Below are 72,089 nucleotides of genomic sequence, written 5' to 3'. Positions count from 1 at the left end.
TCCACGTCCACGAGGCCCATCAGGTCTCCTTCTATCACTACACTGCCACTCATCTAACTAATCAATATCCATGTCTTCCCCATGCATTCCTCTCTCTACACCACGTACACCACTCACTTTCACCCAATCCATGCACCATGGTTCCCAAGCACGCCCCCTGCTCATCACCCTTTTTTTTAGTTTTATACCCGTCTCTCCATTCCACGCCTACATCCATTTCTCTCTCTAGATTTATTCATACCCATTTTCTACACATCCCCACCTCTCATCCCTCTACCTCCGCATGGCCACCCCAACCACTATATCCACATCTCCATCCTTTAACACCCCTCAAACCCATCTCTCTCCTTCCAAGCCTTCATCTTGTCATGCCATACTCTCCACAGTCAATCTATCCTATGACATCGCACCCACCACCGGCAGTTGATTCCTTCATCATGCCATTTCTTCCACTCTTCACACCCCATGTCCTCATGCATATACCCTTTCTCATACCCCATGCAAAATGGCCGTTTCCTCACCACCTTTTCTCTCTCTACACCACACTTCTTTCATGCATCCCATTTTCTCATTAATCTATACCATCCCACGCCCCCACCCAATGCATACCATCATCCTCACATATATCCACTCACCCGGTTTCTCTCTCTATACTCCATACCTTTCATGCATATCCATTTCTTGTTCATCTACACCATCCTTCCCACTAGTCCCATATCCTCTTTTCCCTACCATCCACGCACCCCATACATTTCATGTCCATACCCACTGCCCTATTCTTCATTAACCTCTTCTTTCTATTCACCTTCTATGTCTACACCACCACCCAAACCCACTCAAACTCATCATCGCTCATGCTCGTACCTCCCTATACCCGACTCACCCATCATCTTCCCCATTATCTCTTCTCTCCGCAGACCACCCTAAAGATTCAAAAGCCTTAGGCGGTGCAAGGCATAAGGGTGACAGCCAGGTTCAAGAAGAATAAGAAGGGGAGAGGACGCGTTAGCGCCGGCCATGGCCGGATCGGCAAGCACCAGAAGCACCCCGGTGGCCGCGGAAATGCTGAAGGTATGCATCACCACCGCATCCTTTTTCGACAAGCACCACCCTGGCAACTTCGGGAAAGTCGGAATGAGGCACTTCCACAAGCTCCGCATCAAGCTCCACTGTCCTATCGTCCACATTGACAAGCTGTGGTCCATGGTGCCGCCGGCAGCAGGAGCTCCCTCTGAGGGTGATTTCCAGGCGAAGAGGCAAGCTAGGAAGGAAGAAGATGAAGTTTTGGTTTTTGGGCTTGGGTTGAGGCTAGGCCCAAGTTTGTGATGGAGTTTGGGTTTTGGGCTTGCCCATGATGCTATTGGATTTGGGCTTAAGTTGGAATACCAGGCCCAAGTTAGTGATGAAGATGGATGCCTTGGGCTTGCTTAGAGTATGGACTTTGGGCTTGAGTAAGAGGCCGGGTCCAAGCATGTTGGTGGAGGGCCTCATGCTCCTTATGCTAGTCACCCTCGTGACCCAAGTCCATGTTGAGTTAGCCCATTTGGCTACTTTATTTCTAAGCAAGTTTTAAATCTCTAATCTTAGTAACTTATTAACTTATTCATGCATTTTTTATTTTTACTTTTATTTTTATCTTATTTTATCTTCACCAATTTAATTAACTCATCTTAAAGAAAATTGAAAGTCAAATTATTATTGTTAATTATAGTTTTATCTTGAAGCTTATATTATTCAATTTCGCTAGCTTAAACATTGTGATTATTTATTATTATTATTATTTTCGTGTATATCTCTATTTATCATATTTTAAAAAAATCTCGTTTATTAAAGTCAAAATTCTAATCCTTCAAAAACCCCGTGTCTCAATTTAGTTTTTCAAAAGCTCGTTTAGATCTTGTTTCCATCAATTAAAATTATTATCCCATAGTTATATAGTTATTTAAGGTCTAATCTTTCGAAAATCCTATGTCTTAATTTAATTCTTAAAATATTCATTTAAATCTCATTTTCATTAAATAGAATCAATATCCCATATTTATCTAGTCTAAACTTTCAAAAATCTCATTATCATTATTATTATTACCTCAACTTTCAAAATCCATTTATTATTATTATTACTATCATCAATCCAAACTTTCAAAACCCTATTATTATCATCACTAACCCAAATTTCAAAATCTATTTATTATTATTATTATTATCATCATTAATCCAAACTATTTTAAAAATCTCATTATTATTATTATTACCTCAGCTTTCAAAATCTATTTATTTTTATTATCATTATCATCAATCCAAATTCTCAAAATCTTATTATTATTATTATTAATTCACATTTTCAAAATCTTATTATTGTTATTATTATCATTAATTCAGACTTTCGAAATCTTATAATTATTATTATTATTAATTCAACCTCTCAAGACCTCATCACTATCATCATTATAAATTCAACTTTCAAAGGTCTATGGTCTCGTAGTTCAATTTCCTAAAGTCTGTTTCTCATTTTCTTTAATAAATTTCGACTTAATCACCAGAGCTCTAATCTTCAAAACTTAATTCCAAATACTCCAATTTTCAAATAAGCTCCAATAATCCAGTTTTCATTCGAATAGTTTTTAATCACATTTCAGTACCTAAATAATCTTCTGATCTTCTTGATTTTACGTAAGCAATAGTGATTCCTTCATAATTCTAAAACGCGGGATTTGTGGGATTAGCCCATGAACAATAAATCGGGCTTTGATAGGAGGCCCTATGTCTGACCCCTTTTGACTGTCAATTATCGTGCTTACTGTATTTTGCTTGAGTCTCGTTGTGCACTCCGATATGTATGAGCTATGTTTTGTATTCATTAATTATGCACTAATCCCGTTTCTTGATAGCGCATTGCTGTTTGCTACCCAGGTACGCATTCACTCATTCTGATCATTCACTATACGTATTCTGATTCTCATATATGCATGATTAATGTGAGTATCCATTGACTTTCTTATTCGATTGCCACGTCAGTTTCACTTCATTAGTAGAGACCCGACTTTAGGGACTTAGAGGGGTGCTACGGTCTCTACCGTACCTTCCCGATAAGTAACCCGACCCCCGAACCCGATCCGGTTTTCACAGACCACCTTTTCCAAAACAAGGAGTCACACTTAGGGTTTTCCTTTCTTATTTTGTTTACCCTTTTAAAAATAAAACAAAAATAAGTGGCGACTCCAAGTCAATTTTCTTAATCAATAAACATCAATTTTTCAAATAAAAATCGAGCTCATCATCGAGTGGGAAACGCATTGAGCCGAAATGCGGGGTCCACAAAATGGCGACTCCACTGGGGATGACTTAGAGGGTCAAACTTGAACTTAGAGTGAAGCAGACGTCGCATTCGATTGGACGATCAGTGGATGCTCATTTCTCGATTGCACATTGAGAGCTTTTGATGCATGCTTAGATGATATGTCCATTTGGGATTTTGACATGTTGATTATGTTGACTGATTTGTCTTGGTTGAGGATTTCGATGCCATGTTTTCTCCTGTGCTTCATTGATATATTCGTTTGAGATATTGACATGCTGATTATATTGATCGATCTTATTGCCTTGCTTCGCATATTGACTCTGATTTTTCCATGATTGTTCTGATCACTCCACATGCATACAATCACCACTGTACATCACTCAGCTTGACATGTTGATTCTTTGACTTGTATACTATTTTGATCGTCTTTGAGCATGGTGTTTATATCACTATTCGTCTTGATTGTCGTATTCTCGCTTATCTTGTGTGTACATGAGTGATATATCCTACTCTGCCTGACTGTATGACGCGTGACTGCCTTCCTTCTGCATGATTGCATGTTGCCTGTCTATGTGGGCCGCACATATATCCCCTTACCTCCAACTCTCTTGGTTTCGGTCATTCATTTCATCCCGGTTCTCACTATTGCAAGTGTGAGACCTTCTGTGTGTTTGCTATCTGACCGAGCCAGAGATTAGGAGTAGGGTCTAGCGACGGGCTATATCGATGTACGGGAGCATTCTGGAGGAGAGCGACACTTTGATGTCGATTGGAGTCCGATCATTGAAGACCTGTATAGCCCGGAGCTAGGTTCCATGGATATTTGTGTGGCCAGTGTGTTTCATATCCTGCTTTAGCTTCTTAGGGTTTCGGATGCACCCACACCATCACTGTGCACGCTAGTAGACTATTGAGTGTTGAGAGTTTGAGAGGTTTCACCATAGGAAACCCCTTGGGATGCGAGGTAGTGCATGTGTGGAGGTGATGACCACCTTGCATGGAAGCGCCCCGTCTCTTCGGAGGCGTGCAGAGGGTTGCGTACCGCCGGAGGGTATGATCGCTTCTGCTAGGGATATTTTAAAGTCCACCCTTATCCATTTAGAGCCACCTTGACCTTGTAGGTTGAGCCGTAGATCCTTCGATTAGGATTCCCTCCTTACACGTGGGTGCATCTGAGGGCTTTCCGTGCCTCTGTAGCCGCAGTTTTGGATCCGATTTTCCCTCTGTTTAGTCTCCAGTTGAGAGTGCACTGAGATCATGACGAGTTTGAGTACGGTCGGACCGCTCATCTTCATTTGGATGCTTTGCTTGTTCCTGTTCAGATTATCTTTTCTTCTATACATTCCCCGAGCCATATCCTTATTCCGTTCTTCGTGCTTTGTAGGATCGGACCTTTGTTCCTTGTCTTGATATACCTTTGTGGATCAGAGCAGAGAGGAGGAGTGCTTTCAGGATCAGGATTTTTACTCTCAGTCTGGGTATAGTTTCGTGGATCAGAGTAGAGGGCAGATTAGTTCGGGTTTCAGATACACCAGATATGGATCAGCAGGTCGTCACGGTCGATCAGTTCACGGCCGCTATGGCTTCTATCCAGGAGGCTTTGGCTAGCCTCAGGCAGGAGATCAGTGGTCAGCAGGGTAGACCACCGACAGTTCAGGATGAGACGCCATATGACTCACACCCACCTCCACCACCCCCACCCGTTCCTTCAGTGCACCAGGCATCACCATATGTATTACACGGGCATTCTGAGATCGCTCCACCCGCAGTCGCCCAGGCCGTTGTCGCTGATGACACGCATGCGCGCATGGACCGCATCGAGCAGTGTATGAGACAGATGAGAGTGTCAGATGGATCCGTCGTTTGGGATGATTTTGGGGGTATGCCGGTAGCCAGTTTACCGGCTAAGTTCAGGATGCCAGATATTGAGAGGTACACTGGTATTGGTTGTCCGCGCCTCCACCTCAGACTTTATAGCACCGTGATGAGGGCTCATGGACTAGACGAGCCTCAGATGATCACCCTTTTCCCCCTATCTCTGAGTGGGGCGGCTCAGCGCTGGTTTGCGTCTCTGGAGTCCTCGAGACGCCGTACATGGGATGACTTGGCCCAGGAGTTCCTACGACAGTTTTCGTTTAACACTGTTGTAGACGTATCGAGGAGAGAGCTCGAGGCTCTGAGGCAGAGGACAGAGGAGTCCGTTTCTTCTTTCATTTCCCGCTGGCGCGGGAAGATAGCTGAGATAGTGGATAGACCATCAGAGAGAGACCAGATTCAGATGGTTTTGAGGAGCCTACAGCCGAGGATCGCCAGACATGTGGTTGGGGCCCCGTTCACAGATTTTGGGTCTCTGGTTATGGCTTTGTATGATGTCGAGGACGGCATCACGAGAGGTTTATGGGCAGATTCTTCCCCTAGTGATGTTAAGGGGAAGAAACCATTCCTAGGACCGAGACCGACAGAGGTTGGCGCTATCAGTTCATCCAGTCAGAGGCCCTTCAGACGCCATCAGCCGATCCCACAGTTTTCTGAGCCTCATTCTTCCTATGCATCTCATCAGTACAGGCCACAGACACCTCGTCCGGTTTATGATCAGACACACATGCCGCAGACATTGGTTTTACCTTCTTATGCCACTCAGGGCATTGAGAGACCCGCGGTCTCCTACACAGCCACGGGGCAGCCATGCTACGCTGCTCAGTTCACCGCGAGACCTGCGGCGCCTTATCCCCGACCTGGAGCCCAGCAGACTTCTGCTCCGTTTGCTTTGAGGACGCAGAGGCAGTTCTCGCAGATAGGCATGCCGTTGAGCCAGGCTCTTCGGAAGCTTACGGAGGCTGGTTTATTGACTGCTCTCACCCCTCGGCCACTACCTCAGCCGATTCCAGCTCAGTTCAGGATGGATTTACACTGTGCTTATCATCAGGGGCCTGGACATGAGACCGATCGATGCACCGCTCTGAGGCACGCTATTCAGGATCTGATAGACCAGGGTTTGGTACACTTGGGCCAGTCGAGTGTGACCACAAACCCGTTGCCGACCCACACCACACATACAGTTCCTCCACCAGCTGGTGGTATTCATTTCTTGGACTTTGATGAGACTGATGATCATGTCCATATGTTGAGTTGGGATGATCCAGACCCAGAGCCTATCATGCCAGCTGGGATTTATGAGACGAGTGGGGTGACTCTAGAGCCACAGATGCCTGCTCCATTCCGATTATTTCATGAGGCAGCGTCTGTACAGACTACCACTTCCGAGCCTTTGACATTCACACGCTATAGCGTTCAGGCACCGTACATTCTGATCCCAGATGTTGAGGAGGTTCGAGCTCCGCATGTTGATATTTCTCAGACTCCGGACATCCAGTACATCCTCCGAGGGGGTAGAGTGATGCGACAGCCACCTCCCGCGGCAGCTAGGCCAGTTGAGGGTACATCTGCTTCCCAGGAGGAGGTCAGAGCAGAGGATGACGAGATTTTGAGGCAGTTGCAGAGCACTCAGGCTCGTATTTCTATCTGGAGCCTTTTAGCGTCCTCCAGTACTCATCGGGATGCACTGACTCGAGCTCTGAGCCAGATCAGAGTTGATACCACGACCACTCCCGAGGGACTCATTCATATGATGACGGCTGGCAGAGCCACTTGTATTGTCTTTTCCGATGATGACTTGCCACCGGAGGGCTCAGACCACACTCGCCCGCTCTACATATCTGTCAGTTGTTCAGGTCGACGAGTCCCATCTGTCCTCTTGGACAATGGCTCGGCCCTGAACGTATGTCCTCTTGCCACTGCCATCGCCCTTGGATACGCTCCTTCTGATTTCGGTCCCTCTACTCAGACCGTTCGCGCATATGACAGTACCCGTAGAGAGGTCATGGGTACATTGGAGATTGAGCTCCTGATAGGTCCGACCACATTTATCACTATCTTTCAGGTTTTGAGGATTCCTACATCCTTTAACCTGCTTTTGGGCCGACCGTGGATTCATCGAGCTGGAGCCATTCCTTCTTCACTTCATCAGAAAGTGAAGTTCATCCATGAGGGCCAGGTAGTCGTCGTACAGTCGGCAGGGGACATGTTCATTTCCGCTGAGCCCGTGCTCCAGATCAGCCACAGTGACGATGATTTACTACTGACCGGGTTCACTTTTGATGAGGTACAGACTCTTGAGCTGGGAGACTTTTGCCGGGACTTCATCGCTATGTCCTTTGACCAGCATGGGAGCACAGTGGTGCTTGATATCGTGAGAGGCATGTCCTATCTACCCGGCATGGGGTTGGGTAGACGTCAGCATGGACCGAGCGAGTTCATCACCATTCCTGATCATGACGTACCATTTGGGCTTGGGTTCATCCCTACCGAGGCTGACTATCGGTACATGGCGCGTTTGCGCAAGGAGAGAGTGAGGGCTCGGCTGACCCACACGCCTTTCGACTATCCTCTTCGCCCATACACCAGGAGCTTATCTGATTACTTTGTGAGGGCATCAGAGTCACATGCACCATCTGATGGGATCATCGGAGGACTCAGCACCACCCAGGAGGCCGAACTTCAGCGCCTCGTCCAGCAGTTACAGTTGAGTGACGGAGCCCCTGGCCCTTCGGCTTCTGTGTTGATTGCTCCTCCCTCCCCAGATCGCACGAGCCTTGTGACGCTTTGCTTCCCGGATGAGATCGATGATCACGGGACTTTTGCCGAGATTGGAGACGTAGTGGATGGAGCCGTGCCGCGTGACGAGTACGTTGATGAGATGCTCGCGGCGAGCTTGGGCCAGACCGAGGAGATGGCCCCGCCGGAGCTCACTTCACCTTTTGATCTCTTTGGGGTGTCCGTCCTCGAGATCGCCGAGGAGATCCAGGTTGCCCCCACTCCAGAGGTCGTCGAGGATGTTATAGTTGCTGTTGATTTGTTTGATGGCCCTGTTGGCCTAGTTGAGGGAGCGTCCGACCTTGTGGACCCACCTCTCACCTTTGATGTTTTATCGGGATTTGTCTCCCGTCATGACTATGTTTCTGACTTTTCATCTATGGATTTGAGCACCTTTGAGTATTTGTCTGTCTCTCATGTTATTGATTTATCTGCACCATCTTCACCCACATCACAGATTTTTGACATTGATGATGAGATTGCGCAGTGCGACTCAGACGATGACTCGTCTTCTACTTCCGATTCAGACCCCGTTGATCAGAGAGTTTCACCTGCTGTAGGGGACACCGAGATTGTTGACTTTGGCACGGCAGATCAGTCTAGGGAGTTGAGGATCGGATCGGATTTGTCTACAGATGAGAGAGATGGCCTCATCCAGCTACTCAGATCCTACTTGGACGTTTTCGCATGGTCCTATGAGGACATGCCAGGCCTTGATCCATCTATCGTCCAGCATCGTTTGCCACTTCTGCCCCAGGCCAGACCGGTTAAGCAGAAGTTGAGACGATTGCACCCTCGTTGGAGCTTGCAGGTGAAAGAGGAGATCCAGAAGCAGCTCAGTGTAGGATTCTTATCAGTGGTTAAGTACCCGGAGTGGCTGGCCAATGTCGTCCCTGTTCCCAAGAAGGACGGCAAGGTGAGAGTCTGTGTTGATTTTCGAGATCTCAACAAGGCCAGTCCTAAGGATGATTTTCCTCTTCCACACATCGACATGCTAGTTGACAGTACGGCAGGTCATTCGATGTTGTCCTTTATGGACGGATTTTCCGGGTACAGTCAGATCTTGATGGCTCCAGAGGACATGGAGAAGACGTCCTTCATTACCGAGTGGGGCACTTATTGCTATAGAGTCATGCCATTCGGATTGAAGAACGCAGGAGCCACATATCAGAGAGCAGCGACCACACTCTTCCATGACATGATGCATCGGGATGTCGAGGTTTACGTAGACGACATGATAGTGAAATCCCGAGATAGATCAGATCATTTGGCAGCTCTTGGGAGGTTCTTTGAGAGGGTCAGACAGTTCAGATTGAGACTGAATCCCAAGAAGTGCACTTTCGGAGTGACTTCTGGGAAACTCTTGGGATACATGGTCAGTGAGCGAGGCATAGAGGTAGATCCGGACAAGATTAGAGCCATTCTTGACATGCCTGCACCGAGGACAGAGAGAGAGGTCAGAGGCTTCCTGGGCAGACTTCAGTACATCAGTAGATTCATAGCCAGATTGACAGACATCTGCGAGCCCATATTTCGACTCTTGAGGAAGAGTCAACCTACTGTTTGGGATGATCAGTGTCAGCGCGCATTTGAGAGGATCAGAGAGTACTTGTTGTCGCCTCCAGTGTTGGCGCCTCCTACACCAGGCCGTCCTCTACTCCTATACTTGTCTGTCTCAGACGTGGCTTTGGGATGCATGTTAGCTCAGCTCGATGATTCGGGCAAGGATCGAGCCATTTACTATCTGAGTAAGAGGATGCTAGATTACGAGACGAGATACGTCATGATTGAGCGTCATTGTTTGGCATTGGTTTGGGCCACTCGCCGATTGAGACATTACATGACCGAGTATTCCGTGCACTTGATATCCCGTCTAGATCCTTTGAGATATTTGTTTGATAGGCCCGCCCTAGTCGGTCGCCTCATGAGATGGTTGGTACTTCTGACTGAGTTTGACATCCATTATGTCACTCAGAAGTCCATCAGAGGGAGCATTGTAGCAGATCATCTAGCCTCATTACCAGTTTCTGACGCCAGAGCTATTGACGATGATTTTCCAGACGAGGATGTCGCTGCTGTGACTAGTCTGTCGGGGTGGCGCATGTACTTTGATGGTGCGGCCAACCATTCTGGATATGGGATAGGCGTCTTGTTGATATCCCCTCATGGTGATCACATTCCCAGATCTGTTCGTTTGGCATTCTCGGATCGGCATCCGGCCACGAACAACATTGTTGAGTATGAGGCTTGTATCTTGGGGTTAGAGACAGCTCTCGAGCTTGGGATTAGACAGATGGAGGTGTTTGGTGACTCCAATCTGGTATTGAGACAGATTCAGGGCGAGTGGAAGACTAGAGATGTGAAGCTTAGGCCTTACCACGCGTATTTGGAGCTATTGGTTGCGAGATTTGAGGATTTGAGATATACACATCTGCCTAGAGCGCAGAACCAGTTTGCTGATGCTTTAGCTACTCTAGCTTCCATGATCGATATTCCCGTTGATGCCACTGTTCGACCTTTGTTGATCGAGTCGAGATCTGCTCCTGCTTACTGTTGCTTGATCGATGATGTAGAGCCAGATGATGGTTTGCCATGGTATCACGACATATATCACTTTTTGAGACTCGGCGTATATCCTGAGGCTGCCACGGCCAAGGATAAGAGAGCATTGAGACAGTTGGCTACCCGATTCGTGATTTGTGGCGAGACACTATATAGACGATCACCCGATGGGATGCTGCTATTATGTTTAGACCGCACCTCTGCCGATCGGGTGATGAGAGAGGTTCATGCGGGAGTCTGCGGACCACATATGGGAGGACATATGTTGGCTCGTAAGATCATGAGGACAGGATACTTCTGGTTGACCATGGAGACAGATTGCTGCCAGTTTGTTCAGAGGTGTCCCGAGTGTCAGATACACGGAGATCTCATTCACGTGCCGCCCTCCGAGCTGCACGCACTGACTTCACCATGGCCATTTTCCGTCTGGGGTATTGATATCATCGGGAAGATTTCACCGAAATCTTCCAGTGGTCATGAGTTCATCCTGGTCGCCATCGATTACTTCACCAAGTGGGTAGAGGCCGCTTCGTATGCGAGATTGACATCGTCTGGAGTTGCTAGTTTCATCAGATCACACATTATCTGTCGCTATGGAGTCCCTCATGAGTTGATTTCAGACAGAGGAGTACATTTCAGAGCAGAGGTTGACACCTTAGTACAGAGATACGGCATCCGGCATCATAGATCGTCTGCGTACAGGCCGCAGACGAACGGGGCAGTAGAGGCCGCGAATAAGAATATCAAGAGGATATTACGGAGGATGGTCGAGACTTCTCGGGATTGGTCAGAGAAGCTCCCATTTGCATTGTGGGCTTATCGGACTTCTTTTCGCACCTCTACAGGCGCCACACCCTACTCCTTGGTATATGGCATGGAGGCGATGCTACCCGTTGAGATTGAGATGGGTTCGTTGAGAGTAGCACTAGAGCAGCAGATTCCCGAGGCAGATTGGGCTCAGGCTCGATTTGATCAGCTCAATCTCCTAGATGAGAGGAGATTGAGAGCAGCAGACCATGTTCGTGCGTATCAGAGGAAGATGGCCCGCGCTTTCAAAAAGCGGGTCAAGCCCAGGCCATTACAGATAGGTGACTTAGTTCTGAAAGTCATCAGGGGATTGATCAGAGATCCTAGAGGGAAGTTCAGACCCAACTGGAGCGGACCTTATTTCATCAGGGAGTTGACCCCAGAGGGCGCTGCATGGTTGATGGATTTAGATGGAAACCGATTCTCAGAGCCAACCAATGTGGATCAGCTAAAGAGGTACTATGTTTGAGACCATGGTCGCAGGATGGGTGGCCATCATTTCGGTTAGCCATTTACCTTGTTACTCCCTTTGGATATATAGTCCGTTGCTAGCCCATTGAGCCTCGCATGCGCATTATAGCATTTCTTTCTTATCGCCTTGCTCACATTTTCACACCGGGATAGGGGCCCCTTTAATGTATGCATGCATTGTTTGGTAGTTTCATGAGCTTTGGACCTAGAGGCATGTTTTTTCTCATCATCTTTTCCTATCACTGCACCTCTGCATTTTCATCTCATCTTATTGGTTGTGTTATTCATCTCTTCTTTTTATCCTATCTACTATTTGTTTGTCTCATATTCTCTCCACCCTGAGTGGTGAGCCTCCTCAGTTCATCACATGGAGGATAGTCACATCATTTCCATCATCTATCTCACGGACACTGGTTTAGAGATCCTTGGTTTGAGAAGGTCATCTCGTCAGAGAGAGTTTGTTTGTTACCTTATCACTTGGGGGTGTGTCCATTTGTTATTGATATCATCTTTGGGGTTCATTTGTTCACGTTCAGGGTACGCGTATTTGTATATATGTAAAAAAAAAAAAAAAAAAAAAAAAAAAAAAAAAAAAAAAAAAAAAAAAAAAAAAAAAAAGAATTATTATTATTATTAGCACATGTGCGTATGTGCATAGTGTTCTCGATCATTGGGTATGTATATTGATGTCTGGGGGTCATTTTTATCGAGTATGTTCGTTATTGGGAGTTCGTATGTGAGCTCTCTGAGATCCCATGTTATTTGTATTGCCTCGTCATATCTATTTGTGAGAGAGATGAGTGACCTTCTCCTAAGGACTCCGAGTCATTGTCCTTCCCATCATTACATTCATTATTGATGTGACTTCACTTCATGTTTGATCTGAGTCGATCACTATCTTTCTTCACATATCCATTGTTTCGCTGTCGTTTTTATCGTTGCTTGTGATTCATCTCATTCCCTTCATATCTTATTCTCCCCTTACAGTGACCCATCTCGGGTTCGATACTTCGCATCATCATTACACATATCACTACCAGTTCATTTTGCTTCATTTGTCTCCTTGTCGATATCATATTCACGTTAGGCATTCTCAGGTCCATGGCTCATGGGGTTCACTATACATGTTGCATTTCATATATGAGGGCATGAGTTTTGATCATTGGGTATTTGAGCCTAGTTTCCTTTCATTTCTATCACCCTATCACCTTGGCCTACGTTACGTCCCGCGTCTTAAGACCACCCTGAGGCCATGGGATCAGATGTCGTCTTCGACAGCCTCTACTTGGACGGTGATTGAGATCTGGTTGATATTTAGATATTGTCATGCTTCTTCTTCTGGGAGTCGCCTCTTTGATGTGTAGGCCTGATTCAGTTGTGTTCGGATTACCAGGATCGTGAGTTTGATGATGATTGATTTGGTGTCACCTGATTTTTGACCTATCATACCTCTGGCGCCACACTGGGGCGTTTCCCATTTCATTTGGAGGTTTATGGATCCTCACAGATCTGCACGATCATTATCACTTGCTGGATACTCATTGAGACGTGGACATGGTCGTTACCTTACGGGGCCCTTGAGATCCATCCAGTTAGTTCCGCATTTCTCGACACTTGGATGCCATCATGCCTCTCCATCTGGGAGGTCATCTTGGATATATGTGCATGATTCAGTTATGGATGACCAGTATTACATGTTCGACGATAGATGACTTCATGTCATGATGTTCTTCAGGCCTGTTGCGCACCTGATGCCATACTAGGGCACGTTTTTCCGTTTCGGATGAGATTTACGGATCTTCACGGAGGTCACGTGCTCGACGATAGATGATTTCATGTCGGTTGATTTCTGACTTGTCGTGCATCCGATGCCCATACTGGGGCATATTTCCCGTTTCAGATGAGATTTATGGGTCTTCACCTATGTCGCATGATCGATGATAGATGATTACGTGTCGCCCGATTTCCGACCTGTCGTGCATCCGATGCCATACTGGGGCATATTCCCATTTTGGGTGAGATTTACGGATCTTCACGGAAGTCACATGCTCGACGATTGATGATTTCATGTCATGTTGTTCTTCTGACCTGTCACACATCCGATGCCATACTGGGGCATATTTCCGTTTTGGGTGAGATTTACGGATCTTCGCGGAGGTCACATGTTCGACGATTGATGATTTCATGTCATTTGTTCTTCGGACCTGTCGCGCACCTGATGCCATACAGGGGCATATTTCGATTCGGATGAGATTTACAGATCATGAGGGAGTCGCGTGCTTATCCTTATTTGGCGAGATGTATGCAGAGATGATGATATATTCGCTACCCTCACGATGATTCCTTAGTAGAGCCTATCAAGAGCCATCTAGCCAGGCATGGATGACCTGAGCTCATCTGATTTTTCGATGTATTGCATTCTCGATGCCACATTGGGGCACATTCCCCATCTTGATCGAGATTTATAGATCCCCATTGGTTTACATGATCATCCACGGTTATGAGATACACGCCAGGTCGATGTTTGATTTCATTTTGTCCAGATACTCCGAGGAGCCTCTCTTGAGTCATTCAGCCAGATTCATACCCTTTGATATAGTCGTGATTCCTGGATGGGGTTGTCTCTGGTGCCTGGATTTCCCGCGTCATCATTTCAGAGGGGTACATATCAGATCTGTTACGCGTCCCATCGGTGCTATTCTCGGGTTATCAGGACAGATCCGATACATCTGATGCCATACTGGGGCGTATTTCCCTCATTTAGCCATGGGGGCGATCGTTCTCTCACATGTCCGTCACAGTTTTCGTCACTCGACCGAGATATGTTGTATTCGCCTCACTGACCATTGTTCCTGAGTTCTTCGTTGACATGAGCTCTGAGTGGTGCGTCGTTCGAGACTCGTAGAGCCCCTTTTTTAGCCATTTCTAGCAGTTTGAGATTTGCAGCGGCATGCTACACTGGGGCATATTTCCCCCACATTGTTTCCTTGCAGTCTGGCGTTCAGAGCCGCCGTTCATTCACGGTTTACGATATTCAGAGTCATCATGTCACATTTTTCAGTTCGGTGTTCAGAGCCACTTCTCAGTTTGACGTTCAGAGTCATCACCATCACTTTTTAGTTTCGGCGTTCAGAGCCATCACCACTTCTCAGTTTCGGCGTTCAGAGCCGTCATCGGTTTTCAGATCGACGTTCAGAGTCGCGTTCTCGGTTTCGGCGTTCAGAGTCGTTATCACTTCTCAGCTTCGGTGTTCAGAGCCATCATCACTACTTCTCTCAGTTTCGGCGTTCAGAGTCGTCATCGGTTTTCAGATCGACGTTCAGAGTCGCGTTCTCGGTTTCGGCGTTCAGAGTCGTTATCACTTCTCAGTTTCGGTGTTCAGAGCCATCATCACTACTTCTCTCAGTTTCGGCGTTCAGAGTCATCATCGGTTTTCAGATCGACATTCAGAGTCCCCTTCTCGGTTTCGGCGTTCAGAGTCGTTATCACTTCTCAGTTTGACGTTCAGAGTCATCATCATCACTTCTCAGTTTCGGCGTTCAGAGCTATCATCGGTTTTCAGATCGACATTCAGAGTCGCATCCTCGGTTTCGGCGTTCAGAGCCATCACCACTTCTCAGTTTCGGCGTTCAGAGCCGTCATCGGTTTTCAGATCAACGTTCAGAGTCGCGTTCTCGGTTTCGGCGTTCAGAGTCGTTATCACTTCTCAGCTTCGGTGTTCAGAGCCATCATCACTACTTCTCTCAGTTTCAGCGTTCAGAGTCGTCATCGGTTTTCAGATCGACGTTCAGAGTCGCGTTCTCGGTTTCGGCGTTCAGAGTCGTTATCACTTCTCAGCTTCGGTGTTCAGAGCCATCATCACTACTTCTCTCAGTTTCGGCGTTCAGAGTCGTCATCGGTTTTCAGATCGACGTTCAGAGTCGCGTTCTCGGTTTCGGCGTTCAGAGTCGTTATCACTTCTCAGTTTCGGTGTTCAGAGCCATCATCACTACTTCTCTCAGTTTCGGCGTTCAGAGTCATCATCGGTTTTCAGATCGACATTCAGAGTCCCCTCCTCGGTTTCGGCGTTCAGAGTCGTTATCACTTCTCAGTTTGACGTTCAGAGTCATCTTCATCACTTCTCAGTTTCGGCGTTCAGAGCTATCATCGGTTTTCAGATCGACATTCAGAGTCGCATCCTCGGTTTCAGCGTTCAGAGTCGTTATCACTTCTCAGTTTGACGTTCAGAGTCATCATCATCACTTTTTAGTTTCGACGTCCAGATCCATTACCGTCGTCTTGTTTAGGCTTCCAGAGCCATTGCTATCATCTTGTTTAGGCTTCCAGAGTCATTACTGTCATCTTGTTTAGACTTCCAGAGTCATTATCATCATCTTGCTTAGGCTTCCAGAGTCATTACTATCATCTTGTTTGGGCTTCCAGAGCCACCACCGTCATCTTGTTTAGGCTTCCAGAGCCACCACCGTCATCTTGTTTAGGCTTCCAGAGCCATTGCTATCATCTTGTTTAGGCTTGCAGAGTCGTTACCGTCATCTTGTTTAGGCTTTCAGAGCCATTACTGTCATCTTGTTTAGGCTTCCAGAGCCATTACCGTCATCTTGTTTAGGCTTTCAGAGCCATTACTGTCATCTGGTTTAGGCTTCCAAAGCCATCACTGTCATCTCGTTTTGGCTTCCAGAGTCATCACTGTCATCTTATTTAGGCTTCCAGAGCCATTACTGTCATCTTGTTTTGACTTCCAGAGCCATTACTGTCATCTTGTTTAGGCTTCCAGAGCCATTTCTATCATCTCGTTTTGGCTTCCAGAGCCATCACTATCATCTCGTCTAGGCTTCCAGAGCCATCACTATCATCTAGTTTAGGCTTCCAGAGCCATCACTGTCATCTCGTTTAGGCTTCCAGAGCCATCACTATCATCTCGTTTAAGTTTCCAGAGCCATCACTATCGTCTTGTTCAGGCTTCCAGAGCCATCACTGTTGTCTTGTTTAAGTTTCCAGAGCCATCGCTATCATCTTGTTTAGGCTTCCAAAGCTGTTACTTTCTAGTTTAGCTTTTAGAACTAGTTTTTTTGGTTTGGCTTCCGTAGCTATTACTTTCTTAGTTTAGTATTTAGGGTTAGCTTTTTGGTTTGGCTTCCAGAGCTTTTATTTTCTCAGTTCAGTGTCTAGAGTCGGCCTTGTCATCTAGGGTCACAACTCCTAGCGTTCATGTCCACCGGCTTTGCGCATCTTGCCTTCATGGTTTTACATTGTCCCTCGGTTTTTCCTCACTCCGTTATCCTGTGCTTATCGCCTATTCATCTCGTAGTCCACATAGGGTAGTCCCCTTTGGGCGCATTCTTGCTCGTACTCCAGGGTGGTTCGACCGTTACTCATCTTTGACGTTGATCTCTTGGGTCGCTTTTAGAGACATCTTAGAGGGAGTCTGGGTCCTCGATGCAGCTTTAGAGGTGCCTTAAGCCTTTTAGAATTTTAGAGCCTCGAGTGAGTTTGTGTTCTACTTGTACCTTTTGGGTTCGGGGGGTCTTTCTTTGTTCTTCGATAGAGTTCACTTCATTTCACTCACTTTTCACACTTCTTTTTCACTCTAGTGTTCACGTTCCTTACACTCGTGAACTCTACCGAAGAGGGGCATATTTGTAGACCCCCCCTGAGGCTGCGAAGCAGGGGGGAGTTTCTTTGTTTTTTTCTTTTTTATTTTTTCTCAGGCGGCTGATGGGAGGTTGGCTCGGGCAGAGGAGTGCGGCGGATGGCAGGAAGCAACGGCTAGCTTGCGGAGGAAGAGAGAAACAGAAGAAAAACAGAGAGGAAATGAGAAAAAGGGAGATATCTGCAGAGAGGGAGGGGAGTTTTTTGGAGGAAGCAGATGGATTTTTCGGAGGTAGCTTGGAGAGTTTTCATGAGAGCTTGAAGTCAGGCGAGCTTCCGCTTGTGCGGAGGTTTTTTCAGGTATGGATCCTGTTGGTTATCTTCTTTGTTTGTTTCTGGATATCATTTCTCGTTTTAGGTAAGTCTTTCCAGGTTGTATTTTTAGCTTTCAATGATCTCTGAATCAACCATGGGTTGGTTGACATTAATGTATCATTTTCTCTTCTTGGCTTAGCTGAAAAGCAACTTGAATCTGTTTCTAGCTTCATTGCGAGATATCTCAGATTTTATTCCCCTGTTTTGTATGAACCCATAGTCCCCCAATCCTCCTGCAGGCCCGTGGATGAAACAATGAAACAGGGTTTCACTCATTAATTTTCTGTTTTTATACTCTGTTTTTATAAAGGTTTTTTTTTTCACGTTTTCCTCTGTTCTGAATTGAATGGGACATGAGAGTGGTGTGACTTGGTTTGGTTTTGTCGATGGACCTCTCGAGATGGAAAACTTCCAGCACACTATAGACTTGAAGTCTTGTGATGAGGTCTGAGGACCGCGAATGCAGAATCACCAGTCGAAAGGAACGATTTACTGTGTCTGTTAGATATATGAGGAAGAAGATGGCCAAAGAAAACCAGAGAGAGGAGGGGAAGGAGAGATTCCAGAGTTGTTCTCTAAGTGAGAGGAGAGCTCTCCTAGTTTGTGGAGGTTGATGAGGAGCAGTCTAGGATGTTTCTTCGTAACTGGAGGGCCATGACGGACAGCCGTTCAGATCGTGAAACTCACCTATCCACGTCCACGAGGCCCATCAGGTCTCCTTCTATCACTACACTGCCACTCATCTAACTAATCAATATCCATGTCTTCCCCATGCATTCCTCTCTCTACACCACGTACACCACTCACTTTCACCCAATCCATGCACCATGGTTCCCAAGCACGCCCCCTGCTCATCACCCTTTTTTTTAGTTTTATACCCGTCTCTCCATTCCACGCCTACATCCATTTCTCTCTCTAGATTTATTCATACCCATTTTCTACACATCCCCACCTCTCATCCCTCTACCTCCGCATGGCCACCCCAACCACTATATCCACATCTCCATCCTTTAACACCCCTCAAACCCATCTCTCTCCTTCCAAGCCTTCATCTTGTCATGCCATACTCTCCACAGTCAATCTATCCTATGACATCGCACCCACCACCGGCAGTTGATTCCTTCATCATGCCATTTCTTCCACTCTTCACACCCCATGTCCTCATGCATATACCCTTTCTCATACCCCATGCAAAATGGCCGTTTCCTCACCACCTTTTCTCTCTCTACACCACACTTCTTTCATGCATCCCATTTTCTCATTAATCTATACCATCCCACGCCCCCACCCAATGCATACCATCATCCTCACATATATCCACTCACCCGGTTTCTCTCTCTATACTCCATACCTTTCATGCATATCCATTTCTTGTTCATCTACACCATCCTTCCCACTAGTCCCATATCCTCTTTTCCCTACCATCCACGCACCCCATACATTTCATGTCCATACCCACTGCCCTATTCTTCATTAACCTCTTCTTTCTATTCACCTTCTATGTCTACACCACCACCCAAACCCACTCAAACTCATCATCGCTCATGCTCGTACCTCCCTATACCCGACTCACCCATCATCTTCCCCATTATCTCTTCTCTCCGCAGACCACCCTAAAGATTCAAAAGCCTTAGGCGGTGCAAGGCATAAGAGTGACAGCCAGGTTCAAGAAGAATAAGAAGGGGAGAGGACGCGTTAGCGCCGGCCATGGCCGGATCGGCAAGCACCAGAAGCACCCCGGTGGCCGCGGAAATGCTGAAGGTATGCATCACCACCGCATCCTTTTTCGACAAGCACCACCCTGGCAACTTCGGGAAAGTCGGAATGAGGCACTTCCACAAGCTCCGCATCAAGCTCCACTGTCCTATCGTCCACATTGACAAGCTGTGGTCCATGGTGCCGCCGGCAGCAGGAGCTCCCTCTGAGGGTGATTTCCAGGCGAAGAGGCAAGCTAGGAAGGAAGAAGATGAAGTTTTGGTTTTTGGGCTTGGGTTGAGGCTAGGCCCAAGTTTGTGATGGAGTTTGGGTTTTGGGCTTGCCCATGATGCTATTGGATTTGGGCTTAAGTTGGAATACCAGGCCCAAGTTAGTGATGAAGATGGATGCCTTGGGCTTGCTTAGAGTATGGACTTTGGGCTTGAGTAAGAGGCCGGGTCCAAGCATGTTGGTGGAGGGCCTCATGCTCCTTATGCTAGTCACCCTCGTGACCCAAGTCCATGTTGAGTTAGCCCATTTGGCTACTTTATTTCTAAGCAAGTTTTAAATCTCTAATCTTAGTAACTTATTAACTTATTCATGCATTTTTTATTTTTACTTTTATTTTTATCTTATTTTATCTTCACCAATTTAATTAACTCATCTTAAAGAAAATTGAAAGTCAAATTATTATTGTTAATTATAGTTTTATCTTGAAGCTTATATTATTCAATTTCGCTAGCTTAAACATTGTGATTATTTATTATTATTATTATTTTCGTGTATATCTCTATTTATCATATTTTAAAAAAATCTCGTTTATTAAAGTCAAAATTCTAATCCTTCAAAAACCCCGTGTCTCAATTTAGTTTTTCAAAAGCTCGTTTAGATCTTGTTTCCATCAATTAAAATTATTATCCCATAGTTATATAGTTATTTAAGGTCTAATCTTTCGAAAATCCTATGTCTTAATTTAATTCTTAAAATATTCATTTAAATCTCATTTTCATTAAATAGAATCAATATCCCATATTTATCTAGTCTAAACTTTCAAAAATCTCATTATCATTATTATTATTACCTCAACTTTCAAAATCCATTTATTATTATTATTACTATCATCAATCCAAACTTTCAAAACCCTATTATTATCATCACTAACCCAAATTTCAAAATCTATTTATTATTATTATTATTATCATCATTAATCCAAACTATTTTAAAAATCTCATTATTATTATTATTACCTCAGCTTTCAAAATCTATTTATTTTTATTATCATTATCATCAATCCAAATTCTCAAAATCTTATTATTATTATTATTAATTCACATTTTCAAAATCTTATTATTGTTATTATTATCATTAATTCAGACTTTCGAAATCTTATAATTATTATTATTATTAATTCAACCTCTCAAGACCTCATCACTATCATCATTATAAATTCAACTTTCAAAGGTCTATGGTCTCGTAGTTCAATTTCCTAAAGTCTGTTTCTCATTTTCTTTAATAAATTTCGACTTAATCACCAGAGCTCTAATCTTCAAAACTTAATTCCAAATACTCCAATTTTCAAATAAGCTCCAATAATCCAGTTTTCATTCGAATAGTTTTTAATCACATTTCAGTACCTAAATAATCTTCTGATCTTCTTGATTTTACGTAAGCAATAGTGATTCCTTCATAATTCTAAAACGCGGGATTTGTGGGATTAGCCCATGAACAATAAATCGGGCTTTGATAGGAGGCCCTATGTCTGACCCCTTTTGACTGTCAATTATCGTGCTTACTGTATTTTGCTTGAGTCTCGTTGTGCACTCCGATATGTATGAGCTATGTTTTGTATTCATTAATTATGCACTAATCCCGTTTCTTGATAGCGCATTGCTGTTTGCTACCCAGGTACGCATTCACTCATTCTGATCATTCACTATACGTATTCTGATTCTCATATATGCATGATTAATGTGAGTATCCATTGACTTTCTTATTCGATTGCCACGTCAGTTTCACTTCATTAGTAGAGACCCGACTTTAGGGACTTAGAGGGGTGCTACGGTCTCTACCGTACCTTCCCGATAAGTAACCCGACCCCCGAACCCGATCCGGTTTTCACAGACCACCTTTTCCAAAACAAGGAGTCACACTTAGGGTTTTCCTTTCTTATTTTGTTTACCCTTTTAAAAATAAAACAAAAATAAGTGGCGACTCCAAGTCAATTTTCTTAATCAATAAACATCAATTTTTCAAATAAAAATCGAGCTCATCATCGAGTGGGAAACGCATTGAGCCGAAATGCGGGGTCCACAATTGCCTTTTTTACTTCAATTTTTGAACTAAAGAAAAAAAAAGTAACAAAAGAGTATTCCATGGAAGGCTTAAGTAATTTAAAATCACTTATTACAAAATTTTTACCATTTTAAATACTAAAATTAGGTAATATCATAACTAAAGAGTAGTGCATGGGGCCAGTAAGGAGGTGGATCAGACATTGGAGGAGACCCAACCCAATAGTCGAAGGTGGACTCGGTGCGGCCCGGTAATGTGAAATGGCAACTTGGGCCAACTATGTACACGGGCCCAAATCAGCCTATCATAGACATTACTGGCTTAGGCTAAGAGGCAAACTGTTCATGAATAATTATACAAAGTAAAAAAATAGATCACAAAAATGATAATTTCCTATTAGATGCATTTTTCTTAAGAAATCAAAGCTAGATCTGATTAGAGAATATGTATATATTGCTAGATATCACTTGAGACTTTAAAAGGAATTTATTATTTATATGATATTGAGAAAAATTTTCTATTATTTGACGTGAGATATCAAATTTAAACCATAACCTTCGACATGAACTAAAATTGAGAAATCTCTATGATTTTTACTATGAAATAAACTTTCTTAGAATAGTTGCTGAGCATATAATGCTTTCATTTCTCACAAATATCTTTGATCTAATTAATGATATTTGTAGTTGTTTGATACTTACAAAACGATAATTATGGTGACTTGCTTTTCAAATTGTAAGTCAAGCAACTAGAAATCAAAGTATAAACTTAAAGAGAAAATAATTCTCCCATGATGAAGAAGAATGATTCGATATTCTATATTGTTGTAGTATGTGACTCATATCTGAGCAAAAGATATATGGAGAAAAATGGGCAAATGTCGTCACTCTATTCACTCTGCTTCATTCTGATATTTGTCATTCAGGCTTATATTTCTATTGTTGTGGGTCAACGATAAGTTGGGGGGTGTGGGGGGCAACGACCCCGCGGGACGGTTCAAGGGTATTTTTGGAATTTCATTTTTAAGGGTTAGTATAAATATCCTTTTATATAACCCTAATTTGATATATAGTGAAAGTCTTTTTCCATATTCCTATAAACATAGGTAATTTGTCGAACCATGTTAAATCTACGAATTCTTTCGATCTCGTTTTTCTTAATTTTCACCATAAATCGTTGCACGAATTTCGATATATATCTTTGAGAGACATATGTCCATATCATTATTTTGGGATTTGCATAATATATGTGAATGTGTTCTAAGAGCCATTATTTGGTACTTGGATGACTCATCTTCGAGTTTAAAAGTGATTCTTTTATATTCTAAATAATTTTTCTTTCAACATGATGTGTTTTGTGACTCGATAATATGACTCTTGATTCTGATATTAATAATGACATTGAAAATATAACTATTTGATCTAAAGACTTGTCGGTGGCGAGTGAAAATAAGTTGAACGGTTCATGACATTCAACATCACATCTCTTTGGAATATTTTAAAAATCATTATTAATTATTTAATTAGTCGGAGATTCAAGAAACTTCATTGAACTGCTTAATTATTATTGTTACGTCCAAAATTGACAAGACTCTTTTGTTTCCACTTTTATCACGAGGATTCAACAATTGTCTTCATCATTTAAAGTTGAATACATCTTTCACAAAACTCAAAATATTATATAAGTAGGTTCAGTCCCTAACTCGAGCAAAAACCAGAAAGTTATGCCACGCTAAGAAGTTATTAGTTGTTTTAAAAATAAAAATAAAAATGTGAAAGAATAAAGGTAACAGAACATGAGAGCTGACGTGTCGCAACAAAATGCCGTTACTGTCCGGAGTCTTTGGAAATTACGTGTTGGGCTAAGGTCTCCCGACTATCGAGGCATAGGTGTCTCCGTCATCCTTTTTCGCCACGTGGATGAACCTCCATCGGTAATATGTGGTGACCACTGCCCATGCCTTGCACGGTAATGATTTTGTGAGAATATGAGCCACGCCATTTCAAATATTTTTTGGACACTTCATACAACTTGTACGTACATATAGATTTTTTTTCTTTCTTTTTTTTAATGTCATTTTGTTTTTATTTTCAATGTAATCGTAGGAAACTAATTTCATCATAAAAGTGCTAATTTTATTTCAAACTTATTTTTGAAAACTTGGATTAAAATCCTTTAAAAGAAAAATGAACGTATTTGGGAATATTTTTAAAAACATTTTTTTAATATTAGTTATCAAAATATAGTTTTTACCAATGATCTTCAAAAGAAATATGTATTTTAGAATAAAAGTGTTTTTGAGAAATTTGAAATGTTCTATATATTACTCAATATACAATGAGAAATTTTTTTAACATAATTTGGTAATCAATGTGATTCTTACATGCATGGAGTGTACCAACACTCAACAATTTATTGATCAAAAGAAAATAAAAAATATAATAGTGAAGCTCTCAAAAAACCTTTCAATCATAGTTGTACTATTTGAAAAAACAAAATCTTAAAACAAAATGATTAAAATATATAATATGAATAAACTCGTCAATCATTATATAAAAAATATCTCTAAGGGCGCTATCCCCTTTAACCCCACGAGTTAACCTAACAATTCAACCCCGCATAAGGAGCGAACAAAACTAATCAATGTTTCATAATATATATATATATATATATATATATATATATATATATATATATATATAGTCGTTACAAGTTGTTCGGATAATTTGAACCCTACGACCTCAGTGGGGAGCTTAACCCTGTGAGTTAATTGGGCAATCGATCCTCAACATTTCGATCAAAGCGCAACAAAGGTGATTTAGGTTTCATAATTCAACACTGTATATATATAGTAATTTATTTTTAATATTTTTTTTTAAAAAATCTTTAAAAACAATTTAAATAAATTGAAAATATTTTAAAATAAGTTTTAAAAAATCTACTCTTTTTTTTTTTTATGAAAAGAAAATTACTAAACATGGTATTAACTTTTATTAACTTTGAAAATAATTTTTATTTTTAAGAATGTAAAATTATTTTTAAAAATAATTTCCAACTAGACTCTTAATGTTTTTAATACAGAAAGAAAAATTTCAAATGTATCCACAACAATCTCGTATCAATATCTTAATAAAAGAAATCTTATGTTGTTATGGTTTTTAACCACCTTTTTTTTTTCTTTTTTTTTTACTGCAAATACTGTTATTATCATTCTTTTTACCGTCCCGTAAGATGAAAGATGACATGATGATGGAAGGTAGAAAAATAAAATAAATAAAATTTTCCATCCCATTATATACACAATAAATAATTTCAACTTGATATAAAAAAAAAATATTCCCATTTATCATCCTATCTTTCAAGTATGAATAAGACAGACAAGCAAAATGACTGAAAATTTATTGGGTTTCTTGGTGGCCATGTGACAAGCTGGACAACTTGTAAGCAATATACTTGGCCTTTCGGTGGTCATGCATATGAATCTTGTGACGTGTTGTGTGTTTCGCAATAATGCTTAGCTGCATTCATTAAATTACTTTTGCTTGCCTCTCAAGTCCCACCCTTGTGATTGCAGATTTCAAAATTGAGAAAAGGTAGGGATGCAAAGTCACGGTAAATTAACCTATTCAACTCAAAATAACTAACAATCAATCCAAATTCAACCAAAATTTATCTTTAATTCAAAATATCTAATTCAAGTTTAATACAATTTTATTTTTCTAAACTCGAGTTCATATTAGATATAATGAGATTACATTCAAATTCATTTGATGATATGATTTAAAACCACTCAAAATGTTTTAAAAAAGCTTTTTTATTTATATTTATAAAAAAACTTTAAATAATAAATAAGATAATATTTTAAGATCATAACAATATTTAAAAATAAATTTATGCATTTTTAATGAAATAAAAAAGTAATATAATATAACTGTAATTTGATTTTTTTAAAACTAAAATAAAATGAAATAAAAATTATCATGTCGGACAACATAAATTATAAATATTATAAAAATATTAAATTTGATTGACTTAGGTTCGAGTTGTTTAAAACTTTACTATAACCCATTCTCAATTAAGTTTAGGACGAGAACACTTAATCAAAATTAAATCTAATTATTGAATATTTATTAATTGACCTACCAAGTTAGGGAGATTAGGAATAGAAGAACAGTCTCTTAGACCCATTTCATTGATGAGATTTATTACCACTTTAGCTATTATAGTAATTTGACCAATTACTTGAGATTCTTGAGTATTCAATTTCTTGATATTAGCAATGTACAATGGTTTGCGTGTGTCAAATTATACGGATAACGAATAATGTTTAATTGTGATATTATACATTTATTTTATGTCGTGAAAACTATTATTTGGAATGTTTATGTCCTTTAATGTACTTTTCCTACTTGAATCAAGTTATGTCATTTCATCTAAAAATCAATGCATATTCAAGGAACATGGACCAAACTTTTATGACATTTGACATCACATCTTATGAATTTATTTTAAGAACCATTAATTAGGTGACCCCATTCTTACTTTAATAACATTTATTACAATAAAAGTATCAAGCATCTTATTTAAAATTCTATTATACTCCAATAAAATTAGATTAATCTTGTTATCATATTCCACATTGTATTAATCTTATAATCAAAGTTTAAAATTTTAAGATATATCATCAATATATTGAATATCGGTGGATCCCAATATGAAACACGAGAAAATATATTTATCAACCGATATTTTTGGATATTTTTTCATTTATTGCATTTTTTCGCATTTCAACCAATATTTCACCGATTTATGGTGATTTTTATTTGTCTTCTAGGTTTAAAAACAAACATACTATTCATTAACAATATGACATATGCTTTATATATTCTATATTCACACTTTAATTTTATATATATTAAATATATATAAAATATTAAAGTAAAGTTTTAATAAATATATTAATTTTACTACAAATTATCATTTTGGTTTTAAATCAATTCATAAATATCACCTATTATTATTATAAAATGTCATAAATTATATAATTTATATATAAATTTATTTACATTTCAATTATAACATAGGCATTATTACTTTTTACATCATTTTTTTTAAAAAGTTTTTCAATATTTCATAAGCTTTTATAATTTTTACTTCATTAATATTTTATGAGAAATATTAATCAATATTTTTAAATACATACTAATATATCCATAAAATCAAGTTACCAATATATTCATCAAAATCGATATTTTCATTTTTACTTATAATAATGTTCACGAGATAATTTCACTTACTTTTTCTAAAATTTAAATTAAATATACCAAATCCCATTAATTCAAAATTTGGAAGGCGACTAAAATTAACTAGAAAGGGTTGGAGAGGTTGGGTGGTAGTAGGTATATTTGGTCCAAACCTAAGAATAAGTTGATGTGTTTGGGCCATGATTTGAAGGAAGGTATGCGGACACATGCCACATGGAATAATACACGTGTTGTTTTGATTTTAATAAGCATGGAAAGCATTTTGTAAGAATATTGACCGCTCATTGCCTACCGAAATTGAAAGGCAAGGCAAGGCAAAGGCAATGAGGGTGGGGTCCCCTCTTGAATCATATACTTCTGTGCCTTGTTTTGGAACTAGGCTACTAGCGGGCCGGTGAAGAGCCGTGCAAATCTGGAGTACTAATAGACTAATATTTTCCTCCTTTGGAAATGCTTTATATTATGCATTAACAAATCATGAGATGACTCCTAAATGCCCATGTGGAGACCACCTGCCCCCATCCCAATTCACTCACTTGTCACTCCATGTTTTTTTGTTCTTCGAAATGGGGTCAGTATCATTTTCTTCCCCTTTCTTTTCCGGTCCTTGTCATTCGAAATGGATCCAACCATGAAATGAATCACTGGTGTTTTTCATTTGAAGGACACGGACTACTTTAACCTTCGAATGTTGTTTTCTCCTTTTTTTTTTTTTTTTTAATGATTATTTGTGAATGATTTGGTGCGATGTGTATGAGTTTACAATAAAAAATCCTACCTTTCGAAGTTCAATTCTGAACTCTCATATACGTTCATAAAATTTAGACCGTTGAATAAGTGAATAATATAAAATTATGGATAGATTATCTATGATCTTTCTGTAGACGTGTCTATAGAGGAGATATTGTTACGAGTCAACGATTGAGATTGTATCTTGGAACAATTATTGTTCATTAACACTGCACGCAGAAAAATGATAGTAGCTTTAGGACAATGTGCTACCACGTGTCTTACCAAATCAAACCAACTCTTCTTTAACTTTTAATTTTATTTAATTTACATTGAGAAAGCAGGTTTTAAGAAAAAGAATAGTGATGATAAAAAAAAAAGATTGTTTATTTTTGCATAACAGATATTATAGTATAAATAATGAAACTTAAAATTCTATATGTGATATTATCTAATTATCGATGTATTTTCAACACCTAAAAAAAATATCATTTAAATATTGTAGACATTATAACCATTGTAAAATTAAGTAATTCACATAATAAGGGAAGACATTTTTGTTTGAATTTTTTCCTTGGAAAAAAAGGTATGGTAAAAAAAAATGTAAATTTGAGAATAATAATAATAAATCTTTGAAAAATTAAGTCCAATTATAAAATTAAATTACTTGCTTGAAATATACTATATTTTTCCTAAAAAGGATCTTAGTTTTCAGGATTTACATTTTTCTTTTTTATCTAAAAAAAAATGATGTTTTTTTTTTCGGGAAGGTATATTTTCTCAATTTTTTTATTTTCCTTCACCTTTTATTTCTTTTCACTTTTTTCTAGCATTTTCTTTCCCTCATTTTTCTTCAAATTTTTTGAGAACCAAACATTGCCTTAGAAATTTGAAAATATCTTTAGAAGTGAATATTACTAACAAAAAATGGATAATACTTGTCCTAAAAAAAAAAAGAAAAAAGAGTAATTCGCATTGTAAGGGAAGACATTTTTATCTAAATTTTTCAATTTTTTTCCATGAAAAAAATGGGTATGGAACGATTGGAATATATATATATATATATATATATATATATATATATATATATATATATATATATATATATATATTATAATTTTATAAACTAATAATAAACTAATTAATTCCATAATTTTATAAATAGAAATTGGTTCATAATGACTTTATTATTTTTTTTGCACATAATTCTATTTTTATGAATTTTTTCACTATAAAAATGTACTTCAAATAAAGTAATACTTTGTATTTAATTTATTAATTAATTTAAAAAATAAATTGGAACTCAAAATTAGATCTAATCATTAAAAAAGAGATAAAAAACTGATATATTATAAATTATCACCTTATTGTTTCTTTTATGCACATAAATATATATTTTTTGATTTTAGGTAAATAAATTATAAATTAAGACATAATTAATGATTTAAATTCTTTAATTAATTTTTTAATTTTTAAGAATAATTTTGAATACAGAAATTGATCTATTTAGTTGTAGGTTAAATCAAAACATTTTAGAATATTATGTACATGTAATGAAAAAGGGGACTCATATAATTAAAAAAATTTAATTTAATTTATTATTCATTTTAAATAAAATATTTTTAAAATTTATTATTATTTATTTTTAATGAAATTTTTTTTATGAAGATATTAATATCCTTATGTTTCTAATATATGCTAAAATAGTATATTTTTTTAATAAAATAATATAATTTATGATTTTATTATAGTATTACTATTCATATTTTACTAAAAATTATTATTCAATTTATTTTTAATTATAAAACGATTTTCATTTTTAATATGACCTGAATTAAATTTAAGTTATGTTATGTGAATTGAATTGCAATACTTCTACAAAATAAAAATAAAAAATAAAAACAATTTATCCAAACAAGTTTTTTGTTTTTAAAAACATTTTTTTAGACATCCTTATTTTTTAAAAACACGAGAAAAATTTATTTTCTGTCCTTTAAATTACCAAATTCGCTTTTAGTAGAGAAAAGTGGGGAATCAATAAAATTAGATTTTTTGATTATTTTTATTTTTATTTAATAATTGAAAATACGAGTTTTCATTAAATTTTGCCAAGTAGGTTTGTGTCGTTATTGTTTTGGAAAAATTGCAAATCCATTTGCAATACTACTACTAAAATTTTCCATGAAAAGGAAATATTACAAAGTCATAAAGCAACTTGTTTTGACTTTGAAAATTCGTAATATGGGTTGTTGGATGACAACTCAAATACGTTATTTCATTGCACCCTGGTACTTTCCTAAATTTTTGTCCAAATAATAGTTTTCTATTCCCTAAAACAAAAACACAGAAAAATACCAATCAAAAAATCGTTTTCTATTTAAAAAAAAATCTTTTAATTATTTTTATTTATTTTCTAAAGATTATTTTAAAAAATAATTATATAAATATTTAGAATGATTAAAAAATAAAACATTACATAAAAAATTACTTTTAAAATATATTTTAAAATATTAAAAATATATTAAAAACATTTTAAAATTCCAAACATACTTTTATCTTATAAAACATCATAAAATAATTTTTAAAAACTGTTTTTAAAAACTATTTTTCAAATATATTTTTAAAAGTAATTATCAAATAGGACCTAAGACTGTATTTGGTTATGGGAAAGTACTAAAAAATTAAGGAAAAAAAATTCAAATATAATAAAAATTATTTATATATAATGCAGAAAAATAAATTTTTAAAAAAATATATAAAAAATAATTTATTAATTTTTAACCTATTATATTTTTATTTTCCTTTCGGTTTTTCCTTTTCCTTTTCTTTTTCTTACATTTTTCATCAATTTTTTTGAAATCAAATATAACCTAAATATAAACAAAAAATCATTTACATGCAAAAGAAACCAATACTTTTTTGATAATTTTTTATTTTTGTGGAAAAATGACCTAACAAGGAAGGGAGAAGTAGGTTTAGCTCAATAGCTCACAAATTGAATTTCACTACTAGGAATGAGGATGGCGGCCATACTTCTTCAATTTCCTATTTTGACCTCTAGTTTTCAAATGTATCCTCCGCTCAAAAATAATTCTAAAATAAAAATAAAATAAATGATCAAAATTATTGTAATTTTGTATTTATTTCCTAGATAAATGTTCTTTAATAATACTTCTTAAAAATAATATATTTCTTTTACAAAAATCTTATATAAGATTTACCTCAATAAATGACTGACAAAATTGAATTCCAATGTTGGGAATTAGGAAGGACCCATGAAAATAGTGGGCTCATATTTCTTTGATTTCCTATTTTGACCTAGAATTTTCAAAGGTGGGATTCGCAGGCTCAAAAATAATTTTAAAATTATAGTTTAGGATTTTATGTCAAACCCATTTTTTAAAAAGGACAATTTTAATGTTTCAAAAAAAAAAAAAGAAAAAAAAAAGGACAATTTTAATATAAAATAAAAAAATGATAAAAAAAATCATAATTTTATTTTTATTTTCAAAATAAATCATGCTACTTATGCAAGACTCGTGTATTTTTTTTTTTAAATTGTAACATAAAAAATAATTTTAAAATTACGGTACTTTTAAACTTTGAATTAAATTCATCTTTTAAAAATATGAGTTTAATGTAAAGAAGAACTAGTAGTTTACTCGTCTTTTTACAAGACAAGTTTAGTATGAAAGTGAATCCATTTTTGAAAAAAAGAATTTTAGTGTAAAAATTAAAAAAATAATGAAAAGTATCATATTTATATTTATTTTTAAACAATTGTATCTTAATAATAATTTTTTTTAAAAAAAAATCCTGCTGACGTACCTCATAAAATAACTCACAAAATTGGATTCAAATACTATTTTGACCTGTAATTTTCAAGGTGGTGTGTTCCGCAACCCACCTCCCAAAGAAAGAAATATCTCAGGGGTATTTTGGGCATTTAAATTTGGTTCACATGTCACTATTTTTTTTCTTCTTTTTTTTGGGCGCCTGAGAAGATCCTATTGAGATACCTTTTTGGTGTTCGGGTGGCGTTTCTTTGTCCACTTTTTCTCTTTTTTTCTGTCACGACTTCGCAAACCACACATCTGTTTCAATTAGTGAGTCCAAAAATTTCTTGTTTTTACAGAATGAAAAAACTGATTTAAGGCATCTCGGCCACTGGTTCCGAGGCTTTGTTAGGGCAAAATACAGAGTGGTTTTGAGCAAAACCCAGATAGTGGAGAGAGAATTGAGGCTCTCTCTCTTAAGATTTTTTTCCTTTATTTATTTTTTCCTTTTGGGGTTGAGGGCTTGGTGCATTGGGTGATATAAAAAGATATTTGTATACCCAATGCCCATTTCTTGAGAAAGTAGTCTTCTCCCCTCCCGGCCATCTTATCTCAATTTTGCTTCTCAGCCTCTCCCTCACGTTCTCTTCTTGAAAGCCAAGTTTTGGGTTTCTTGAAGGGAAATTAGGGAGACATGGAAGCTGTTTTGCAGACCAAAGGGTTGCTCTCTCTGCCCTCAAACCCGAAATTCAGGGTGTTCAATTCACAGCAAGGGCTAAGGCAGAGGCTTTTCGTTCAAAAACCCAAAACCCTTGGTGGGTTATCTCTACCTCTTAATGGGTTTCAGAAATTTCAAGGGTTTGTGGCAAAACCACATGACTTTTGCAGACAAAATAGAGGCTTTATCTGCAGGGCTGAGGCGGCCGCTGCAGCTGATGGGCAATCGTTGTTTGCAGAGCCAGAGAAGCCCAAGTTCTTGGGTATTGAGACTGCGACCTTTAAGAAGATCGTACCACTTGGGTTGATGTTCTTCTGTATCCTTTTCAACTATACAATTCTTAGGGATACAAAGGATGTTTTGGTTGTGACAGCTCCGGGGAGTAGCGCTGAGATTATACCATTCTTGAAGACTTGGGTGAACTTGCCTATGGCTGTTGGGTTCATGTTGCTGTACACAAAATTGGCTAATGTTTTGTCCAAGCAGGCTCTGTTCTATACCGTCATCGTCCCCTTTATCGCCTTCTTTGGGGCATTTGGATTTGTTCTCTATCCTCTCAGCAATTTTTTCCATCCCACAGCGCTTGCTGATAAGCTTCTTGCTGCTCTGGGTCCGAGGTTCCTCGGCCCACTCGCAATTTTGAGGATCTGGAGTTTCTGTTTGTTCTATGTCATGGCTGAGCTTTGGGGAAGTGTGGTGATTTCAGTTCTGTTTTGGGGTTTTGCCAATCAGGTGGTGATACTTTTAAATTGAATATATCTTAATTTATCTGTTCTCTTGATTGTTCAATGATTTTGGCTTCAGGTTTTGTTTGGTCTATATCGATATCTTACGTTAGATTCCTAGTTGATTCTCTGATAATCACATATTATTAATCATTTGATGGGGTTTAAGGAAATCTTTTCCTTTTCAAAATAAAATTTTGGTTCTAGTGTATGGTTTTCTGATTTTAGTGTCTTTCCTGATACATGCTTTATTTCTATTACCTTTTAATTTTGGGATTTGTGGTTGATTCTTGGTCTTCATCATTTGCAACTTTGCTCATAAATGGAGTATTGCCCAATTCTGTTTTGGCATTCAAGGTGTAATAATGGATTGAGAAAATTATATGTTTTCATGGTAGGATTGGCTTGATTCCACTATCTTTAGGACCTGATCCATTTCTTGCCTTTCTCATGTAGATTGGTATGTTATTGTCTTGAAATGGTTCCCCTCTTTTTGCATGGTTTTTCGTATATATGGATTTGATCATTTAAGGTGCTCATAGAATGACAGCTTGCCCCTTCTAACATGCCACACTATGGTAGGGAACCGAATCCAGAGGCCAAGTTCCATCATTTCGGTGGAAGAAATTGCTAAGAAAATGCTTGATGCTGATGTGTCATTTTTTTGATAGGAAAAACAGTAAACGTGAAACTTGGGAACCCTTTGTTTTTCACATTCTGCCATCTTTTACTAGAGTTGAACAATTTTCATACCTTTATAACATGATATATAGATCATTGTTTTGTTCGTGGCTTTATATACTTTTTTCATCTTTTATTTTTTTGCTGATTTATGTGTTGTGATATTAATCAAGATCTCCAATTTTAGCTTTCACTTAGATGTAACTATTGTTGCAAATCATAATTATAATGTTGTGGATTTGAGAGCTTTGGTCAACCCTTTTGTTCTGTTCTACCAGTTTTTCCCTTTTTATATTGGCAATTTCTTTCCCTTTATGATACCTGTATCATGTATACCACAGATTTCTTTGATTTAGTTTAAATTATAGTTCTTGCTAATCTGTTATTTTCATAGTTTTCAAGTGTGTAAACGTTTCACCATTAGAACTTTGAAATGAAAATTTCAATGTTCGAAATGTATGATCCGAATATTCACTTTCTGTTCCATGGCTAAGGGAAAAACAAGAGAAAGAAAGAAAAATAGGAATCTTGAAACTTCTTCGACTGTAGTGGTTGTTAAAAGGTTCCAAAGCTCCTTTTCTTTTCCTTTACTTTCTCATAAATAGATGGTGGATATTTGATTCCTGGGGGAATGGATTGATGTCCCATGTCTGAGCTATGAAGCATAGAGATGCTTTACTGGGCATGAGCTGTGTCCTGGCTATGCAACTGGAAAAGACATGGGTGTTGATTTGTTGTGTTGGAAGTGACATGGATTTCTGATGTGTTGATCTCCATGGGATTAAAATGTGCTATAGCCATGGGAATGGAAAGACTCTGGAATCAGAGACATACTAGGTATACTGCATGCCATTGCAAAAAGCATAAAAATGGGGATTATGATCTGGCATATATCGAACATGTCTGGTTGTTCAACATTTAATGGATATAGTATATTGACTTCTAAAAACTGCTTTTATAGGTGGAGTAAAACAAAAGGAAATTTGGCTCTTGGCCATGCGTGTAAGATATGCTATGCTTATATTTTTTTTTGGCTAAGTAGATCTGCTATATTTGTTGAGGCTGCAATCCTTTATCTTTGGTGTTGTTCTACAAGTATATGGATTCTTTAGAATCTAGATTTTTTGTAAACTTCTGTCTCAATTTTCTCAGTATCTTATTTCCATCTGAATAGTAGTGGTGGAGCTACCATTTATTGTTATTGTTTGTTTTTCCTGCAGATAACTACCATTGATGAAGCTAAAAGATTCTACCCTCTGTTTGGACTTGGAGCCAATGTTGCCCTTATTTTCTCAGGCCGAACAGTGAAGTACTTCTCTAATCTGAGACAAAATTTGGGTCCTGGAGTAGATGGTTGGGCCATCTCCCTGAAAGGAATGATGAGCATTGTGGTGCTGATGGGGCTCGCAATCTGTTTCATTTATTGGTGGGTGAATAAGTCTGTTCCTCTTCCGACCCGTAGCAAGAAGAAGAAGGTAATCCTTTCCACTATCCTGAGCTTTACTACCCAGAGTGGTGATACATTGCAAGAATTACTTTGTAAACCATTCTTTTCCTTTTTTTTTCCCTCTTCTTACTTCTGGTAAACATGGCACTTCATGTTATATAGAGTGCCAAAATACTTCTATTGAAAAGAGCATAGCTGTCTTTGATAAAGCTGACTTTTCATTGGAGGGTTGGTTGGTTCATTGGTCAAAGGTTTGGAAATAGGACAGTTATTTATTTATTTTTATTTATTTTTGTGAAGGGGTTATGCTGCATGGATCCTTCTCTTGCAGTAAACTATATATAAACTTTAGAGAAACTCTCTATCTTTATTATCCCAAATACTATTATGGGTGCATTGTGGTTTATCTCAGAGTTCTAAAATAGTATTGCTACTAATGTAATATTAATTCCTGTCGCAGGAGAAGGTCAGGTTGGGGACAATGGAGAGTTTAAAGTTCTTGGTGTCTTCCAGATACATCAGGGATCTTGCCACTTTGGTGGTTGCATATGGCATCAGCATCAACCTTGTGGAGGTTACATGGAAATCAAAGCTCAAAGCTCAGGTAAGCTGAATTCAGGTTCTATTGTTTCTTGTCCTTTTGATCTGTTAATTAATCTCTCTCTTTCTCTCCTGAAATGTAGTTTCCTAGCCCGAATGAATACTCTTCCTTTATGGGTGACTTCTCAACTGCCACTGGAATAGCAACTTTCACAATGATGCTGCTAAGTCAATGGATATTTAACAAATACGGATGGGGAGCTGCAGCGAAGATCACACCCACAGTCCTCCTCCTCACAGGAGTTGGCTTCTTTTCTCTGATTTTGTTTGGGGACCCCTTCGCACCTGCTCTTGCAAAGTTTGGATTGACTCCTCTTCTTGCAGCAGTATATGTTGGTGCCATGCAAAATATTTTCAGCAAGAGTGCCAAGTACAGTTTATTTGATCCCTGCAAAGAAATGGCCTATATTCCTTTGGACGAGGACACCAAGGTTTGGATTCTGTTTCCACTGTTTTTGGGATTCTAAATCTTAACTCTGCATTAAGTTTTGAACTTCATACATATACTATAATTGAATAGTTCTTTGAAACTTTGCACCGGCTTGAAATTTGAGACTATTAAAATTCTGAAAGATTCTTAAAATTTAATACCTTGATATTGAATTTCCTTGCAAAGTCCATATTTCACTCACTTTGCCCATTAAATGCTTAACTTAGGTTAAAGGGAAGGCAGCCATCGATGTTGTTTGCAATCCGTTGGGGAAGTCTGGAGGTGCTTTGATTCAGCAGTTCATGATCTTAACCTTTGGGTCACTAGCGAATTCAACTCCTTACCTTGGAGGGATACTCATGGTGATCGTTGTTGCTTGGTTAGCAGCAGCAAAGTCTCTTGATACCCAGTTTACAGCACTGCGTCGGGAGGAAGAGCTTGAGAAGGAGATGGAAAGAGCAACTGTCAAGATCCCAGTTGTAGCTCAAGATGAATCTGGAAATGGTTCTCTTGCAAGTGATCCAGCTCTAAATCCTGCAGGGGGTGACTCGTCAAGCAGTTCATCAGAGACAACTCCTCGCAACATCTAGTAATTTTTCTTCCATTATTGAATGATGAGGAAGAAGTAGAAGATGAGGAGCATCATAGATCTTTTGTTGGTTTTAGTGTTTTTAGTCTACCATAGAATAATGAAAACCAAAGCTAGCATGCTACTGGGTACGTTTTGAAGAGCCCTTGGGCCTTTTTCCCATAGATGTTATCCCCTTTACTTTCTGTTGCAAGTTTATAGAACTGCATTGGATTTATATTTCCCTCCCTTGTTTAACTTCATTTATTTATTTATTTTATGGTGAAAGGTTCTTTTGGGGAATGTAGTGGACATGCTTTGCCGCAAGATTACTCTCATGCTCTCATTATTGTTATTAGTTAGGCTTATTGGTATGTTAACTTGGTTGGACAGTTGGTTGGGCAAGATTAAGGCTATGTTTGGTAAATGTTTTTAAGAACAAGTTTTTTGTTTTCTAGAAAAAAAAAACACAAAAATACGTTTGACAATTAGAAAGCTATTTTTTATTTTTTGTTTTTAAGAACAAAAAATATGGTACTTTTAAAGAATATTTTTAATTGTTTTCATTTTCTTTTAGGTTATTTTAAAAAATAATTATGTAAACACCTAGAATGATTAAAAATAAAAGATTAGATATAAAAATTAGTTTTAAAACATATTTGAAAATATTAAAAACAAGGAAAAAACAGATTTTAATTTACAAAATGTCAAAAAATTATTTTTTAAAAATTATTTTTAAAAATTGTTTTTCGAAATTATTTTTAAAAATAGTTACCAAATAGAACTTAAAGCTTGGACAATTGTTTGTGTAAGCAGTTTTTTTAACTTATATTTTACATAATGTAGATTTGATGGAGAATAAGTTAAGAAAATTACTTTTCATAGTTGAGTTCTCAAATAAAATTTATTTCTTTATTTAAACGATTAAGAATTGTGTTTAAAACCTATTTTTAAAAATTGCTTTCTTTTTTCAACTGGTTTTATCCTTACAGAATTCATGTTTGCATAATTGCATCTATCTAGTCATTCTATATATCCATTTTATTCATACCTAAAATCCTTTCTCGAAAGTTTATTTGTTAAAAAAAATATTTTAAATAACTTCAAAGCTAATCCCAATTTATTTATTTTTTGATATATTTTTTAAGTTTAGAATATATTTTAGAGCTTATGATATTGTAGATTCAAAATGTCTTATTTTTATTTTTATATTAATTTTGATCATAATTTTATCCTTAAATTTAAATTTTCATTATTATTATTTTTTACCCATTAACATCCTTTAATTCTTAATTTTTATTATTTTGTAAATTATTTTATTTTTTATTTTTATTATTACTATTATTGTTATTATTATATATATATTTATTATTCGTACCCAAGGGCCAAGCCATCTCTCTCTCTCTCCTACTTCCTCACTTCCAGTGAGCCGTCCTTGTCACCATTGTCGGCAAGGTGATGCTGGTGCCATTTATGGTAACCGAGGACCCCCCTTCCCTTTTCTCACTTTCTCACCTCACCCATTTTCCTTTATTATTATTATTATTATTATTTTTTCTTTATTTGATTTTAATAATAATTATTGTTTGTAAGATTTGTATTATTGAATTAATATGAAATTTGATCTCATTTATTGTTGCTGAATTAATATGAAATTTGGACTAATTTATTATTGGTGAATTAATTTAGAATTTACTAATTTAAACTAGATTAGTATAATTTATATGATTGTACTCAATTGAATTATTTAATTTGGATATGATATAATATTGTGGTATATTTTGGATGTGACTTTGCATATTAAATTGAGTTGATTTTAGTTGTGGATTTGAGTTTGAATATTAAATTAGACTTGAATTTTAAAATATTAAATTTAGGCCTAATTGAACTTGTTTTAATTATCAAATTTTTGGACTTGGTTGATTATGCTTATATATTGACCATTAATTTAGAAATTTTGGACTAAGACTTATAACATGTGAGATATTTCTGTTTGGTCCATTTTAATTGGTGAAATTTGTTGTATTAATTTGAAGTTTGAATATTTATTTTGGATTTTGTACATTTTTTGATATTTACATTTGAACTATTTTTGTTTTTACATGAGCCCCTTCCACAATTCTATTGAGTGAGTACTGGTTTATGACACATGGAGGGTAGAATTTCATGAACTACAAGGAGGTAAATGAAGACAATGAACTTGTTGTAGGTTTGTAAGCTTGTTTGGGTATACGTTTTATTTCATACTATTATTTAGTTTTATTTTTATTAATTTCTGTAAATATTTATTTGTATATATTTACTCGTTGTGTACAAAATTAATATTGAACAAATCAGAAAATTTATTTAAATAAGAGGAAGAATTCATTAAACAAGTTTTAATAAAAATAATTGTTCAAGAATTTTTTTTAATAAAAATTAAGAAAAATGTTTTTAGGAAAATTGAAAAATTGTTTTTAATGAAAATTTTAAAAATTGTTTTTAGTAATAATTGTCTACAAATTTATTTGCTTAATAAAAACTGTCACTAAAAAATTGTTTTGTAAATAAAATTGTCCTAAAAATTAATTTTTAATAAAATTGCCCAAAAAAATGTTTTTTTTAAAAATAAAATAAATTATATTTGGTTAATTAGAATGAGATTAAAAATAATTTGACAATGATAAATATTTTTTTTCTTTTTTCTTTTTTTACAAAAATATGTGTATTAAATACTTTGTGTGATGAAAAATTGATTTCTTAAATGAATTTCCAATATATATATATATTTTACTTAATATCCATGAAATTCATATTTGTCTTTATTTATTTTATTTATTGCACCTTATTTGTAAATAACTTTGTTTCTAGTAAATATATTTACTTATAAAATTTGTAAAATATTTTGTATCATCTAAAATAAAGTTTATTTATTTATTTTTATTTTTTATTTTCTTCTAATAAAGTGCATATTTGATATCAAAATTGTTTTGTGACAATTTATATTAAGATTTCAAATGAATCAAAATATAATAAAATAATATAACTCCAATAAATTATTTTTTGTGATTAAATTATGGTTATCGATCTTTTCTATTTATAATATTTTAAATATGAATTTTTTATAAATAAATTTATTGCTTAGAATTAATAAAAATAAATGAGTTAAAATCAATGAGAATAAATATTAGTTAAAATTAACAAGGGTAAATTTGTTAATTTGATGATTTAAAATAAATTTTAAGTTAACTTTAATACTTAAAATAAAAAATAAGTAATAAATTTTAAGTTAATAATTTAATTTAAAATCAATTTAAGTTATTAAATAATAAATATTAAATTAATCAAATACGCACTTAGTTAACTAACTATTCATTTAGTTTTATGATTGATTGGTTAATTTTCTTTAGTTTGGTTGACTTCTATAGAAGCCGTTTGTCATATCAAGATTCCTAGGTGTTATGGGAAGGCAACTTGGAGGCGCTTAAAAGATGACTAGTTGAATGGCATGTGACAACAACCAAAGATGAGTAAACGACTAGTTAGCTATCGAGCTACTCTTAGAAGGAAAAGAAATCAAAGAAAATGAAGCTAAAGTTAAAGGAGATTTAAATTAGAAAATTTGATTTAAAAAATATCATTTTCTTATAAATTTGTGAATTAAAATTTAATATTTAATTGATATTTTGAATGAGGGTTGAGCTGTGAAATAATTTAACATGCTTGATTATACATGTATGAGGATATTATGATAATTGAATGAAAAACATGATGATTGGTATGTTGAGAATTGTTACTCATGGTTAGATATACTTTATTATGTTGTGATATAATATGTTTTGCTAGAATAACCTAATGTGAAATATGAGTGACATGGAGATTTAAGGCATCATGATTGGTGGCTTGAAAAACAAATATTAAGAAAGAATTATTCATAGGTGGGAGTCCTTAAAGGAAGAAAGGTAAAATATCGTAAAGTAAAAAACTCAAAACATCCTTGAGAAGATCTATGAGTGGATATAATGAGAGATATAGACATATATATGTTCCTAGGTAAGAGTTCTTTAGATATAAGTACAAGGGTTATGGAAGAAGTGTTATTTGGTAAATTAGTATATGAAAATTCTTTAAAAGGTATAAGGGGAGTTGAAATGAGTTGTTGATATATACCCTTACTGTATGTTTCGATGAAAATTTATGTTTTTTGAATGAATTTTAGTATGTTTCTATCAAAGAATATTGAACGACCATATTATACTCTTTTCTACTAAACTTTAGCTTACCCTTTATTTTCTAAAATTGATCATAACAAATTATAGATTGAGTTACAATAATCCTTATAACTCAAATAGATGCCAAAAAAAGTCATATAAATTTAAAAAAAAATCATTATTATTTTTCTTTCAAGAGGGTTCAATCCCATTCTTAGCTAGATTTCAGCAAAAAAATAAGGTTCAAATTAACAATTTTCAAAATTTGCTAGCAAATGTGCAACAAGAACAAACATATCCACAACAACAAGAAGCAAATTGCTTCAAAAAAAAAATCATTTGGCTTCTCCCCACCCAATCTACTTTGCATCATGTTCTTAATATGCAAAATGAACGCAAAGAAGAGAAAAATGGATCAAAAAGAAAGAGAAAACATATTCTAAAATGGGTAGAAGCAATAGTCCTACCATATGGGGGTAATAGCAATAGATGTAGACATATGACAATAATAGATGTGACTTTCACAAGTAGGTAACAACAACCTGTAAATATTGTCTACTTGGGATCTAATAGGGAGCTTATTAATATCACATGACTCCTAGTGAAGAGCTTGAAGGATGAAAAATATTAATATCACATGTAGAGATACCAAACATCAACCTATTTTTATAAACTACCTCTCAAACAAGGTACTTGAAAATGCACAAAATCACCTCATCCCAAAACCAGGACCATAAAAGAAGATGACCTCCCGAACTTACAGGATGACCTAATTGATTGACCTATGCCTAGAAAGACGAGTTCAACTACCTTTGTCCTCATATGCCCAAAAGTTAATAAAGCTTGTTGAAGCCACTCCTTCATGCTCATCCACAAGGAAAAGTGGTTATAAAAGGGGAGTCCCCCCTCTCTCTTTCTCTCTTTCTGTGGGCCTCTTGAGTATTGTCTCAAAAGTTCAAATGAGAGCGATAACACCCCCCTCTCTCTCTCTATGGGCCTCTTGAGTACTCTCTTTCTCTTTTTTTTTTTTGTGGGCCTCTCGAGTATTGTCTCAAAAGTTTAAATGAGAGAGCGATAACAACCCCCCCCTTTCTCTCTATGGGCCTCTTGAGTACTCTCTTTCTCTTTTTTTTGTGGGCCTCTTGAGTATTGTCTCAAAAGTTTAAATGAGAAAGCGATAACAACCCCCCCTCTCTCTCTATTGGCCTCTTGAGTACCATCTCAAAAGTTTAAACAAGGGAGCGATAACACACACACACTCTCTCTCTCTCTCTCTCTCTCTCTATGTGCCTCTTGAGTGCTGTCTCAAAAGTTCACTCACTCCCCAGTAGCAGCAATAGCTCTTTAGGCCAAGCTGGGGTGGGCCATCACTCGACACTCACCCCCAAAAGCTATCAAACAAAGCTAATCATACTTCACGTGAAGTTCAACCCATGCACATGCATGCGAAATATGAAGAAGCATACAAGATTTGGCATATATGTCTGTGCCCCTCCCTTTTGATCATGATCATCTTTTTGGTAAACCTCTCCCCCACTAATATCTCAAATATTGGTCCATCAAACCCCATCATGACCATGGTTCTTCATATGTCAAAGAGCAGCCATTAAATTGCTGGCCATGCATTTGTCCGCATGCCATCATGATCAGAGTATAATTTCTAGGATCCCTGACAAAATTTCATCATGCCCATGCGCTAGCTGCAGATTGAAGGAGAAGACAATTGTTATTTAATGCGATATATTCCACCCAAATCACATATGATGGCTCATTCTCTGATACCATAACAAAATTCATTATAAATGAAAATGACTTCCAACTGTCCACAATGTTTCTTTATTCCCAAACAACCCATGTTTTTCTTCCGTTTACTTTTCAAAGCAGCAGCAGTCTTCAAGGGCTCTACTGTCAATTAGGCTGGCACCAGGCAGAGGTGTGGTCTACATACTCTTATCTATTAATACTGGGAGCTTATGTCCCCCTTCATTATCAGTCTTCACATGTAGCCTGGAGTACCAAAAATGAAGAAGCTAGCCTTGCCGGAATCCATCACTCTCGCCGGAAAGAGGCCGATATTTGCAGCCGAATGCTGGCTCGATGACGCATGTATCCTCGACATGGACTACTTTGTCAAGACTCTCTCTGGAATTAAGGCCAAGGGCGTTCGACCTGACCTAATTGGTTCGATCATAGCACACTATGCTTCTAAGTGGCTTCCGGAATTATTAACCGATGACGAAAAGGGGCTAACGATCTTTGAGGAGTCACCGGAGAGTGCTACTACTTCATGGATGAAGAAAAGGTTTTTTGTCGAAACGCTAGTGGGAATTCTCCCTCCAGAGAAGGACTCCATTCCGTGCAACTTCCTTCTGAGGCTGCTCCGGACGGCTAACATGGTTGGGGTTGAGCCAACATATCGCGCTGAGCTAGAGAGCCGGATATCATGGCAGCTCGACCAAGCTTCACTGAAGGAGCTGATGATTCCTTCCTTTTGCCACACCTGTGCGACTTTACTGGATGTTGAGCTTGTCATGAGATTGGTGAAGAGGTTTGTGAACATGGATGCTGCTGCTAAGAGTGGAGCTGCCCTCATTAAAGTTGCGAAGCTCATTGACTCCTATCTTGCAGAGGCTGCCGTTGATTCCAATTTGACATTGCAGGAGTTTGCCTCTCTTGCCGGTGCTCTCCCCAGCCATGCCCGATCAACAGACGATGGGCTATACCGGGCCATCGATACTTATCTCAAAGTAAGTAAAATTTTGTGATACGACATTTAGTTCATCAGATAAATAAATTAGAGAGCTTGTTTCAATCCCTGAAAAAATGTATCGTATCTTGCATACATTTATTATACCTTTAAATGTTAAACCAGAAGAGAAAATTCTGGGTTCTCAGCTCAAGGAGTAGCAGATGGGGTTGATGTGTTGTCACCAGCATCAGATTCTTCATCTGAAGTGGTGGCTCAGGAATTTTGTGGACAAAATGTGAGGCATCATATATTTGTCCATTTTCTTGAGAAAGTGACAGGCCAAGATATATTAGCCTAACATTGGCTCTTCTGTTGTCTATTCATAAAGCATGTGAAAGGTAGCGTTAAAAATACTGTTGGATTGAATTGCCATTGCACTCTTGTTTTTGTGCGTCGATATGACATCGCAATTCAGCAACGAATAGAACTAAATTTCTGGATCATACACTGAATTTTCAATTCAAGGCAATGTAAAAATACCCTGTGAAAACATATTCTTAGAATGTTAAGTTCCAACACCATGATGAGAAATTAGTCTAATCCAAAAGAATCTGCTAAGTAAGAACTGATAAACTTAGAACTTCATGGGGTGGCTGAATGGTTCATGTTCACTTTCAGGCACATCCCGGGGTGTCCAAGCAAGATAGAAAGGTACTTTGCAGGATAATAGACAGCCGAAAACTCTCGCCGGAGGCCTCTTTCCATGCAGCTCACAATGAACGTTTACCAGTCCGAGCAGTGATCCAAGTGCTCCTCTCAGAGCAAACCAAGCTCACCCGGCAGCTAGACTGGAGCGGTTCCTTCAGTGGAACCCGAAGCCCCAAGCCTGGAGTACTTGAGCATCCATCTAGGTGTCCCTCCAAGCGCGAAATATCGTCTCAACAGACGGAGATAAGGAGGTTGAGAGAGGAAGTTAGGAGGCTTCAAGGGCAGTGCAGTGCGATGCAGGGACAGATAGAGAGGTTGCTGGAGAAGAAGAAGGGGTTGTTCAAGTGGAAGAAGTTGGTAATGCCTTCATTCAGATCTACTGGGGTTGATGCTGGAAGCATTGGGGAGAAGATCCAAGAAAGAGAAGAAGGAGAAGGAGAAGGAGAGGCTGCATTTGGGCAGCAAACGCCTCTGGATTTCAAGATCACGAAGACAAGGCTGGTTCGAGGAAAAACTCCTCCCAAGTGGAGGAATTCCTTGTCTTGAAACTTAGACCAGAGTTCCAGAACTGACTTCAGTTATTTTGTTATCTATTGATTGGTAACTTGTGGGTTGAACAACATCTCTTTAATTTGCATTTATTTTAGATTTGACTCAAAACCCTACTTCCATAAGATTATTTTAGATTTGGGTTTGCATTAAATTTAGAATTACATTCTAAAACCTGTTTTCAAATTTACTTTGGTGGTGTCTTAAAAACATCCTGACAAGGGCTTTTTACCCCAAAGAAACACCCGAACTAATTGGATAGGCTCTTAGTGTAACGAATTTTGGGTCAAAATGAACCGTTTGACCATAAAAATATGCCTTTCAGGTCCCTTTAAAACTTATATTTAATGTACCTCCTTTTAAATATCACATCATCCTCTCATAAAAATAAGACAATTGAATCTTTATTTTAAATAAAATCTCCGTTGACAAATAAAACTTTAACTTAATTTTTTTTAAAATATATTTTTTAATGATACAACTATTAAATAGCAATAAAAGGATAATTTTGAGTATAAGTTTGAAAAACATGTTTAAATTTATTTATTTATTTTCACATAAAAGGACTATTTTGGACCAAAACTATGTTCAATCCATAAACTTATTTTTATGGATATCCATCTAAACCAGAGGCGGTTATAGATGCTATAACAAAATTTCCTAAAAAAATATCTCGAAAAATTTATAAAGATAGAATCAAGTCTCGGTAGAAAAGAGTTTTCATTTTTGAAAAATTTATTCGATCTAAGAGAGATTCTTTGTAAAAATGAGATTCTCAATGGATATAAAAAGATGTAAGACTCTATATCTATGATCTATATACATATATATTTTTATTTATTTTTTATTTTTATGGTTAAGTCTTATGTATTTATATACATAAGAAGGGAAGAAGGGAAAATGATTTTTAATTTATTTATTTTTTAATTTATTTGCCTTGCCTAATCTCATTGTGACCATGGTCCCAATCAGACCTTCAAACATGTCAAATTATTCCTATCAGCCTTGCATTTTTCCTCAATTGCCCCCACTATTAAATTTTCCAAGAAATTACATGACATTTAATTTTATGTGTTAAATAAGCATTTTGGAAAGTCTCCTCTTTTAAATAAAGAAAATAGGAGCATGCTTAAGAATTGTTTTTAAAAATAGTTTTTTTGTTTCCAAAACCAAAAAATTATGTTCAAAACTTGAAAATATGTCTGATGTTTTTTTATAAATGGTTTTTTGAGAAATTATTTTGAAAATAAGTTATTTTCTGAAAATATGTTTTAATTATTTTTTAGTTATTTATTTTTATTTTTATATTTATTTTTTATAATTTTAAAAAATAATGGCACAAATATAAAAATAATTGAAAATAAAACATTAATAATAAAAATAATCTTAAACAAATATTAGGAAACACAAAAAACAATAGGTTGAGACTTGAGAGAAAATTTCCAGAATTTTATTTAAAAATGGTCTTTTGAAACTGTTTTGAAAATTGTTTTGAAAATTATTTTGAAAATTATTTTTTAAAACTGTTTTCAATTCGAGAATTGTTTTGGAAAATGATAACAATCTGGCCTAGAATATTCCAAACCTAAAACAGTGGCGAATTTGAAAATGGTCCAAACGACGTCGTTTTCTGTTTTCCCTCTCATCGTAATCTTGAACGAAGCCACCAAAGCCACCTGAACGAAGCCAATGCTCTGTTCCAATTTCCAGAGATGGCTGTTTCTGCTAAAATCCCCGCAATTCATCTCCAGACTAACCTCCCCAATCCTCATCACTCCAAAACCCACAAACCCAAACCCCTAAATTTCTCTCGAAATATCCAAACCCGCCAAATTTCCCTAAGAAAACACCACGAAATCTCAGTCCTCAACCCCAGCTCCATCACTGCCCAAAACCCGAACTCACTTATCTTGGAACTCTGCCTTAAAGGGGACTTAGAGAAAGCTTTAATCCACTTAGATTCAATGCAAGAACTTCAAGTTTCTGTCGAAGAAGAAACTTATATTGCCTTATTGAGGCTCTGTGAGTGGAAGAGAGCTGCCAGTGAAGGCTCGAGGGTTCACTCGTACGTGAGTAAAACAGTAACCCGTTTGGGGGTTAGACTCGGTAATGCGTTATTGAGTATGTTTGTGAGATTTGGTGATTTAGTTGAAGCGTGGTATGTGTTTGGGAAAATGGCCGAGAGGGATTTGTTTTCTTGGAATGTTTTGGTGGGTGGGTATGCAAAAGCTGGGTATTTTGACGAAGCTTTGAATTTGTATCATAGGATGTTGTGGGTGGGGATTAGGCCTGATGTGTACACGTTTCCTTGTGTTTTGAGGACTTGCGGGGGTTTGCCAGACTTGGCGAGGGGTAGGGAGGTTCATTTGCATGTAATTAGATATGGGTTCGAGTCAGATGTAGATGTGGTTAACGCTTTGATAACTATGTACGTGAAGTGTGGAGATATTTTTAGTGCAAGGTTGGTGTTTGATAGAATGCCCAGGAGGGATCGGATATCATGGAATGCGATGATTTCAGGGTACTTTGAGAATGATGTTTGCTTGGAAGGATTGAGATTGTTCTTTATGATGCGTGAATTTTTCGTTGATCCGGATTTGATGACAATGACCAGTGTGATCTCGGCCTGTGAGGCTCTTGGTGATGAGAGATTAGGGAGGGAAGTTCATGGGTACGTGATCAAAACTGGGTTTGTTGCTGAAGTTTCGGTAAATAATTCATTGATTCAAATGCATTCAAGTGTTGGGTGTTGGGATGAAGCAGAAATGGTTTTTTCTAAAATGGAGTTTAAAGATTTGGTATCATGGACGGCAATGATTTCAGGTTATGAGAAGAATGGGTTGCCTGAAAAAGCTGTGGAAACATACACAATCATGGAGCACGAGGGGGTTGTGCCAGATGAGATCACAATAGCCAGTGTTCTTTCTGCTTGTGCTGGTTTAGGCCTTTTAGATAAGGGTATTATGCTTCATGAGTTTGCTGATAGGACTGGACTTACTTCTTATGTCATAGTTGCAAACAGCCTTATAGATATGTATTCCAAGTGTCGATGCATTGATAAGGCTTTGGAAGTGTTTCATCGTATTCCTAACAAGAACGTGATATCTTGGACTTCGATCATTCTTGGGCTTCGGCTCAACTATCGGAGCTTTGAGGCTCTGTTTTTCTTTCAGCAAATGATACTCAGTTTAAAACCCAATTCTGTTACCTTAGTTTCTGTCCTGTCTGCATGTGCTAGGATAGGAGCTTTGTCATGTGGAAAAGAGATTCATGCTCATGCATTAAGAACTGGATTGGGGTTTGATGGTTTTTTACCCAATGCTCTTCTAGACATGTATGTAAGGTGTGGAAGGATGGAACCTGCATGGAACCAGTTTAATTCATGTGAAAAGGATGTTGCTTCATGGAACATTCTGCTTACAGGCTATGCCCAGCAGGGGAAAGGAGGACTTGCTGTGGAGCTATTTCATAAAATGATCGAGTCAGATGTCAATCCCGATGAGATTACATTTACTTCCCTATTATGTGCTTGTAGTAGATCTGGAATGGTGACTGATGGCTTGGAGTATTTTGAAAGCATGGAACATAAGTTCCATATTGCCCCAAATCTGAAACATTATGCTAGTGTGGTGGATTTACTTGGCCGTGCAGGCCGGTTGGAGGATGCATACGAGTTTATAAAGAAAATGCCCATAGATCCAGATCCTGCCATTTGGGGAGCCTTATTAAATGCATGTAGGATTTACCAGAACGTTGAGCTTGGGGAACTTGCAGCTCAACATATCTTTGAAATGGATACAAAAAGTGTTGGCTATTACATTCTTTTGTGTAATCTTTATGCTGACAGTGGTAAGTGGGATGAAGTAGCCAGGGTGAGAAAGATAATGAGAGAAAACAGGCTTACTGTTGATCCTGGGTGCAGTTGGGTGGAAGTAGCAGGACAAGTTCATGCTTTCCTTACTGGTGATGATTTTCACCCTCAGATAAAGGAAATAAATGCAGTTTTGGAGGGGTTTTATGAGAAGATGGAGGCAACAGGTCTGAGTATGTCAAAGGACAGTCGTAGAGATGATATTGACGCTTCAAAAGCTGAAATTTTTTGTGGGCACAGCGAGAGACTGGCCATTGCGTTTGGGCTCATAAATACTGTCCCTGGTACCCCTATTTGGGTGACAAAGAATCTTTACATGTGTGAAAATTGCCATAACACCGTCAAATTCATTTCCAAGGTTGTTCGGAGGGGGATTTCAGTTAGGGATACCGAACAATTTCACCATTTCAAGGATGGAGTCTGCTCTTGTGGTGACGAGGGTTACTGGGGAAAAACTTGATTGGTGAGTACTAAAAACACCTACTTCTCATATATCTAGTGGTTCTAACTTGTAAGAGCATATATGACCTCAACCTCAAGAATTTAATATGCACATAACTATCTGATAGAACCGGCCCCTCAGCAGTGAAGTGTATTAAGATATGTGAAATTGCTAAGCTCAGATCATAACCACAAGGTTGAAGGAAAGATGTACATCCATTGTCAAGGATGATATGACAAACAAAAGTGAAGAGGGAAGAAACTATTAATTCCTTCTTATCACAGCACAGCATTCGATCAGGAAAATTGATGATGGAATATTGTAGGTTTGGTGCTGCTGGGAATTCAGTTAAGTCCCTCCTAAAAGTAGTATAGGGAAGGAACATTGAGCTGTAAAGAAGGGCTTCAGTTCCTGTTATTTTTATATATATGCCTTTTTTTCTTGTAATGTTAAACAAACAGGCTTACTGCAAGTGGAATGTATTGTATAATGTTGCAAATTGCAAGTGCTTGGATAAGACTGCTTCATAGATACATATAAAGGGAAAAGATTTAGGCTATATTTGGTTCTCGGAATCACAAAAGCTATGTTTGGTTTCATGAGGTATGAGTAATATAAAAACATATATGAAAGAAAATTAAATATAATTAAAATTAATTAAAATTTTATATATTTTAAAATCAATTTTATATAGAAGAGGAAAATCATTAAGTAAAATGAGTTTAAATAAATATATAAAAATAATTTATTAACTTTAAATCTATTTTTTTTATTTTCTTTCATTTTTTTTTCCTTTTTATTTTCTTTCTCTTTCCTTTTCTTTCAAATGTTTTGCAAATCAAACATGGCATAAAAAGTTATACTATTAGGTTTTAATGTCATAGAAAAAGGCAAGAAAATTATTTTAAACTTTGTAGATTCATTGTATGAATGTGATATTTCACTTTCTTTCTTCAATACACAAATTTATGCTTCTATACATTTTATATAAATTTGTATTGATGGTAGAATATAAAACTTTTCATCTCCCTTCATTTGTATTGACTAAACATTATGATTCTATATGTATTTTTGAAAAAAAAAAAAGGTGTTTAGTAAAATTTAGGAAACCTTTTTAAAAATCTAAAAAATCATTTGTAATGTTTAAAAATGTTAAAAAAATCACTTGTAGCGTTTTCTGAAAAAAAAAAACTTGATAATTAGAACACTTTAAGAGAAAACGCTTTTACTAAAAACACTTTGAGTAAAACTATTAAACGCAATTTAAAATAAAACATTTCTTCTTATAACAATCAAAATTCTACTCTTAAAAAGATTTTAGTTCTCTTATGGACGATACCATGATTTTACCTTCACTTTCAGCTTTATTCAATTCTTATCTCCGCATAGCAAAAAAGGCATAAAAGGATAGAGTTGTAACACACGATCCAATCAATGTACGTCTCATTTGCTCTGAGGTAGGTTACATGTTGCCAAATTATTTGCTTCTAACAATGACCTATTATTTTGATTTGATTTGGGATATGGGGGTTCCAATATCTGGATCTTGTTTCTCCCTTCAATGGTTATGAAGATGCTAAGATCCTCTCTTCGGTAATTAGTATAAGCTGTTTGTTCTAGAATGGAAGGGAGTGGAGCCTTGCAATTGCAGAGGGCTTTGAAGTCTTTTTATAGGCTTCTTGCCTAACGAGTTGACCAGCTTTTTGCAAGGGCTTGTTTCAAACGCTATTAGCTTTAAGGTAGACTCGTGATGTCTTATTAAGAATTAGGTATTTTAGGATGGTCGGTTTTTAGCCCCCTCCAACTTATGAGAGAACATTTGGGAGTGGATCAACCGGGCCAATCCTAAAGATTCCAAGAAGCTGAAATTCCTTCTTTAGGATGGTCACTGCATTATTCATGCAACAGGACACAAGAGAAGAGACTAAAATTGGATTTAGCTGATCAAACAACAAGCTGTTATTATATATATAGAACAATCAGTCTTATACACAAAGTCAAACACAATAAACGCCTAAATTTCACACCATTATTAAGCTTGAAGGAGCTACTTGCCAGCATCCTTACTAAAAAATGAAGATTCAATGGAAACAGAGACTAATGTCACAGACTTAGATGTTTCGTAACCACACAGTGTGACACTAAGCTGTGATCTTCCTGCTTTACATCTTCACCACCTTCTTGATGGTTTTGATGGATGACTTCAGGAAGTTTTTATGAACGACTCCATCCTCCTCATCCTCATCATCACCGGTTACCATGGGCTTCTTCCCTATGCAATCCACTCCCTTTTTCATGGTCAAGATCACAGATGGAGATGATGGGGTTGGTCGAAAGGTCCTGGCACTCTCGCTTCTCACAAGCCCCCTGTCCTTTCGGCTTCTCTCCCCCTTTCTTTCCTTCCCTTCAAAGCTCATACTACTCCCAACTCCTTTACCAATACTACCCACCACCCCATCTGCGTAGCTTTTATCTGAAGGAAGTAGGTTGGGAAGGTTCTCAGACACTGTATTACTATTACCATCCTTCTCAACAATCGGTTCCTTCCCCTTCCATTGATCTTTCCTCCCCCGGATTTTTTGCTGCTTGTTCTCTGATTCTGGGAACTTTGTCTGGTTGTAGGGATACTTGAGATTTAGTTGTCTGATTACTTCATCAGTCCTGCTTGTTTCATGTTCCTGGGCATTGTTAGAGCCAAACCCTTCTTCTTGAGTGTTCTCTAACAGCATCTGGAGCCACTTCTCTACATTTCCTTTCCCACGCTGCTTCCTGCACTCTTCGTCCTCCTCTATTTCCGGTTCTCGAAGAACCGGGAATTGGGTGTTATAGTTCTTCCCTTCTCCAATTTCTAATGCCTGAAGCCTCTCCTCAATTGTGTTTTCATCCTCCACTGCAACAATGGAGAGACGTGTCTCCTCAGGCTTCTCCCTACTATTCACATTTTCTGCAGGTTCCTCTTCTATTTCTTCTTGCTTTCTTTCCTCAATCAGAGACAAGGCAGCCTCAGATGCTTTCTGCTCCTCCTCTAGAAACACCCTCAGTTCCTTGTGTGAAAGTGCACTACTTGGCTTGATTCCTGGTAAACACAAAACAGTTTTGTTGTCTCCGTCTTCATGTAAGTTGTCATCCATTCTCGACCTCTTCCTTCCTTGCTCCCACTCGGGTCTTATCTGGTACTCAATCTCATCCCTTTGTTTGAATTTTTTGTGGAGTTCCTTCTCCGAGGCATCACAAATAGCCTTCTGTGCTTCAAGCCTTGCCATGAGAGCATTTGTTGCTGCCTGGTTCAGTCTCACTTGTTCCTTGTAGATGACACTCCTGCAACAGAAAATTCATAAATTTGACAGTTTTGAATCTTAAAAAAGAAAAAAAGACAAACTGAAAATGGGTTCTTGTAGTTAATCTTACTGGTGCATGGCATCTCGAATCATCTTCTCTAACATGATCCTATATGAAGATTGTGCCTCTGCTAGGCGCCTACACTTTTCGGCCCGTCTCCTACGCTTTATGAGCTGGTATTCCAAGTCTTGAATCAAGACCTTTTCCTCTTCATTCTTTTGCTTCAAGTCGTTCACTTCATCATCCAATTTCTGTATTTCTCCTTGCATTTTTGCTGCTTCTTCTCTTTGTTTCAGGGAATCTCTGGCCATGACAATGGCTTGATAGGGGTTGGTAACCATGTCTGGGTTTTCATTTTCTTTGGAGACACTATGTTTCATTTTCCTGGCAGCTGTGACAATCAAATGATTAAAAGATCTTTACTGTGAAGTTCAAAATTGCTCTCAGAATCATAAGAAGAAAACGATTTTTTGGGTACTAACCAACTATAGGGGAGTTTGGCCTTGGCTGCCTATTGAAATCCAGGGATTTCAGGGCTGGTGAAGGATCCCGGGATTCTCTTCGAGATAAAACAACAGCAGCAGGAGCAAGGCCTACTTGCTCTTTGGATTCAATGAAATGGTGTGGAAAAGTATGCGATTCTACTGTATGTGAATCATTTAATTCTTCATTTTCCCCTTCAAAGAACAGCAATGAAAATGCCCTGTGCCTGCAATATTGTAAAACTAGATAAATCATCACAACCGTGTTTCTATATGGAAATGCATTAGACACCTAAGGAAGTGAAGCATATCGACCTGAAGTCCGAGTTAGAAGAAGCAAATATCGATAAGAACTGGTTAATGGAGATGCCTAATTGAAGATCCCACCATGGAACTAGAAATTCCAGCTTGTTATGCTTCCTTCTGCACACTTGCCACTGCAATATCCTCAAATTGCTGGGGACAGTTAATCCTCCTCCTGCAATTCCCGAGGAATGGTCAAAAGTTATGACAGAAACAAAGGCACAGAGAGAGAAGCAGATGCCCAGTGATTGATCAATTACTTGAGCAGGGAAACCAATGATCTATATCCCAGGCTAGCGGGGAGGCCGAATCAGCATGATAATATAGAACATTGCCATAAGGATCAACCCGAAATATTGCAGGGTCAAAGCCAGCATTCCTAAGATATCAATCAGAAACAGAACTTAGATGTCTCTTGATTAAAGTATAAAAAGTTTCATTATTTTTTGAGATACCCAGAACAAAATTCAAGCAGTTACCCTAGGTGGTTGAGTTGTTTCCAGAGGAGACTGATAAAAATCTTGGGCTTGGTGGTTGGTTTCGCTTTGGGATCTATAATTGGGAACATCTGATCCAATTCCCTTGCTCTCAGAGCCTGCCAACAAAAAATTTGACGCCCATCAACATAACAAAGAAAAGAAATTCACATCAAATCTGTAAACAAGAAACAGAGACTCCCAGAAATCACTTTCCATAACATTAGAATATGGAAAATTGCAGACACAACCAAGGGCAGGTGGAGTTTTACAGAAAGCCCATGCTCAAAATAAAGTCTCTAGTCTATAAGAACTGTACTTCAAGAAGAATTCATTTTCAGACGAACATATGATGATCAATTAAGCCTGCAAAAGTTCCTTGTAAGCTCATTCTCAGAACTTCAACAACACACTCAAAGAAAAAGAAAGCCCATAAATTCTCCATTTGATTACTGGGAAAATGAAGAGAAAAAATGGAAATTAAAATTATGAATCTCAGTACCACTGATCCAAGAATTTAAAAACCACCACTCTTAACTATGCTTGGTAAACAATTTAGATTTTAGCCCTTCTGAGTTGACATGCTCATTTTGTCTTAAACCAAACAAGATAAAAATCCAAATAAAGAATTTTCCTGCCTTTTCTTTTACTCAGCTTTCTCAGCAACTAAACAGAGAGATTCAAGGAGTGTAATTCACTTACCTCATGTTGCTGCAGAATATAAGGCGTGAAGGTGAAAGGAGGGCCGTGGCTGTATGGACCAAGACCGCGATTCCAACAGAGCTTCGCGTAGGCTTTCGGGTACCCAAGGCCCTCGTCGATAGCCACCTCTTCTTCTGAGAATGCAATATCCATGGCCATTGTTGTTGGGAACTCTGGTGTGCAGAAGATTGTGATAAATGGAGTGGGTGATTTTGCTGAAGAAGACTGTAACGGTCAAGTTATTTAAAAAAGTATAAAGACCCAACATTTCAAATTTTGGCTGCCACATTGGCAAACGGTGGATGCTGTAACGGCTAGATATCATGCCCCACCGCAATTAATCCTTTCTCACGTAAGTCTCACCTCCACCAGAATAGGATATCCTGAAAAGACACAATTGCCCTCTGAATGTTTTTAATACCATATATAGTTAAAAATTTTAAATAACTGAAAAAGTACTTTTCAATTAGAAAAGGGTAATTGATGGAAAAAAAATTATTGAGAGATGTTATTAAATATTTAAAATATGACAAGGTAATAATTAATCAAAATTAATATTTGAAATTAAAAGAGAAAAACAAAATTGAATTGGAAATTAAATAGAATGTTACTTATAAAATTATAATAAATGTCACAATTTATTACAAACAACCAAATTTATTTATAATGAAATAAATAAATAAATAAAGGAGAAGGGTATTATGGTAAAAATATAGAGTAAAGTTGGACCTTCAAAAATTCAAAACTAAGGACAAGGTGATTTGGTTAATGATTGGGGTTTGAACATTTTAACAAAAAGAGAAGGCCCTTTTTCCACTAAGTACACTCTTTTGAACCATTTTTTTCCCATGGACCCACTCAACAATTGGCCCTGGTGGCCCTGATTAAGGGGCCCATTGGATTTTTTGGGCCGGATTTGTCATTTTTATTGTGGGATAACTAGTTTTTGGGCTTTGATTTGAAGCCCAACCTGAGCCCGCAGAGAACAGAATGAATATTGAAGCTCTATCTAGAATTTTACAAACATTTGAGCAAAAGTCTCACTTTTTTTTTTCTTTTTTTAAGTGTCTCCTTTTATGGATTTATTTTCATAAAAATGGTTAATAAAATAAAAAATATTAGTGTTTATATCCATTACTAATTCATTTAAAATATATATTATTAATGGAAAATGTTAATATCTTTATTTTTTTAATGATATTATTCTCTTCTCTCAAATTATTATCATAGTCAATTTATTTATTAATATTATGACAATAGATTTAAAATTATGGATCGTTGCTACGGGCACTAGAAGTTGACATCCATCTGGATATCCTTATTTGAATGAATCATTAGTTCAACATTGTACTTGACCAGAACTCATTAATTAAATGACGTACACCTAGGCAATGAAGTAAAAAATGTGATTGTTATGCATTTTGTGAAAGATAGATAATTGTTACACAACATAAATAGCCCGCTCTTACTAATAACTAATAATTAAGTCTTATGCATTAAAGTTGTAGTAAATGGTAATCATAAAGGCACAAGCAACATTATAGACCACTCACTATAAAAACACATTAGATACTAAAGGAAAGGTACACGCTCTTACTCATAAAAACTCTGCTAAAAATTCTCCAAAGCTAACTTAGGCATTAGAGGGGTCTACTCAGACAAACATTCGAACACACATTTTTTGCAGGTTTGACTAGTAGATGAGTATAAAAAGCTGCCTGAAAAAGAAATTGTTGGTTAAGTACTAACAATTGGCATCATCTATGGTAAACAAGCAAAAGTCACTACTATAGAAGTAGCAAAATAGCAAATATGCCCTCTGGAATGGGTGCCAATACTTAGTCTGTAACCCATCTTGTGGGAATTGATGAAAGATTTAACACCTTGTAAGTGGAAATGGAGAAAATGTAGGGGAAGTATGAGCAACGTATACAATTATTGCTTTAGCACATTGTTTAGTTGAGGCATGAAAAGGAAGGGTTATAGGCGTAGATGGCTACTAGGTGCCACATAAGCAAAATAAGTCATCGCTCAACTAACAGGACAATCTAGGGATTTGCAAAGCAAAGTGACGGGAGTCCTACCAATATAAAGAGAACCTTCATTGTAGGTGGACGATGAGTAATTAACCAATAGTTCCTCTTTGTCGCTCATGGCACAAAGGTCCCTTATGAAGTGACTAATTAGCAAGAATCAATTAAACGAAGCCATTGACATTACCAAAGAAAAGTGCCCATGAGGGTATGTGTTGGGTCACCATACTATTGCCGCCTTAGGTATATGGTCTAACATTCCCCGCAGAGAAGCTCATTCGAGTCACATACAGAATGCAAGGTTTGAGTAGCTACCTAAGGAGTTAATGCAAAGGGCCTCATCAGGTATAGTGAATAAGTGCTTAGATGACAAGTTTTGTAGATCGTTTAGTGTGCACATAATTAACTATGAGCCATCGAGAGGATTTGTGGTTCCTAAATTTACCATGTATGATGGGACGATTGACTAATTTGACCACCTAATGCATTATAGACAGGCGATGACTCTTGACATTAGCAATGACTAGTTGTTGTGCAAAGCTTTCATGGCCAATCTGCACGGTTGAGCATTGTCATGGTTCCATAGGTTGCCTTAGAATCCAATCAACTCCTTCAAGGATGTTTCAAAGGTCTTCGTTGTGCATTATTTTATGACTAGCTTGATAGAAGCATAATATACGTGTGCTGCAAAACATAAAGATGCTAAAAAAACGAATCATTGTAGGAATTCATGAAGCAGTTTGGACATGCCATATTAGAGGTGGAATCTTATAGCATAAATGCAATCCTCTAGATTTTCAAGAAGAGCATAAGCTCAAGGACCCCTTTCTTCAAGTCCATTGCTAAGAAACCACCTATTATGATGGATGATTTATTCTAGAGAGTTGATAAGTATGCTATATTGGAGGATGGCGTCTAGGCAACCTCACAACCAATTTTTCTCATAAGACAACTGATTAGAAGCAGTAAAGTGGGGAACTCAAAACCTTCAAGGAGTGAATCAAGGTAGGGGAGCCCAAAATCAGCCAACAAGACCAGCAAAAAAGAGAACCACCACAACTGACCCTATTGATCGTCTCTTACAAATGGCTCTTGCCATTAGTTCAGGGCCCTTCTAAACTTAATAAAACATGATTTAGTTTAACAAGCGGTATTAGTTGTTTTCACCTAAAAATATTTTGACAAATCATTTTCATTTAGCATGGTTTTAATCATTTCTTGCAAAATTCTATTTTTGCTTTCAACTACCTTATTTTGTTAAAAAATTCTAGGAGCTGAAAAACTGTGCTTAATCTCACATTCACTGCAAAAGGTTTCAAAGTCATAATTTTTAAATTCCCTTCTATGATCATTTCTTATACAAGTAATGATATAACCTTTCTAATTTTGAATCTTTTTGCAAAACTTTAAAAATACTTGAAAAACTTCATTTTAAAGAGTTAAAATAAAACTCAAGTGAATCTAGAGAAGTTATCCACAATCACATAAGCATAGGATTTCTTTTAAGACTAGAAGTCTTAGAAGGTTCAAAAATATCTATATACTACAACTTTAAAGGTCTTGAAGTAGGAATATTTTTTTTTTTAAAGGAATTTTTTTATTTGTTTTCTCATTTGGCATGCTTCACAAATGTTATCTTTTTCAAAATTAATTTTAGAAAGACTTAAAACAAATTCATGTTTGTTGAGTTAAGAGATAAGGTCCGTGTTAGCATGTCCCAACATCTTATGCTAGAATCAATTTTCATCATGCATTATGAAAAACATTTGTCATAGTCCCTTATTTTTTAATATCAATTGTGTAAACATTTTCATATCTATGACTTATGAAAATAGTTTTATTATTTTTTATATCCTTGATAATATAATGAGATGATTCAAAAATTACTTTAAAACCTTCATCATAAAGTTGACTAATACTTAAAAGATTATGCTTTAATCCATAAACAAATAGAACATTTCCATGTCTATTCATCTTTTTTCATTGTCTCCAAAGGTCACAAATCGCCTTTTTTTTTTTGTGGGAAAGATAAAGTTGAATTTATGTCCAATCATGTGTCTTAAGCACCACTATCTAAGAACCATTTGTCTTTTCTAGGAGCCTACAAAACAAATTAAGATGATTTAAGTACTCACATTTTCTTTTGTCCTTAGTAGTTAGTGCTCTTCACCTTTGCAACTCATACTTTATTTATTTATTTATTTTATTTATGCAAGAGTAGTAGTCTTTTGCAAAGATTTTCTTAGGGGACAAGTGTTACTAATGTAACCTCCTCTTCTACAAAAATTGCAAGTGGTGGGTGGACTAACACTAGATTTCTCTTTAACAAAACTAGTAAGAATTATCAAAGGGTTTTTGTCCACAAGAGAATTTTGAGGGTTTTTGTCCATTATTATTTTCAAAGCTTTCTTCTAAATTATTTGGCTCATTTTCAAGACATAGGATTTTTTTTTTTTTTTTTTGAAAGATGCATTTTTCAAATTAAGTTTTTCAATATCAACATAAAGTTCTTCAAAATCTTCTTGTAACTTTCTATGGTTTGAGTTAGAATTTATCTCATCATCTTCTTCAATTGCCCTGAAACATGTGTCTTCATTATCAAGTATTTCTTCCTTTTTCTACATTTGAGAATTCTTTCTTTTGAGAATCTTTCCTTGGATAAAATTTCTTTTCTTTGTTTTTCTCAAACTTGATGAACTTCTTGAATTTTCTTATGATGAGTGCAAGGTCCTCATCTTCTTCACTAGCTTCTTCTTCTTCTTCTTTATCAATGATGGAGGCTTTAAAAATAATACTTTTCTTTTTCATGTCTTCCTCTTTTGGACGACTCTTCATGGTGATTTCGTATGCCATCAAGGATCCAATCAAATCCTCTAAAGGAAGTTTTGTGAGATCTTTAGCTTCTTGGATAACTATCACTTTGATTTCCCATTTCTTAGGAAGGGATCTTAGAATCTTCATCACCTTCTCATATTCTGTGTAGACTTTTCCCAAGGCCTGGAGCTCATTGATGATGTTGGTGAACCTAGTAAACATCTCAATAATAGATTCATCATCTTTCATAAAAAATAACTCATAACTATGCATAAGAATATTAATTTTGGATTCTTTAACTTTATTGTTCCCTTCATGAATTATTTCTAACAGTCTCCAAATATCCTTAGCTGATTTACATTGACAAATATGGTTATATTCATTTCTATCAAGTGCACAATATAAATAGTGGATAACTTTCGCATTTGATTGAACTTTCTTTCTGTCAACCTCATCCCACTCTTGCTTAGGTTTAGATACAACAACTCCATTCTCAATTTTAGTTGGCATATGGGGACCATCTTCGATCACATCCCAAAGATCAATGGATTTTAAAAACCATGTCATCCTATTTTTCTAATAAAAGTAATCATTTCTGAAAAAGAATGGAGGTCTATCAATAGAGAACCCTTCCATATGGGATGAGTTGGAAGAATTAACCATAACCTTGTGATTGGTGGTTGGTTTTGCTTTGGGGTCTATAATTGGGAATATATGATCCAATTCCCTTGCACTGAGAGCCTGCAAACAGAAAATTTCACACTAATCAACATACCAACGAAAAAAATTCATTAAATCTGAGCAAAAGAACTCAAATGGAAAATTGCAGATACAACCAAAGAGTAGGTGGAATTTTACACAAAGCCCACAAGAACAATACTTCAAGAAGAACTCATTTCCAGAAGAACATATGATCAATTATTCAATTTAGCCAACTTCAACAACACAACCAAAGAAAAAGAAAACCCAAAATTCTCCATTTGATTACGGGGAAAATGAAGACAAAATGGAAATTAAAATCATGAATCTCGCTACCACTGATCCAAGAATAAGGTAAACAACTTAGATTTTAGCTATATGAGTTGACGTGTCTTTTTTCTCCAAACCCAAACAACATAAATACCCAAATTAAGAATTTTCCTCCATTTTCCTTAGGTTTCTCATCAACCATACAGAGAGATTCTGTTGTAAACTGTAGACATAATGCAATTAACTCACAATATGAGAATGAGTCTTATTCAATTCAAAACAAGCTATGGGCTTATATAAGCCTTACAAAAGAGATTAAAAAGGAAACAAACAGCCCACGTAAGAACGTAGTAAATGGCTAAGGAAATAGTCAAATCCTACCAACATGTCCCAAAAAATAGGAACTATTAACAGAATGAAATTCTAACAACTTTGACTACTTTAACTGAACATCCTAACAATTCCTTCCCTAAACTGATTGCAATAATGCATTCAGTTGACTCTTGGTACCACACTCACACCCAGTAACTCACGCAACTTTAAAAACACATCCAACTTGAGTGGTTTTGTCATAATATCTGCAACTTGTTCTTGTGTGCCACAGTGCTTTAACTCAACAACTCCCTCTCTAGTCAAATCATGCAAGAAATGAAACCTTACATCAATGTGCTTGCTGCGTCCATGCATTATTGGATTTTTGGACAACTTTATAGTAGAATTATTGTCACATAACACGGTAGTGCACTTTCCTTGAGAATGACCAAGCTTCTCCAGTACTCTCTTCATCCATACTCCTTGACAAGCACAAGAAGCAGCTGCCACAAACTCTGCTTCAGTAGTAGACAAAGTAACCACAGGCTGCTTTTTAGAAGACCATGCCACAACTCCTTCACTGAGCAAAAACACATAGCCAAAAGTACTTTTCCTATCATCCACATCCCCTGCATAGTCACTGTCTATATATGCCATTAGTTCACCATTACCCTCCTTCTGATAAAAAACTCCCAAATCTACAGTACCTTTCAAGTACCTTTCAAGTACCTTAACACCCTTTTCGCAGCTTGCAGATGCATCTCAGTTGGACTTGCCATGAACATGCTAATAAGACACACCACATACATCAAATCTAGTCTTGTAGCAGTCGAATACATAAGACTTCCAACTAATTGTTTGTACTTAGTAGCATCCACCTTAACTCCGCCTTCATTCTTCGTTAATCTATCTCCAGGAACAATGGGATTCTTCACACTATTACTTTTCTCCATCCCAAACCTCTCCAACACTTCTTTTGCATACTTCTTCTGACTAATATAAATACCCTCAGAATTTTGTAAAACCTCCATACCCAGAAAATACTTCATCTTTCCCAAATCAGTCATATCAAATTCAAGTTTCATAGAATTCTTGAATTTAACAAACATACTCTCATCATTTTACCAGTAAAAATTAGATCATCAACATATAAGCTAACAATCAGAATTTTACCTCCATTTCCTGTTTTGATGAACAATGTGTGATCACAACTGCATCTCTTAAACCCTTCCTTGATAAAGTATGCTTCAATTCGACTATACCATGCACGAGGAGCTTGTTTAAGCCCATACAATGCCTTCTTTAGTTTGTACACCTTATGCTCTTCACCTTTCTTCTCATAGCCCTGTGGTTGCTCAATAAACACTACTTCATTTAGCTCACCATGTAAGAAAGCACTTTTGACATCAAGCTGGTACACACTCCAACCATTTCGAGCTGCTAAAGCAATCACCATTCTAATTGTATCCCACCTGGCCACAGGAGCAAACACCTCAGTATAGTCTATGCCATGTTGTTGTGCATACCCTTTTGCCACCAACCGAGCTTTACACTTGTCAACCTTGCCATTTTCATTGAGTTTGGTTTTGAAAACCCACTTTACTCCAATCTTCTTCACTCCTTCAGGCAAGTCCGTCAGCTCCCAAGTCTCATTCCTTTCTATTGCTTCTATTTCCAAGTCCATTGCAGCTCTCCACTTGGAACTTTGAACAGCTTCTTCAAAAGTAGTTGGATCTGCAGTTGAGGTAAATAGGACCAAGTTGTGCTCAACATCGCCTTCTGAAAATTCTCCCCCACTCACATAATCTTCCATCCAGAATGGTACTCTTTTGTTCCTCCCTTGTTGTGAGCTTTCTCCAGATACTCCTGAATTTTCACCAAGTGACTCACTCAAAGAACCAAGTGACTCACTCGAAGACAAATTGTCCTCTCTTTCTCTTCCTTCTATTGCCACCCCCTATTCAGCGTCATCTTCACCTTGTTCATCTTCACTCCCTTCTTCATTGCTATCTCCCCATTCAAGCACATCAAGTCTTACTTCTTCATTACTCCTCCCCCAATTCCAGCACTTATCTTCTTCGAAAACAACATCTCTGCTTACAACTATCTTCTTGGACACTGGATCATAAAGTCTATATGCTTTAGACTCTTCACTCACCCCTAGCAACACACATTGAAAGCTCTTATCATCTAACTTCTTTCTCTTGTTATCTGGCACATGAACATGGCCAATGCATCCAAAAACCTGAAAATAATCAACATTGGGTTTAACACCACTCCAAGCCTCTTCAGGGGTCACGCCTTTTACTGCCAATGTAGGACTTCTATTGAGCACATGAGCTGTCTAGTTCACTGCTTCTGGCCAGAAATTCTTTGGGACTTGCTTCTCCGATAACATGCTTCTAACCATGTTCATGATTGTCCTGTTCTTGCGCTCAGCTACTCCGTTTTGTTGAGGAGTATAGGCTGCAGTGAGTTGCCTACTAATACCATTAGTTTTGCAGAAGGCATTGAATTCGAGAGATGTGAACTCTCCACCCCTATCTGTGCGCAAACAACAAATAAAAGCTCTTGTCTCTTTCTCAACAAGATTTTTGTAATTCTTGAAGGTAGTAAAAGCTTCAGACTTCTCCGTAAGAAAATATATCCATACCTTATGACTATAATCATCAATAAAGCTAATAAGGTACCTCTTTTTACTGTTGGAGACAAGTTTGATGGGTCCACAAATGTCAGCATGTACCAACTGTAACCTCTGTGATGCTCTCCACAAGCTCCTTTTTGGAATTGCGTCCCTGTGTTGCTTTCCCACCATGCAATCAATGCATACTTTAGATGATGCTTTCAGTTGTGGTAACCCTCTCACCATCTCCTTATACTGCAATGTTCTGAGACCCTTAAAGCTTAGGTGCCCATATCTACAATGCCAGAGGTGTGTATTGTCTTCAAGAGTTATTTGAAAACAAGTGGGAGCTTTTGGCATAACTCTTACGGGCAGTATGAACATCCTATTTGCAAACATTGATGTTTGCATAATGAGCCCTTTCTCAGGATGATAGACTCTGCATTCTCCATGTTGGATCAGAATAGCCACTCCTTTCTCTTGCAATTGTCCAACACTTAGCAAATTGTTTCTCAACTCAGGAATATAGAAAACATCTGTAATTACCTGAGTAACTCCAGCAACTTGCATTCTAATGTTCCCCTTTCCCAATACAGTCATCTTGGAATTGTTCCCGAGCTTTACAGATTGCCGGAATTCCTCATCAAGATCCGAGAACCACAGCTTATTTCCACACATATGATTGCTGCACCCCGAGTCAAGAAACCAAACATCTTCTTTCCTTGATTGGTTAAGCTCCACATACGACATCAATAACATCTCATTTTTCTCATCAAGTTCTGCATAATGTGTTCCCTTCTCCCATTTAGGACACTCATATTGAAAGTGCCCTAATTGATGACACTTGTAGCACTCAACTATAGCTTTGTTGAATGCTTGCCTGCCCCTTCCTCGAAAAGCTCCACGACCACGACCTCCTCTTCTAGCAACTTGATCATTATAGGTCACCTTCAATGCCTGCTCATCTCTTCCATGCCCATTCATCCTCTGCTCATGAACCAACAAGCTACTCTGCAACTCATCAATGGTTAAAGTGTCTAAATCATTAGACTCTTCAACTGAACACACAACATAGTCAAACCTTGAAGTCATTGATCTCAGGATCTTTTCAATGATCACTACTTGCTTCATGCTTTCACCATGAATCTTCATCTTGTTTGCTATGGTGAGTGTTCGAGCAAAATACTCATCAACACTTTCACCCTCTTTCATTTGCAGAACCTCGAACTCCCTTCGAAGTGCTTGAAGTTGTGCCCTTTTGACTCTTGTGGAACCTTGGTACTTCTGCTTCATAGAGTCCCAAATATGCTTACCAGTCTCTTTATTGAGAATGGTCTCCATAATGTTTCGATCTATGGCTTGGAACAGATAATTCTTGACCTTCAAGTCTTTCAACTTGTGATCTGCAATTGCCTTCTGTTGAGCTTCAGTAGGCTCTATTCCTTCTGCTGCAGCAGGGATTCCATTCTCGACCAGGCTCCAATACTCCTTTGAACGAAGAAAATTTTCCATAAGCATAGACCAATGATCATAATGGCCATCGAACTTAGGAATTGCAGGTTGAACAAAGTTACTACTTTCAGCTGCCATACTTTGATCACTCTTTCTCTTATCTTAGTCTCTTTTCACTCTTTCTCTCTACAAGAAACTGCGGTTTCTTTTCTCTCACAATCAGGCCTCGTGATGGGGCTCTGATACCAGATTGTTGTAAACTGTAGACATAATGCAATTAACTCACAATATGAGAATGAGTCTTATTCAATTCAAAACAAGCTATGGGCTTATATAAGCCTTACAAAAGAGATTAAAAAGGAAACAAACAGCCCACGTAAGAACGTGGTAAATGGCTAAGGAAATAGTCAAATCCTACCAACATGTCCCAAAAAATAGGAACTATTAACAGAATGAAATTCTAACAACTTTGACTACTTTAACTGAACATCCCAACAGATTCAAGGAGTGTAATTCTCTTACCTCATGTTGCTGCAGAATATGGGGTGTGGAGGTGAAAGGAGGGCCATGGCTGTATAGACCTGGACCGGGATTTCGACAGAGCTTCGGGTTCCCGAGGCCCTCGTCAATAGCCACCTCTTCTTTTGAGAATGCAAAATCCATGGCCGTTGTTGTTGGTGAGACCTCACTCTGGTGTGGAAAAGAAGAGTACGAGAAATGGAGAAGGTGATTTGTTGAAGAAGAATGTAACAGTCAAGTTATTTAAAAAGTATGAAGAGTCTGACATTTCAAATTTTGGTTGCCGCACGGACAAACGGTCGATACCGTAACGGCTAGATCATTTATGCCCCACCAAAGACTGGCACTACACTAGAACAGGACCCTCTGTTTTTAATACCTAATTAAAAATTTAAAATAATTGAAAAAGTATTTTTCAATATGAAAAGGGAAATTGATGGAACAAAAAAATTATTGACAGATGTAATTAAATATTCAAAATATCATTTTTTTTATATAAAAAAATAGACAATAAAATAATAATGAATAAAAATTAATATTTGGAATTAGAAGAGGAAAATAAAATTGAAAGAGAAGTCAAATAAGAAATTATATTTTATGAAATTATAATAATAAATTTCATAAATTTATTACCGGAAAACAAAATTTGGTTATTAATATAGACATTGCTCAAATTTGGTTGTCACTCATTTATCTTTTTTTTTTTCAATTAAAATTAATAAATTTTATTAGCTGGACTTACCCATGTCCTTTATGTCTACGTGGCATATTTTATCCTTTCTAAATTTGGCCAATAAAATAGTTCCTTTCATAGTAGTTTGAGGGATTCCTTTATGGTGTGTTTGGAGGTGGCAATGGGGAGTAGAATGAATTTCTCTTTTTTTTTTTTCTCCCTCATTCTCGTTGGACATTTTTTATAAAGGTAAAAATGAAATAAAAAATAATTTTAATAGAAATTAATCGTACTTACAAGTGAGATTTCAATTTATCATAAGTAGATGATTTTCTGATTCATTTAATGAGATAATATAAAATAATATAAAATTACTATTTTACTCTTAAATAATTAGATGTTATAGTTATTGAAAATTAAAAGGGAGTCTGAATTTTTTATTTCCCTTTTTGGAAATAGGAAAAGAATTTGTTAGCTTTGAGAATTTAAATATGACAATAAACATATTTCTTATCTTTTATTTTTAGTAAAATAAAATTTTATAGCTTCTTAGGCATGACAAATTATTCAATTTTTAATATAAAGAATAATTGAATATTTGCATACTAGGATTTTCTGATTTTTTATAGTTTTATTTATTTGTGGAGTATATATTATTATTTTTTTAGTTTTATCATTTATTTAAAAAAAATAAAAACTATCAAAATTAATCTTTTAAAATGAAAATAAAAAATTATTTGAAATATGTTTTCGTGGTAAAACCACAGCTACTGTGGTTCTATTACACTTATTTAGTACACTCTTTTCAACCATTTTATCCCCATGGGCCCACTCAACAAATTGGCCCTAGTGGCCCTGATCAAGGCCCATTGGATCATTGCAATTTGTGGAATAACAAGTTTTTGGGCTTTGTGTTAAAGCCCAACCTCAGCCCGCAGAGATTATTCAAGTTTTATAGGAGAAATAAAATAATAGAATGAATATTGAAACTCTATCCAGACTTTTATATTTCCTTTTTAAAAAAATAAAAAAAATAAAACTTGTGTCCCTTTTTAAAAAAATAAAAAAATAAAAAAATAAAACATGGAGATAATGTAGATTGTGAGAGCACTTTACCGTATATAAGGAGGCGCATTAGTCCTTTCCCCTCTTTATTTTACAAACATCCTCGTTTGAAGTATATCTAAAAATTATTTAAGATTTTAATTTCTTTTTTATTTTTATTTTTATCTTTTACATGATGGAAAAAAAAAAAAATGGGCCAAGATGGGAGAAAAATATTAGAATTTAATCTTATTTTTATTTTTATTTTTGTCATTTTTCTAATTTTTCTTATAATATGAAATATATATATATGTTAGAATGTTATTTCGAATAAAATATGATATTATTGAATATTAAATCTAACTAAATTAACATATCTAATAAGAAATATTATGTTAAGTTTATATTTAATTTTTAAAATAATTATAATATATATTAATTTTTTTAAAATAAAAATTATATTGAATTTCAATATTTTCTATTTAAAAATGATATATAAAAATTTTCTTATGTTTAATAGTATTTATGATTAAAATATTTAAATTTTATAAAATAAAAAATTATATTATGTTATTCATCATGTAAAAATAATTTTAATATATTAAACAATACATATAATATTATTATTTTGTAATATATTTTATAAATGATTTTTTAATTATTTTTAAACTAAAAAATTTAATTCTATAATAATTTTTTATTTTAAATAATAAGTTATATATAAAAAATAAAGTTATGATAAATGAAATATATTTATTTTACATTTTTAATTTTTGAGTAATATATATGAAAGAAACATGGAAAAGGAACGGATAATTATGCTAAAAAAGGAATTTATAAAAATTTAATTTCTTTAAGAAGTAAATGAATTTTGATTTTTTTAAAATTAAATTTGAGTTTTGATTTTAATTTTGGAATTTTATTAATTTATTTTGGAGTAAATTTTTATCCAAATTAAATTATTTTTACTTTGTTTGTTTCGTTTTTGCGTAACAATTAATTTATATATATATATAAATTTTCTTCAAAAAGAAGGAAAAAAAAAAAAAAAAAGGAAAAGTATTCCAGTCATAGTCCAATTTTTGGACGATAATTTTAGTGAAAAGGATGGTATGAGCCATTTAACTCATCCCTCGCCGAAAGGTCATTTTGGCTGGGCCTCTCTCTCTCTCTCTCTCTCTATATCTCTCTCTCTTACCGCGAAACTGAATTCACAAACTCAGTCCTTTGCTACACTGCACTGCCTTCATGGCCAACGACACACCTTCCACCACCACCACCCCTCTCCTCCGCCCCAGCCGGCGGTGGTTCAGCTCCCTCCGCCTCAAAACCACTCTCTCCGCCGAGCTCGGGGGCTCTGTGGGCGACCTGGGCACCTACATACCCATCGTCCTAGCTCTCACACTGGTCAACCACCTGGACCTCTCCACAACCCTCATCTTCACGGCTCTCTACAACATCTCCACCGGCTTTCTCTTCGGCATTCCAATGCCTGTCCAGCCCATGAAGTCCATCGCTGCCGTCGCCATCTCCGACCCCCTCCTCTCTCTCCCCCAAATCGCTGCCGCGGGTCTCTCCACTGCCGCCACCCTCTTCATCCTCGGCGCCACTGGCCTCATGTCCCTCCTCTACCGCTTCATCCCCCTCCCCGTCGTCCGCGGCGTCCAGCTCTCCCAGGGCCTCGCCTTCGCCTTCTCCGCCATCAAATACATCCGTTACAACCAGGACTTTTCCGCCGGAAAATCCGGTCCGCCTAGAAATTGGCTCGGCCTCGACGGAATCGCACTTGCCCTTTTCGCTATTCTGTTCTTGGTCTTGGTCACTGGCTCTGGTGATTTTGGCGATGAAGCTATCCCCTTGGGTGTTCATGAAGAAGAAAATAATTCTGTGAATCGCTCTCGCCGCCGTGTGCGACGGAGATTGCGGATTATGTCGTCAATTCCAGCTGCTTTAATTGTTTTTATACTGGGTTTGGTGCTTTGCTTTATTCGAGACCCTTCGATTGTGAAGGATCTTCGATTTGGTCCATCTAGAATCCATCTCCTAAGAATTACGTGGGAAGATTGGAAAATTGGGTTCTTCCGCGGTGCAATTCCGCAGATCCCTTTATCAATTCTGAATTCAGTGATTGCTGTGTGTAAACTGTCAGCTGATTTGTTCCCAGACCGGGAAGTGTCTGTGACTTCGGTTTCTGTCAGCGTTGGGGTCATGAATTTGGTGGGGTGCTGGTTTGGAGCAATGCCAGTTTGCCACGGTGCCGGAGGACTGGCAGGGCAGTACCGGTTCGGTGGGAGGAGTGGCGCATCAGTGGTGTTTTTGGGGCTTGGAAAGTTGCTGATTGGGCTGGTATTTGGGAATTCTTTTGTAAGGATATTGGGGCAGTTTCCAATTGGGATTCTTGGGGTGCTTTTGCTGTTTGCTGGGATTGAGTTAGCAATGGCTTCAAGGGACATGAACACCAAGGAAGAGTCATTTGTGATGTTGGTTTGTGCTGCTGTTTCAATGACTGGATCTAGTGCTGCATTGGGCTTTGGCTGTGGCATTTTGTTATATGGGCTATTGAAACTGAGGCAGATGGAATGTTCTTGTTTTGGGAACTTCAATTTCGACCCCAAACGGCCTGTTGCAGTGGATGATGAAACTAGTCTCAATCCTTAGGTATTCTTTTTGATGAACATGGGTTTTGGGACCGGTCTATATACATCATGTGGGAACGAACTCCTTGTTTCGGATCGGGCCTTCCTTCTCACATTATTACCTGTATGTATCTATTTATTATTTAGTGATAACTGGTACAATATTATTTGTAATGCCTATATGTATCTGTCAAAAGTGTTTCTATCAATTTATTTCAGCCTCTCATACCAAATCCAAGTGCCCATTATAGTTCTTAAATTGCTGAAAGAGGTTCAGAACCTATGTTATAGTTATCATTGCTCTGCTTTGGCATGAGGTTAAAATGTTAATCAGTGGTGGATGACCAGATTTTCTATGAGCTCGTGGAGAATGAGCTTGTTTCCTTGAGCTTCTTTTGTTGTCACAAAGTTGAATATGGGGTATTTTGAAATTGAAAGCATTTCATCTTCCCAGTTTGTAAGAATTTCTTACTATTTTCTGGTCTTTCATGAAAACATCAACCAGGGATCAGCCCTTGGGGTGGCAAATAATTGTTATGAGTTTACACTTGAATCACTATAATGAATAAACCACAACTAGGATTTGAAAGTTCTTATTTGATGTGTAAAACTACCTATAAGGTTGGTGAATTGGAAGAGTCGATTTTTAAGTCTAAAAATATTTTCTTTTCATAAGTGATTTTTAAAGCTATTTTTTTTTTTCACAATTATGAAAATCTTTTATTGGAATGTGATGGTGAGGAATTAGAATAAATATCCATTCATACATTAGACACATTATGTACGGAAAAAACCACTTACAAAATCTACTAGAAATTCTACAAGTAAGAGTCAATTCACTACTTTTAAAAGAATAAGTACATAGATTTATCTACATTAGACACTACCTCCTCCCACTTTTTTTTTTTTTTTTTACCTGTATTTTTTATGGTTTAATGTAAATTAATTTATGCTTTTTTTTTTTGTCATCATTCATTAAGCACACTCAATCGTACTTGCCTTAGTAGTTGTATGTCTGAACTAATAATCTTAAAATTTTAATGGTGAGTGTTTGATGTGTAAAACTACCTATAAGGTTGGTGAATTGGAAGAGTCGATTTTTAAGTCTAGAAATATTTTCTTTTGATAAGTGATTTTTAAGGCTATTTTTTTTTCACAATTATGAAAATCTTTTATTGGAATGTGATGGTGAGGAATTAGAATAAATATCCATTCATACATTAGACACATCATGTACGGAAAAAACCATTTACAAAATCTACTAGAAATTCTACAATTAAGAGTCAATTCACTGCTTTTAAAAGAATAAGTACATAGATTTATCTACATTAGACACTTCCTCCTCCCACTTTTTTTTTTTTTTTAAAACCTGTTTTTTTGATGCTTTAATGTAAATTAATTTATGCTTTTTTTTGTCATCATTCATTTTAAACACACTCAATCGTACTTGCCTTAGTAGTTGTATGTATGAACTAATAATCTTAAAATTTTAATGGTGAGTGATATCCCATATCGGATAAGAGAGAAAGTTCAAGATACTATCTAAGTGTGAGTTTTTCCTAACTATATAGATGTGTTTTAAAGTTGTGGGGTTTTTTTTTTTATCTAGAGTGGACAATTATCCAATGCAGACGTGGAAGTGCCAGAAGCTTCATCTCTCAATTGCAGTTGATGGACAAGACACTGAAGCTCGACCTCTTGAATAGTACTGAATCCATCAATAATCGCATCTGAATGCGTTTGTAGCTCCGGTGCCCTCACAAAGTAATTTGCCAAACTCATGCTGTATGAGCGAACCAGATAGTCAAATGGTGTGTGAGTCAATCGGGCCCTCACACTCTCCTTGCACAATCGCGCCATATATTTATAATCGGCCTCAATAGGGATGGACCCAAGTCCAAATGGTACATCATGATCAAGGATAGCTATAAGCTCATTGGGCCCATGCTGACGTCGCCCTAATCCCATGTCAAGCAGATAAGACATGCTCCTCATCATGTCAAGTACCACTATGCTGCCGCGCTAATCAAATGACATAGCCACGAAGTCTTTGCAAAAGTCCTCGACCTCCAAAGTCTGCACCTCATCAAATGTGAACCTAGTCAGAAATAGGTCATCCTCACCGTGACTGATCTGAAACACTGATTCAGAAGAAGCAAGCATATCTCCAATAGACCGCACCGTGACAGCCTGCCCATCATGAATGAACTTCACCTTCTAATGAAGGGAAGAAGGAATGACCCCAGCTCTATGAATCCAAGGTCGGCCCAATAACAGGTTAAAGGATGTAGGAATCCTCAAAACCTAAAACAAAGTAGGAAATGTGGTCGGACCTATCAATAACTCGATCTCAAGTGCCCATGACCTCCCTCTTAGTGTTATCATATGCTCTGACTGGCTGGGTAGAGGGACTAAAGTCTGAGGGCGTATAACCGAGGGCGATGGCAGTAACTAAGGGGCAGATGTTCAGGGCTGAGCCATTGTTCAAAAGGATAGATGAGACTCGGTGGCTTGAACAACCAACTGAGATGTACAGAAGACATGTATGGTCTAAACCCTCAAGTGACAAGTCATCATCAGAAA

General features: G+C 37.0%; 6 protein-coding genes across 6 annotated transcripts; 4 read left to right on the top strand and 2 right to left on the bottom strand.

The window, feature by feature from the left end:
• The first annotated feature begins 31,707 nt into the window (after window positions 1-31,707).
• Window positions 31,708-36,983, top strand: LOC100258352 (plastidic ATP/ADP-transporter). The gene is made up of 5 exons (XM_002285196.5): window positions 31,708-32,961; window positions 34,856-35,110; window positions 35,543-35,686; window positions 35,766-36,113; window positions 36,340-36,983. The coding sequence occupies exons 1-5, from the start codon at window positions 32,206-32,208 to the stop codon at window positions 36,700-36,702; spliced, it is 1,866 nt and encodes a 621-aa protein (XP_002285232.1). The 5' UTR covers window positions 31,708-32,205; the 3' UTR covers window positions 36,703-36,983.
• Window positions 36,984-42,789: 5,806 nt separating this feature from the next.
• On the top strand, window positions 42,790-44,889 carry LOC100246371 (coleoptile phototropism protein 1). The gene is made up of 2 exons (XM_002280977.5): window positions 42,790-43,617; window positions 44,238-44,889. The coding sequence occupies exons 1-2, from the start codon at window positions 42,892-42,894 to the stop codon at window positions 44,811-44,813; spliced, it is 1,302 nt and encodes a 433-aa protein (XP_002281013.1). The 5' UTR covers window positions 42,790-42,891; the 3' UTR covers window positions 44,814-44,889.
• Window positions 44,890-46,414: 1,525 nt separating this feature from the next.
• On the top strand, window positions 46,415-49,688 carry LOC100263494 (pentatricopeptide repeat-containing protein At1g15510, chloroplastic). Its single transcript, XM_002285189.5, has one exon. The coding sequence runs from the start codon at window positions 46,529-46,531 to the stop codon at window positions 49,145-49,147; it is 2,619 nt and encodes an 872-aa protein (XP_002285225.2). The 5' UTR covers window positions 46,415-46,528; the 3' UTR covers window positions 49,148-49,688.
• Window positions 49,689-51,070: 1,382 nt separating this feature from the next.
• LOC100251511 (uncharacterized) lies at window positions 51,071-54,674 on the bottom strand. Its single transcript, XM_010656422.3, has 7 exons — window positions 54,432-54,674; window positions 53,733-53,848; window positions 53,514-53,632; window positions 53,266-53,428; window positions 52,951-53,177; window positions 52,538-52,859; window positions 51,071-52,447 (listed from the first exon to the last, which is right to left on the bottom strand). Exons 1-7 carry the CDS (start codon window positions 54,588-54,590, stop codon window positions 51,292-51,294), a joined length of 2,262 nt encoding a protein of 753 aa, XP_010654724.1. The 5' UTR covers window positions 54,591-54,674; the 3' UTR covers window positions 51,071-51,291.
• Window positions 54,675-59,682: 5,008 nt separating this feature from the next.
• Window positions 59,683-65,455, bottom strand: LOC100256639 (uncharacterized). The gene is made up of 2 exons (XM_002285182.4): window positions 65,157-65,455; window positions 59,683-60,019 (listed from the first exon to the last, which is right to left on the bottom strand). The coding sequence occupies exons 1-2, from the start codon at window positions 65,295-65,297 to the stop codon at window positions 59,855-59,857; spliced, it is 306 nt and encodes a 101-aa protein (XP_002285218.1). The 5' UTR covers window positions 65,298-65,455; the 3' UTR covers window positions 59,683-59,854.
• A 2,575-nt stretch (window positions 65,456-68,030) lies between these two features.
• Window positions 68,031-69,739, top strand: LOC100241221 (molybdate transporter 2). The gene is given in 1 exon segment (NM_001402609.1): window positions 68,031-69,739. A coding segment is annotated over 1 exon segment (1,410 nt). The 5' UTR covers window positions 68,031-68,118; the 3' UTR covers window positions 69,529-69,739.
• The last annotated feature ends 2,350 nt before the right edge of the window (window positions 69,740-72,089 follow it).

This window comes from Vitis vinifera, chromosome 9, assembly GCF_030704535.1.
Source record: "Vitis vinifera cultivar Pinot Noir 40024 chromosome 9, ASM3070453v1".
NCBI classification, from domain to species: domain Eukaryota; kingdom Viridiplantae; phylum Streptophyta; class Magnoliopsida; order Vitales; family Vitaceae; genus Vitis; species Vitis vinifera.
The sequence above is the reverse complement of the archived record's forward strand: the minus strand, read 5'-3'. Positions and strand labels throughout refer to the sequence as shown.

What these genes read in the sequence shown, in the direction of transcription:
- LOC100258352 (XM_002285196.5), top strand. Translation starts at nt 32,206, where the DNA reads ATGGAAGCTGTTTTGCAGACCAAAGGGTTGCTCTCTCTGCCCTCAAAC. An exon ending in TTTGGGGTTTTGCCAATCAG is followed by an intron (nt 32,962 to 34,855) that starts GTGGTGATACTT and finishes TTTTTCCTGCAG; the next exon opens with ATAACTACCATTGATGAAGC. An exon ending in CTTTGGACGAGGACACCAAG is followed by an intron (nt 36,114 to 36,339) that starts GTTTGGATTCTG and finishes TGCTTAACTTAG; the next exon opens with GTTAAAGGGAAGGCAGCCAT.
- LOC100246371 (XM_002280977.5), top strand. Translation starts at nt 42,892, where the DNA reads ATGAAGAAGCTAGCCTTGCCGGAATCCATCACTCTCGCCGGAAAGAGG. An exon ending in CCATCGATACTTATCTCAAA is followed by an intron (nt 43,618 to 44,237) that starts GTAAGTAAAATT and finishes GTTCACTTTCAG; the next exon opens with GCACATCCCGGGGTGTCCAA.
- LOC100263494 (XM_002285189.5), top strand. Translation starts at nt 46,529, where the DNA reads ATGGCTGTTTCTGCTAAAATCCCCGCAATTCATCTCCAGACTAACCTC.
- LOC100251511 (XM_010656422.3), bottom strand. Translation starts at nt 54,590, where the DNA reads ATGGCCATGGATATTGCATTCTCAGAAGAAGAGGTGGCTATCGACGAG. An exon ending in ATATTCTGCAGCAACATGAG is followed by an intron (nt 53,849 to 54,431) that starts GTAAGTGAATTA and finishes TTTTGTTGGCAG; the next exon opens with GCTCTGAGAGCAAGGGAATT. An exon ending in GCCAAACTCCCCTATAGTTG is followed by an intron (nt 52,860 to 52,950) that starts GTTAGTACCCAA and finishes TGATTGTCACAG; the next exon opens with CTGCCAGGAAAATGAAACAT.
- LOC100256639 (XM_002285182.4), bottom strand. Translation starts at nt 65,297, where the DNA reads ATGGATTTTGCATTCTCAAAAGAAGAGGTGGCTATTGACGAGGGCCTC. An exon ending in ATATTCTGCAGCAACATGAG is followed by an intron (nt 60,020 to 65,156) that starts GTAAGAGAATTA and finishes TTCTGTTTGCAG; the next exon opens with GCTCTCAGTGCAAGGGAATT.